The following is a 72,089-nucleotide window of genomic DNA, read 5'->3' as shown; positions in this document are numbered from 1 at the left end:
GTTTTGCTACTATAAAAAAAAAAAAAAGTGAAAAGGAAAGGTGAAACTACTTCCTTGAAGTTTGAAGCTTTCCCTTTTCTTCTAGCTTTTTCTTCAACATAAGTATCCTATCTTTCCTTGTTATACACAACAAAGCTCAATAGCTTGATGGTAAAGTGTTGGCCTCTTACCCTCATGGGGTGGGTTCCTCCTTCTACATGCAAGGGTTAAGCGAGCCTTCTTGCGCGCGTAGCCAACGGAAGCCTTCGGAGCCTCGGTGTCATAGAGTTGCCGGTCGAGTTTGCCTTGGTCGCCCGCCTTGGTCATGCGATGTCTATCTTCACGCCGTTATTTGCTCTTCGTGGGAGAGAAGCAGCGCGTCGCATGTGCATGCAATCCGCTTTTCTCCTTTCCCCAAAATAGCATGGATACTAGTAAAAGGGCGGTGGTAATGTATGTGATAGTCTCCACCTAACCGTGCTATCTTATAGCCTCTCCCTAGCGTAGACACTGTCCACCGGCACTGCGGATCATGGGAGAGAAGCAGCGCGCCGCATGCACATGCAACCCACTTTTCCCCTTTCCCAACAATAACTCGGGTACCAGCGAAAAGGCGATGGTAATGCGTGTCCTAGTTTTCACCCAACCGTGCTATCTTATAGCCTTCCCCTAGCGTACACACTGTTCGGCCGTGCCGGTGGCCTTGAAAGAAGCTTGAAACACAGCCCAAGACGGAGGACGTGCATCTATTGGAAATGTCATCCACCACTTATAGGCCTTGCCTTTAAGAGATAGACGTGTTTCCACAGCCATCTTTATATTCCGGGTGTGTCTCAATCTATGCATATCGCTCCATTTGTGTAAGAACGTATTGACCGCATCCTTGTTGCGATCACGCTCTTCCCCGTGAAACTCAAGAATGGTGATATTCTTAAGTAATGCATTGCTACCTTCTACATCTTCTGTAGCACTTGTCTCTTGGACTCCTTGAGTCGTGAGAGCTTGGTTTCCTTGAACTGTGCCACTTGTGGCTCCTTGAGCCGCCTGTGAATTCATAAATTTTACAAGTAACTCCGTAACATTTGCATTGAGAGGTTGCGTTCAAGTACGCTTTGGTGATTTTCCAAAGTCTTGAAATCATCCATATCTACAAGGCCATGATCATCATCGTCATGCATATTAGCGTCAGCAGTACCCATGGTGCCCTGATTTTGATCTACGTGCTCAAAATCAAAAGTGTATGTAGGTGGGATATCCTCATTGGCCATGGTAAACACACACTAATGTAAAGAGAGAAAAAAAAACGTCAACTTGTACCTTGTGAAGCTTGAAGTCTTTTTGTTTTTTATGTTCCGCGATTTGCGTTGCATGCGAACCTTGCCTTGCGAAAATTGTAACGCTTCACGTGTCGTTTGTTGTAAGAACACTTTTGTTAATTCTTCACAAAAACTCGTCATTTTTGTGAAGACTTTTGTTCACTTTGAAGCTACCTCCTTAAGGAAAAAAGAATTTTTGGAGGAAAACTTGCCTTCCTCCAAGAAGTGAAAAGGAAAGTGGAAAGTGGAGAGGGGTAGACGTTCATGACAAACTATTAGCCCCGACGTGGTCTACCCTAAGACTGGGGGGCAGCTCAGGAGAATTGATAAGAAAATGCAATAGAGCAACAAGAGTCTTAAAGTGGGGGGACGAAACCAGATACTTCAAGAACTCCATTTTACATTGGTCCCCCTGGCTCTCCAAAGTTGTAGATCCGCCACAAAATCCCTATTGGATAGAAACAGCCAGGAAGATGAACAATAAGGGTTTGAATCGACTTGGGCACTTTTGGGACAGTGACTGCAAGAGTTGGAAAACCATTGACCTTCTGGTTACCCAATACCAACTCAATAGCTTGGAGGTCTTGCTGGTCAACAGAGTGATGAAAGAGCTTGACAATATAGTGATGCCAATCTGTGATTTGGAGTTTGACTGGAATGCCTGAAAATGGCCCGGAAGCAGTCTCTTATGGAAACCACATTCTAAAGGCATTTATCATACAATAATGCATAAGAAGAATTGGTCTAGCCCCCTTAACAAGATGTGGAAAAAACAATGGCCGGAGGAAAGGTGGGAGCAAGCAATGGAGAACATCTGGAAGCCAAAGGTTCCACAACACATGAAGGTATTCTTATGGAAGGTAATTTGGGGGGCTCTACCGACGGGCGTGAAGATTCAGGAGAGAGGGATTGGATCAGATCCATGCTTGGGGTGCAGGTTGGCTAGTGGAGATCTGACCCACCTATTCATGGAATGCCCAACTATCAAAGGCCTCACAGGGAAAATATTCAAGTGGGTCTAAAGAACATGGAAAATTGGTTTTTCCAAGATTGATCTATTCCTTGGAGGCAAGAATTCAAGTAGTCCTGCCCTCCTCATAAGCACTCAGATCGTCAGGTTCTTCTTCTTACACAATGTATGGTAGACAAGGAACCGCCGTGTGTTTGAAGGTGGTTCTGAGGTGGCAAGCTTCACAGAAATTATACACGAAAGCAAAGTGCTAATATGGACGCTCGGGTGCAAACAAAAATTCGAAGGATTGGTGTAGGGCTACTGGTGCCTTGTTGAAACAAATGGAATGCCTAGGAAGGGGGAAAACCTAGGCCATTGGTAAATAGAAGATCTCAGAAGAACATGATAATTGACCTTGCGTATCAAGGATAGGGGGGCGGTTCGTTAAGGGTGGCTGCCCATATTGCCGTTGTAACTATGGTCCCTGGATGATGTCATGGCTCGACACGAGCATGGCAGGACCTTGTCATTTTTTGGGACAATATAATTCACTCACAATTATGAGTTTTGCTACTATAAAAAAAAAAAAAGTGAAAAGGAAAGGTGAAACGACTTCCTTGAAGTTTGAAGCTTTCCCTTTTCTTTTAGCTTTTTCTTCAACATAAGTATCCTATCTTTCCTTGTTATACACAACAAAGCTCAATAGCTTGATGGTAAAGTGTTGGTCTCTTACCCTCATGGGGTGGGTTCCTCCTTCTACATGCAAGGGTTAAGCGAGCCTTCCTACGCGCGTAGCCAACGGAAGCCTTCGGAGCCTCGGTGTCATAGAGTTGCCGGTCGAGTTTGCCTTGGTCGCCCGCCTTGGTCATGCGATGTCTATCTTCACGTCGTTATTTGCTCTTCGTGGGAGAGAAGCAGCGCGTCGCATGTGCATGCAATCCGCTTTTCTCCTTTCCCCAAAATAGCATGGATACTAGTAAAAGGGCGGTGGTAATGTATGTGATAGTCTCCACCTAACCGTGCTATCTTATAGCCTCTCCCTAGCGTAGACACTGTCCACCAGCACTCCGGATCGTGGGAGAGAAGCAGCGCGCCGCATGTACATGCAACCCACTTTTCCCCTTTCCCAAAAATAACTCGGGTACCAGTGAAAAGGCGATGGTAATGCGTGTCCTAGTTTTCACCCAACCGTGCTATCTTATAGCCTTCCCCTAGCGTACACAATGTTCGGTCGTGCCGGTGGCCTTGAAAGAAGCTTGAAACACAGCCCAAGACGGAGGACGAGCATCTATTGGAAATGTCATCCACCACTTATAGGCCTTGCCTTTAAGAGATAGACGTGTTTCCACAGCCATCTTTATATTCCGGGTGTGTCTCAATCTATGCATATCGCTCCATTTGTGTAAGAACGTATTGACCGCATCCTTGTTGCGATCACGCTCTTCCCTGTGAAACTCAAGAATGGTGATATTCTTAAGTAATGCATTGCTACCTTCTACATCTTCTGTAGCACTTGTCTCTTGGACTCCTTGAGTCGTGAGAGCTTGGTTTCCTTGAACTGTGCCACTTGTGGCTCCTTGAGCCGCCTGTGAATTCATAAATTTTACAAGTAACTCCGTAACATTTGCATTGAGAGGTTGCGTTCAAGTACGCTTTGGTGATTTTCCAAAGTCTTGAAATCATCCATATCTACAAGGCCATGATCATCATCGTCATGCATATTAGCGTCAGCAGTACCCATGGTGCCCTGATTTTGATCTACGTGCTCAAAATCAAAAGTGTATGTAGGTGGGATATCCTCACTGGCCATGGTAAACACACACTAATGTAAAGAGAGAAAAAAAAACGTCAACTTGTACCTTGTGAAGCTTGAAGTCTTTTTGTTTTTTATGTTCCGCGATTTGCGTTGCATGCGAACCTTGCCTTGCGAAAATTGTAACGCTTCACGTGTCGTTTGTTGTAAGAACACTTTTGTTAATTCTTCACAAAAACTCGTCATTTTTGTGAAGGCTTTTGTTCACTTTGAAGCTACCTCCTTAAGGAAAAAAGAATTTTTGGAGGAAAACTTGCCTTCCTCCAAGAAGTGAAAAGGAAAGTGGAAAGTGGAGAGGGGTAGACGTTCATGACAAACTATTAGCCCCGACGTGGTCTACCCTAAGACTGGGGGGCAGCTCAGGAGAATTGATAAGAAAATGCAATAGAGCAACAAGAGTCTTAAAGTGGGGGGACGAAACCAGATACTTCAAGAACTCCATTTTACATTGGTCCCCCTGGCTCTCCAAAGTTGTAGATCCGCCACAAAATCCCTATTGGATAGAAACAGCCAGGAAGATGAACAATAAGGGTTTGAATCGACTTGGGCACTTTTGGGACAGTGACTGCAAGAGTTGGAAAACCATTGACCTTCTGGTTACCCAATACCAACTCAATAGCTTGGAGGTCTTGCTGGTCAACAGAGTGATGAAAGAGCTTGACAATATAGTGATGCCAATCTGTGATTTGGAGTTTGACTGGAATGCCTGAAAATGGCCCGGAAGCAGTCTCTTATGGAAACCACATTCTAAAGGCATTTATCATACAATAATGCATAAGAAGAATTGGTCTAGCCCCCTTAACAAGATGTGGAAAAAACAATGGCCGGAGGAAAGGTGGGAGCAAGCAATGGAGAACATCTGGAAGCCAAAGGTTCCACAACACATGAAGGTATTCTTATGGAAGGTAATTTGGGGGGCTCTACCGACGGGCGTGAAGATTCAGGAGAGAGGGATTGGATCAGATCCATGCTTGGGGTGCAGGTTGGCTAGTGGAGATCTGACCCACCTATTCATGGAATGCCCAACTATCAAAGGCCTCACAGGGAAAATATTCAAGTGGGTCTAAAGAACATGGAAAATTGGTTTTTCCAAGATTGATCTATTCCTTGGAGGCAAGAATTCAAGTAGTCCTGCCCTCCTCATAAGCACTCAGATCGTCAGGTACTTCTTCTTACACAATGTATGGTAGACAAGGAACCGCCGTGTGTTTGAAGGTGGTTCTGAGGTGGCAAGCTTCACAGAAATTATACACGAAAGCAAAGTGCTAATATGGACGCTCGGGTGCAAACAAAAATTCGAAGGATTGGTGTAGGGCTACTGGTGCCTTGTTGAAACAAATGGAATGCCTAGGAAGGGGGAAAACCTAGGCCATTGGTAAATAGAAGATCTCAGAAGAACATGATAATTGACCTTGCGTATCAAGGATAGGGGGGCGGTTCGTTAAGGGTGGCTGCCCATATTGCCGTTGTAACTATGGTCCCTGGATGATGTCATGGCTCGACACGAGCATGGCAGGACCTTGTCATTTTTTGGGACAATATAATTCACTCACAATTATGAGTTTTGCTACTATAAAAAAAAAAAAAGTGAAAAGGAAAGGTGAAACGACTTCCTTGAAGTTTGAAGCTTTCCCTTTTCTTTTAGCTTTTTCTTCAACATAAGTATCCTATCTTTCCTTGTTATACACAACAAAGCTCAATAGCTTGATGGTAAAGTGTTGGTCTCTTACCCTCATGGGGTGGGTTCCTCCTTCTACATGCAAGGGTTAAGCGAGCCTTCCTGCGCGCGTAGCCAACGGAAGCCTTCGGAGCCTCGGTGTCATAGAGTTGCCGGTCGAGTTTGCCTTGGTCGCCCGCCTTGGTCATGCGATGTCTACCTTCACGCCGTTATTTGCTCTTCGTGGGAGAGAAGCAGCGCGTCGCATGTGCATGCAATCCGCTTTTCTCCTTTCCCCAAAATAGCATGGATACTAGTAAAAGGGCGGTGGTAATGTATGTGATAGTCTCCACCTAACCGTGCTATCTTATAGCCTCTCCCTAGCGTAGACACTGTCCACCGGCACTGCGGATCGTGGGAGAGAAGCAGCGCGCCGCATGTACATGCAACCCACTTTTCCCCTTTCCCAAAAATAACTCGGGTACCAGTGAAAAGGCGATGGTAATGCGTGTCCTAGTTTTCACCCAACCGTGCTATCTTATAGCCTTCCCCTAGCGTACACAATGTTCGGTCGTGCCGGTGGCCTTGAAAGAAGCTTGAAACACAGCCCAAGACGGAGGACGAGCATCTATTGGAAATGTCATCCACCACTTATAGGCCTTGCCTTTAAGAGATAGACGTGTTTCCACAGCCATCTTTATATTCCGGGTGTGTCTCAATCTATGCATATCGCTCCATTTGTGTAAGAACGTATTGACCGCATCCTTGTTGCGATCACGCTCTTCCCCGTGAAACTCAAGAATGGTGATATTCTTAAGTAATGCATTGCTACCTTCTACATCTTCTGTAGCACTTGTCTCTTGGACTCCTTGAGTCGTGAGAGCTTGGTTTCCTTGAACTGTGCCACTTGTGGCTCCTTGAGCCGCCTGTGAATTCATAAATTTTACAAGTAACTCCGTAACATTTGCATTGAGAGGTTGCGTTCAAGTACGCTTTGGTGATTTTCCAAAGTCTTGAAATCATCCATATCTACAAGGCCATGATCATCATCGTCATGCATATTAGCGTCAGCAGTACCCATGGTGCCCTGATTTTGATCTACGTGCTCAAAATCAAAAGTGTATGTAGGTGGGATATCCTCACTGGCCATGGTAAACACACACTAATGTAAAGAGAGAAAAAAAAACGTCAACTTGTACCTTGTGAAGCTTGAAGTCTTTTTGTTTTTTATGTTCCGCGATTTGCGTTGCATGCGAACCTTGCCTTGCGAAAATTGTAACGCTTCACGTGTCGTTTGTTGTAAGAACACTTTTGTTAATTCTTCACAAAAACTCGTCATTTTTGTGAAGGCTTTTGTTCACTTTGAAGCTACCTCCTTAAGGAAAAAAGAATTTTTGGAGGAAAACTTGCCTTCCTCCAAGAAGTGAAAAGGAAAGTGGAAAGTGGAGAGGGGTAGACGTTCATGACAAACTATTAGCCCCGACGTGGTCTACCCTAAGACTGGGGGGCAGCTCAGGAGAATTGATAAGAAAATGCAATAGAGCAACAAGAGTCTTAAAGTGGGGGTACGAAACCAGATACTTCAAGAACTCCATTTTACATTGGTCCCCCTGGCTCTCCAAAGTTGTAGATCCGCCACAAAATCCCTATTGGATAGAAACAGCCAGGAAGATGAACAATAAGGGTTTGAATCGACTTGGGCACTTTTGGGACAGTGACTGCAAGAGTTGGAAAACCATTGACCTTCTGGTTACCCAATACCAACTCAATAGCTTGGAGGTCTTGCTGGTCAACAGAGTGATGAAAGAGCTTGACAATATAGTGATGCCAATCTGTGATTTGGAGTTTGACTGGAATGCCTGAAAATGGCCCGGAAGCAGTCTCTTATGGAAACCACATTCTAAGGGCATTTATCATACAATAATGCATAAGAAGAATTGGTCTAGCCCCCTTAACAAGATATGGAAAAAACAATGGCCGGAGGAAAGGTGGGAGCAAGCAATGGAGAACATCTGGAAGCCAAAGGTTCCACAACACATGAAGGTATTCTTATGGAAGGTAATTTGGGGGGCTCTACCGACGGGCGTGAAGATTCAGGAGAGAGGGATTGGATCAGATCCATGCTTGGGGTGCAGGTTGGCTAGTGGAGATCTGACCCACCTATTCATGGAATGCCCAACTATCAAAGGCCTCGCAGGGAAAATATTCAAGTGGGTCTAAATAACATGGAAAATTGGTTTTTCCAAGATTGATCTATTCCTTGGAGGCAAGAATTCAAGTAGTCCTGCCCTCCTCATAAGCACTCAGATCGTCAGGTACTTCTTCTTACACAATGTATGGTAGACAAGGAACCGCCGTGTGTTTGAAGGTGGTTCTGAGGTGGCAAGCTTCACAGAAATTATACACGAAAGCAAAGTGCTAATATGGACGCTCGGGTGCAAACAAAAATTCGAAGGATTGGTGTAGGACTACTGGTGCCTTGTTGAAACAAATGGAATGCCTAGGAAGGGGGAAAACCTAGGCCATTGGTAAATAGAAGATCTCAGAAGAACATGATAATTGACCTTGCGTATCAAGGATAGGGGGGCGGTTCGTTAAGGGTGGCTGCCCATATTGCCGTTGTAACTATGGTCCCTGGATGATGTCATGGCTCGACACGAGCATGGCAGGACCTTGTCATTTTTTGGGACAATATAATTCACTCACAATTATGAGTTTTGCTACTATAAAAAAAAAAAAAAGTGAAAAGGAAAGGTGAAACTACTTCCTTGAAGTTTGAAGCTTTCCCTTTTCTTCTAGCTTTTTCTTCAACATAAGTATCCTATCTTTCCTTGTTATACACAACAAAGCTCAATAGCTTGATGGTAAAGTGTTGGCCTCTTACCCTCATGGGGTGGGTTCCTCCTTCTACATGCAAGGGTTAAGCGAGCCTTCTTGCGCGCGTAGCCAACGGAAGCCTTCGGAGCCTCGGTGTCATAGAGTTGCCGGTCGAGTTTGCCTTGGTCGCCCGCCTTGGTCATGCGATGTCTATCTTCACGCCGTTATTTGCTCTTCGTGGGAGAGAAGCAGCGCGTCGCATGTGCATGCAATCCGCTTTTCTCCTTTCCCCAAAATAGCATGGATACTAGTAAAAGGGCGGTGGTAATGTATGTGATAGTCTCCACCTAACCGTGCTATCTTATAGCCTCTCCCTAGCGTAGACACTGTCCACCGGCACTGCGGATCATGGGAGAGAAGCAGCGCGCCGCATGCACATGCAACCCACTTTTCCCCTTTCCCAACAATAACTCGGGTACCAGCGAAAAGGCGATGGTAATGCGTGTCCTAGTTTTCACCCAACCGTGCTATCTTATAGCCTTCCCCTAGCGTACACACTGTTCGGCCGTGCCGGTGGCCTTGAAAGAAGCTTGAAACACAGCCCAAGACGGAGGACGAGCATCTATTGGAAATGTCATCCACCACTTATAGGCCTTGCCTTTAAGAGATAGACGTGTTTCCACAGCCATCTTTATATTCCGGGTGTGTCTCAATCTATGCATATCGCTCCATTTGTGTAAGAACGTATTGACCGCATCCTTGTTGCGATCACGCTCTTCCCCGTGAAACTCAAGAATGGTGATATTCTTAAGTAATGCATTGCTACCTTCTACATCTTCTGTAGCACTTGTCTCTTGGACTCCTTGAGTCGTGAGAGCTTGGTTTCCTTGAACTGTGCCACTTGTGGCTCCTTGAGCCGCCTGTGAATTCATAAATTTTACAAGTAACTCCGTAACATTTGCATTGAGAGGTTGCGTTCAAGTACGCTTTGGTGATTTTCCAAAGTCTTGAAATCATCCATATCTACAAGGCCATGATCATCATCGTCATGCATATTAGCGTCAGCAGTACCCATGGTGCCCTGATTTTGATCTACGTGCTCAAAATCAAAAGTGTATGTAGGTGGGATATCCTCATTGGCCATGGTAAACACACACTAATGTAAAGAGAGGAAAAAAAACGTCAACTTGTACCTTGTGAAGCTTGAAGTCTTTTTGTTTTTTATGTTCCGCGATTTGCGTTGCATGCGAACCTTGCCTTGCGAAAATTGTAACGCTTCACGTGTCGTTTGTTGTAAGAACACTTTTGTTAATTCTTCACAAAAACTCGTCATTTTTGTGAAGACTTTTGTTCACTTTGAAGCTACCTCCTTAAGGAAAAAAGAATTTTTGGAGGAAAACTTGCCTTCCTCCAAGAAGTGAAAAGGAAAGTGGAAAGTGGAGAGGGGTAGACGTTCATGACAAACTATTAGCCCCGACGTGGTCTACCCTAAGACTGGGGGGCAGCTCAGGAGAATTGATAAGAAAATGCAATAGAGCAACAAGAGTCTTAAAGTGGGGGGACGAAACCAGATACTTCAAGAACTCCATTTTACATTGGTCCCCCTGGCTCTCCAAAGTTGTAGATCCGCCACAAAATCCCTATTGGATAGAAACAGCCAGGAAGATGAACAATAAGGGTTTGAATCGACTTGGGCACTTTTGGGACAGTGACTGCAAGAGTTGGAAAACCATTGACCTTCTGGTTACCCAATACCAACTCAATAGCTTGGAGGTCTTGCTGGTCAACAGAGTGATGAAAGAGCTTGACAATATAGTGATGCCAATCTGTGATTTGGAGTTTGACTGGAATGCCTGAAAATGGCCCGGAAGCAGTCTCTTATGGAAACCACATTCTAAAGGCATTTATCATACAATAATGCATAAGAAGAATTGGTCTAGCCCCCTTAACAAGATGTGGAAAAAACAATGGCCGGAGGAAAGGTGGGAGCAAGCAATGGAGAACATCTGGAAGCCAAAGGTTCCACAACACATGAAGGTATTCTTATGGAAGGTAATTTGGGGGGCTCTACCGACGGGCGTGAAGATTCAGGAGAGAGGGATTGGATCAGATCCATGCTTGGGGTGCAGGTTGGCTAGTGGAGATCTGACCCACCTATTCATGGAATGCCCAACTATCAAAGGCCTCGCAGGGAAAATATTCAATTGGGTCTAAAGAACATGGAAAATTGGTTTTTCCAAGATTGATCTATTCCTTGGAGGCAAGAATTCAAGTAGTCCTGCCCTCCTCATAAGCACTCAGATCGTCAGGTTCTTCTTCTTACACAATGTATGGTAGACAAGGAACCGCCGTGTGTTTGAAGGTGGTTCTGAGGTGGCAAGCTTCACAGAAATTATACACGAAAGCAAAGTGCTAATATGGACGCTCGGGTGCAAACAAAAATTCGAAGGATTGGTGTAGGGCTACTGGTGCCTTGTTGAAACAAATGGAATGCCTAGGAAGGGGGAAAACCTAGGCCATTGGTAAATAGAAGATCTCAGAAGAACATGATAATTGACCTTGCGTATCAAGGATAGGGGGGCGGTTCGTTAAGGGTGGCTGCCCATATTGCCGTTGTAACTATGGTCCCTGGATGATGTCATGGCTCGACACGAGCATGGCAGGACCTTGTCATTTTTTGGGACAATATAATTCACTCACAATTATGAGTTTTGCTACTATAAAAAAAAAAAAAGTGAAAAGGAAAGGTGAAACTACTTCCTTGAAGTTTGAAGCTTTCCCTTTTCTTCTAGCTTTTTCTTCAACATAAGTATCCTATCTTTCCTTGTTATACACAACAAAGCTCAATAGCTTGATGGTAAAGTGTTGGCCTGTTACCCTCATGGGGTGGGTTCCTCCTTCTACATGCAAGGGTTAAGCGAGCCTTCCTGCGCGCGTAGCCAACGGAAGCCTTCGGAGCCTCGGTGTCATAGAGTTGCCGGTCGAGTTTGCCTTGGTCGCCCGCCTTGGTCATGCGATGTCTATCTTCACGCCGTTATTTGCTCTTCGTGGGAGAGAAGCAGCGCGTCGCATGTGCATGCAATCCGCTTTTCTCCTTTCCCCAAAATAGCATGGATACTAGTAAAAGGGCGGTGGTAATGTATGTGATAGTCTCCACCTAACCGTGCTATCTTATAGCCTCTCCCTAGCGTAGACACTGTCCACCGGCACTGCGGATCGTGGGAGAGAAGCAGCGCGCCGCATGCACATGCAACCCACTTTTCCCCTTTCCCAAAAATAACTTGGGTACCAGTGAAAAGGCGATGGTAATGCGTGTCCTAGTTTTCACCCAACCGTGCTATCTTATAGCCTTCCCCTAGCGTACACACTGTTCGGCCGTGCCGGTGGCCTTGCCCGTAGGACCCATGTCCGTACACACACAGACATATTATATATATATATATATATATATAGTTCAAAAATCTTACAAATTTCAAAAATTTTGCTAGTATTTTTGGTTTGCTTCTTTGCGAGGAGGACACTCGATCGCTTAATAAAAAAGACATTCTCGAGCACTGCTTCATCTTATATAATCGTAGTCAAACTCAACCTAATGATTTTATCACTTTCTTATTGTTTTAGAAAGCCATCGGGACCCTTTCACTTGTTGGCCTGCTTAAGAAAGGCCTTAGTATTGGGCTGGGTTGGGAGTACTTTGACGGATGGCGTCCACGTGGACGACCAGGGTTAAGAGCACGTTTTAGAGATTTTAATACTATGCAACACGAGCTGTGGACAATATGGAGAACCTACGACTCGCGAGAGAGCACGAAATGTGGGCAGGCCGGTGGTGAGGTCTTCAATACATAGTGAGGGGTCGGTGGTGATGTCTGCGAGCATTAAGAGTGCGAATCGGTGATGGCGATGCGGCTTGCTAAGGTGTGTGATGAGAAGGCGGGTGGGTTTCAGAGTTTTTTGATGAGCTGTGCGACACTGTGGAGAAGGCGGGCTGTGGTAAAACAGGTCTGTGGAGAGAGAGAGAGAGAGAGAGAGAGAGAGAGAGAGAGAGAGAGAGAGAGAGAGAGAGAGAGATCCTGTATGCGTCGCAGCCACCTCTCCTTTGCATCGTCACAGTATTCATTGTTGCCAGATTTGCCTGTTTAACGATATTGTTGAAATCGTGGCGACATACCACTAAGCCTATCTTTGCATTAGCACGCCTAATTTTGTGTTGTGTGCCTTGAGTCTCCATGTTCATGTGCATTCTTTCCTCACATAAGACATCTTGTCTCCCACATTTACGAAGGTAGAATTATATGCTTGCCAAGGAGCTTTGAAAGTGCAAAGGCAAAGATTGCAACAGCATTGAAGTGGCACGATTCAAAGGGAACACATACAAAAAGAGCACTCAAGGCAATGGTAGTTGGCAAGGTGCGAGGGGGTGGGGCGTCCTAAGATTAGTTTTCTGGGACATCAGAGATTCAATGGCAGCCTCGATTTGAATCTGAGTCCTAAGATTAGTTTTTTTGGGATCGATGGCAGTGGCAACCCCGATTTGAATCTGAGTCGTTGATCCCATGGTTGCACCCCATGGCACTTGAATTCTAATGTATGGATTGTTATACTTTCTTTTTCTTGTCCATCTCATTGAACATACATCAAGGGGTTGAGAGAGAGAGAGAGAGAGAGAGAGAGAGAGATTGCATAGTCTTTCGTAGAAGGTTGTAAGATTGCTCTTGCTGCTTCGTACTTCTAGAGTTTTTTTCAACCTCTTTTTAAGAACTACATAAAAACGCCTTCAAGACCAGAGTTGAAACGAGTCAATATCATGTTTCATCTATATGTATATGTATTCTATAACGGCACAGAGAGTGCACTGTACACATGTCAAAAACTGCGAGATGAAGGCTAAAGTCCAAAAATCCTTTGCACACGATAAAGAGGGAGAGAGTGAGGGCGGCCGACCGTACTAGTCTTTTCATAAGGCCATAGGGGGAAGTGTGCAATCCGGGTGCATATTTAAAGCTGATGAATCAAACCAGCATTTGAGTCCTTTCATTTAAGAGCTTCATATGGATACGTTTCATTAAATTGATTTATTATGATGCACTTCTGTGCAATTGCATGGATTGGAGCATGGAGGTCGATCAAAAGTTCAACCCCTGGACAGCTCTTTGGCACTGCCGTCAGAAGGTAGGCCTGGCTACATATGATTAAAAAACCAGAGTTGATGGCCTTTGTTTTTTTCACGTGAAATGGATTTCCCGTCATTTGTCACCCTCACTTTCGACCCTGCTGCAAGACGCTGTTTTGTGTCTGTCTTTGCGTTGCCTCACCTACGCGCAGCATCAGCATCGCCATCGCCACCCTTATCTTCTTTCTCATCATCATCAACATCATTGCCGTCTTCGTCGCCCATCCCCAATGCATGAGATTTTCCTGTGATTTTTTTGGGCTGTTCCATCATTTCCCCCATTCTAAAACCCGAGGTTCTGAAACCCTAATCTTCTCTGTTTTTCTCCTCCGTAATTCTCTCTACGCTGCTTTGTGCCATCGCAGATTCGCAATTAGCTCTTCTTTCACTGCCTTTCCAGGGTTTCCGTTTCTGAGTTTATCGACCTTACGTCCCCGTGTACCGAAGCATTCATGGCCGACAATTCGAGATCGCCAGATGTTTGCCCTTGGGATCCCGGTGAGGTTTGCAAAGCAGCCAATGGTGCTTGCCTCCCTCCTCGGAAGAGATTATTAGCTGGTTTAAGGCAGAACGGTTGGCTCTCTTCGACCCCTCCCTATTTTCAGGGAGCTTCTCAGGAGTTGAAGCTGGAGGTAGATCTTACGGAGACCAAGCATGAATGCACTACAGACGCCCATCTCTCGGAGTCTCCGACCTGTAAACAAGGTGAGTGCAACGCAGTTGAAGAGCGGGTTTCTGTTTCTGTTAGAAGCAAGCGAGCAATCAAAAAAAGAAAGAGCCTTTCCATCCTGGCAGACTGCCGAACATCTGTCAAGAACTTAGAACCAGAGCTTCTCAAGTCTTGCTCTGGAAGTGAAATCCTAGAGAAAGCTAGAAGGAGCAATGTTTCCAATCCAAAGAGGGAGCAGGCAGTTGTTTATGGATACGATGAAATGGTGGATGCTGCTAGAGCTGCTGCAGCAAAGGCTGCAAAGGCAGCTGTCAAAGCGAAATCCATAGCTCTGGAAAAAGCTGCGGCAGCAGCTAAGGCTGCTGCAATTGCGAGGGCTGCCCTCGAAGCTGTAGCCCTTGCTGCTGAAAATGAGTTACTGGAGTGCCAGCCAGATATGAATGGTTGGGCCTCATGTGAGCATAACAGAATTGGCAAAGAGCTAGCAGGAGAATGTGGATCTGGACCTAAGTTTTTACCTCTTCCTCATCTTCCTTTCAGTAAAAGTGTTCATGGTCCTGCAGGAAAGAAGTTCGGAAAGAGGAGGACATGGTCGAACGGTAGTACCACCAGTTTAATTGAGAGCAAGGATGCTGAGAAAACACATGCTGATCAAAGTCCCACTGTTACTTTTCATGCTGTGGATACTGATACTGTTTTGGATAGGATTCAGGAAGACAAACACATACAATCTGGTCAAAATTCTTTAGTTGCTCCTTCTACTGCAAGTGTTGATGATAACCCTGTTGATAAATACGACAACACTCAGCAAACATACAAAATTTGCACTTTTGCTTGTCCAATGCCACCTCCTTCCGACGATGAGAAACTGGCTCGGCAACTACATCGTGCTATGAATAGCTCGCCCCGAATATCTCGCAGCCAAGCATGCTTAGAGTATTGTAGGAAAAGTGAGACATCTCCATTCTCAATGGATGGATATACTCAAATTAAATACCCACAAACTCGAGGATGTAGCTCTTCTAGGGAAAAAAGGCAACGCCACAAGGGCAAGTTGCGGGTTTCAAGGTCCAGCACTGGTAAAGCAGACATTAAAATAAAGTCTATGACTGTGATTAATGAGACACTGAATAAGCATCAAAATGCGAGTATTGCTCAGTGCCGTCTGTTGGGAAGCACAGGGTCTTGCTTTGCTGCCTCTGCTGAGTATAGAGATGCTTTCAGCCATAAAAACGATGATTTAATGCCAGATGTCTCTAACTGTGCTTTTATCTCATTGAGTAATTGTAACGAAGACCTTAGCACTTTAAAAGCCAATTGTAATGCTGTTGGCAGTCTAAACCTTTGCTCAAAGCCCAAAGGGGTAAGGAGTCATTGCCAAATACTGGGAAGCAATGATCATATTACAGCAAGTCAGAGATTGTCAAGAAAGTCAAAATCCAGAAGAAGAAAACAGGTAACAGGAAAATTTGTAGCCTCAGCTGAAAGTGGAGGTGCCAGTAGAGATAATGAGTTGCTGTCTATATGCACTGACAGTCGGTCAGAGACACCGGCCAAGGTTGCATCTGAACAAACAGGCTTTTACGATGATACATCATATTCTGATGATTATGAAGGTAGTGATGAGAATCAAGATGGAATAATGGTCTCAGGACCAGGATCCATTGCAGGAGTTAATGCATATGACTCGCCTGCAATTAAAAGCATACAAGAAAATTCGTTTTGGAGCAAGTCAGGCAGGGCCGCACACAGATTCTCAGATCTGTCTGTGTCTGGTGAAAGGCAAAAACGAGATCAAAAGATTCTAGGGGTTCTTGCAAATAGATTAACCAAGGGGAATCGAATCTTTGGAAAAAGCTTAACTTCATACTTGCCTTCCCAACCCGCTTTGTAACTGTTCTGACCCCTTCGGACGTGCAGGTATGTTTACATGTTTTAGTTCAGTTGATGTTTCTTGTAGTGGTCCTATGAACTCTGTTAACTACGGTGTGCTATTTATGTTTGTTGAGGGTTGTGAGAGAAGGATGAAAAGCTTGTTTGTGAAGAGTGAATTTGCCAAAGCAATTTTGGACGATATTGTTTACCATCCGATGTTTATCATTTGATGTTTACCATTCGATTATTCGGCTCTTAAGATGTTTCAATGCTTAGATATTTTGACTCCATTAGGGGTTAGAGAATAAGGGGTAGGTAAATTGGGCAAGTACGTATCATTCTTAAACAATTGAACCTTGGCCCCCCCCCCCCCCCCCCCGGAGTGCGCAACTTTTTGTGGAGTGGCTTAAATCGATCTACTGACACTTGGCCCCGAGTTCATTGGGACACAATTATAGTGCCTAGAGAGGAGGGAGGCTTGGCGATTATTGATCGAGAGAGGCATCGCTTGCCAAGCTCATAGTACTCGGACTGTTTCTTGGGGCTGAGCCTTGGAAACAATTTCTGTACCATGCTTTGTCACGTGCCTTTCTCGGTTTGGGTCTATGGCTAGTGCAGAGCTTGGCGCCTATCCATCAGATTCATCTTTACAGATGCTCCTTTGGATACGTCTTATTTGTCACCCTTTATGTGCTGCATGTTGAGGATTTGGAAGGATTTTCGCCTTGTCTTGATTCAATACTCACCGTACTGTGTGGAGGAGGTAGCGAGGCAGCCACTTGTTTGGAATGCGATTGTGACAGATTCAAAAGGCTCTCAGCTATGAGAGAGGACACACATTGATTGGGATAGATGGGATGATGGGGTGACAACTTCTTTACATCGTTAGTCAGATGCTTCCTTGGTTGGAGCACATGTCATTGGTGCTACCTACAGGATCCGCAGAGGGATTGTTGCCTGTATGAGAGATTGATCAATGGCTCTGAACTGTGCTCAAGGTTCCTTTTTTACTTAGGGAAGGGAGAGCCTTCCGTTCTTTAATGAGAGAGTGCAAGTGATCGGAAACAAGTGGATAAACACCGTGAATGAAGGTGCATGAGTCTGAGAGATAGAGAGAGAAGAATACGACACCAGAAAGTTGTCAAACCCTCCTCCAGGGGCCCCTCTCTCGATGTTGCTAATTGGACTATTTTCTTATTTTTAACGATTAATCTCTTTTTAGGATATTTTATTGTGTGCACTAAGAACTTTTAAAAGATTGTAGCTACAGGAACTGCCATCAAGAACGGACAACTCTGATGTGTCATTTGATGGGTGACGGTAAACATTGCGAAGGAGTTTCCGTAAGTTCGGTGGAAAGGGTCGGGTTACGAGTGCTCCTGATGCGTCACATGATGGGTGACGGGTGCATCAGTAAGAGGGCATCCCGTAGGCTAAGGAGGAAATATGAACTGAGTAAGAAAATACGTGTAAGAACGCAAGCACAAGAATAAAGATGGGTTCAATGAAGCTTTTTACGAAAAGAAGGAACAGTCGCGGGAGGGCAGATGTTTTCTTGCGAGGAGTCTGTGTCTGCATTGCATCTATGTCGTGTCCTGCACCCGAGGACGCCTGGAATGTGTTCGTGTAGCATTGTTTTCACTAACTGAGTGAGTTTTTAAAGTTTGAACAGGTTCACACTTTGTTTTATAAAGTGGCCGGTCACTCCTTTTATTAATAAAATAAAGCAAGGCTCTTATTTAAAAAAAAAGCCAGCGCTAAAAGCGACGCAAGGGGCTGAAATCTGCGATCTCTCTCTCTCCTCTCTCTAGAAAGCGCCAGAATCAGCGATTCTTCTCTCTCCTCTCTCTAGGGCGCCAGGGCTCTGCTTTTTCGGCTGCTATTCCCGCCGGATGCCGGGGCCTATAAAAGGGCAGTAAGCGTTCAGTTTTTGGAGAGGCCGGGAGTAGCAGAAAGTGCTAGCGCTGGGATTCTGGAGCAGAGGTTGGCGACGGAAACGGCAAGTGTTCGTGTGACGACTGAGTACGGAGGTCGCTTTTCCGAGCAAGGAGCGACAGGTATAAGGTGTTGATACGCATTGAGAATTATTGCTTTGTGTGGTTTGTTTTGCAGGAACCTCCCGTCTTACGGGAAAGCCCTTCACGGGAAGTACGGCTTTACGCCTAAGTTCCTTACGGGAAAGTACGGCTTCGCGCCTAAGTCCCTTACGGGAAGGAACGGCCTTGCGCCCAAGCCCTTTACGGGAAAGCATGACCTTCGGGTCTAAGATTATAGAACGGAGGGGTTTCCTCGGGTTCTCGTGCTTGTATAAGAATTCTCCTTGAATAAAGAATACTCTTAAGGGGGGGGGGACCAACCCATCTTGTGGTCCCCAATATTGTGTCGATCTTCTCCCTTCTTTTCCTTTTGCAAAGTATTTTATTTTTTCAGATTTCTAAGTGCTCGTGTACTCTCCCGTTTTGTGACAGTGGTATCAGAGCTCGGACTCCTCTCTTTCTCTGCAAAGAAGGACGATGCCTGGAAGAACGGGAAGAACCATGTCGGGCCAAGGGAGAAGCGTTGAAGAGGAGCTTCAACAAGTGCAAGCTCAGCTTGCGGATTTGCAACAAATCTTACTGTTGCCAGACGTCCAAAAGCTCTTGGGCGGAATGAAGAAAACGAATGGAACTGATGCAACCAAATCATCCAGACAACAGTGTTGGCGTGAGACCACAGGAGGAAAGAGAAGAAGAATGTTCCGAGGTGCACAAAGGATCTTCGGATCGGAATGAATGGCCTACTCCAAGGAAAGGCCAGGAAAAAGCGCTCTCTTTGCTAGACGAGAGCAAGGACATCTCTATCTCATCTCCATCCTACTCTCCTGATTATACTTCTACTTCTCGATCATCTCGACAGAAGAAGGAAGCCGCTACTACTACTACCCTACATCAACCTAAAGATAAGCCTCGATTCAAGAAGCATGGTCGCAAGTCTCAACATCACATGAGAGTCTTCAAATCGGGCGACAAGGACATCAAGTTCGAAACCTATAACGGACGGAGAGACATCTCCAAAGCACTGTCCTTCATCAGGCAGTTTGAAGTCGCCTTTACCAATAGGCACTTCACAAAAAGATCCAAATTACGCCATGTGGGGATGCACCTCAAGGAAACGGCAAGTAATTGGTGGTTAGCCAAGATTCTGGAAGGTTCTCAGGTCAGAACTTGGGAGAGCTTCAAATCTGAATTTTATGAACAATTTCTTCCACCTGACTTCGAGCAGGACATACGGAAGGAATGGGATTGGCTTGCCCAGAAGGAACATGAAAGAGTAACGACTTATGTGGACAAGTATCGGTCGGTTCTTTTGAAGGTCACTCCCTTCATGAAGATTGCCGACGAGGAAAAGAAACGAAAGTTCGAAGCGGGTCTCCAACCGCAGCTTCGAAAGAGTATGAAAGTGTATCCGCATGATACTCTTCAGAGGATGATGGAGTCAACAATCATTGCTGAGGATTTGCACTCAACTGGGACGCCCAGAAAAATGCAGCATAGCACTTACCGTGCAAGACAAAGAGGGGTCTACGATGATCATGGGGGCCAAGGAAGAAAACGTCCTCCATCTAGGGACGATGATCATTCTAAGAAGCCGGAGGGCACTGGCAAGCGAACTAAGTATCTTTCTCCTACTCAACTTCAAACTTTCAGAGAGGAAGGAAGATGCTTCTACTGTGGCGAGAAAGGACATATGAAACCGGATTGCCCGCTAAAGCAGCAACGGCAAGAACAAGCCTCTACAAGGCAAGAGAAGGCAAGGAAGGAACCCGCACCGCCAAGCACGAACTCAATTCCAGATGTTCAAGGAAACACAGAAACGGAGAAAGGGAAGCGTCAACTTCTGAAGGGCTGGGGGTCTTTGAACAATCGGCGAGTACTGATTCTTTATGATCCAGGATCCACGGATAACTTCATCTCCCTGGATATTGCGGAACGTTTGTGCCTCACACCGGCTCAGCTTGGCACACCGGTTACATCCGGATCGGCATTCGAGGGGTTGACAACCAATGCAACTCCCGTGCAAGGACAGCTCAATCTTCGGATTGGCGAGTACAAGGACCGCGAATCATTTTTGATGGCACCCATCGAGGGATGTGATATCATCTTGGGTATGCCATGGCACTTCCACATGACACCTATTCCCGATTATGTGGAAAAGACCCTCACTTTTGACCATGGGGGTAAGAAAATAAAGATTCATGCTGATGCAGGAGATTGGCAGTTCCCAATTGTAAGCCATATCTCCATTAAGAAAGAAATGAAGAAGTGTGTTTCTGCTTACTTGATTTTTGCACGTGAGAAGGATAAAACTAGTAGGGACTCTCTCTCTAGTCTGGAAATTAAGCGTCTTCAATTTATTGAAAAGTACAAAGATTGTTTCACGGAAACACTTCTTGATGAACTCCCTCCGGTACGCCCGGAAGATCACCGCATAGATCTCATACCGGGTAGCTCGCCTCCCAATCAACCCCCTTATCGGGTAAGTCTTGCTCAGCAAGAGGAAATTTTGAAGCAAGTCAACAAGCTTCTAGAGAAAGGGTTAGTACGGCCAAGTGCTTCACCCTACTGCTCTCCAGTTCTACTGGTGCAGAAGAAAGATGGCACGTTTCGAATGTGCATAGACTATAGGTCTTTAAACAAGATCACGGTCAAGAATCGCTTTCCGATCCCTCGGATTGATGATATACTTGATAAGTTACAGGGTGCAAGTGTCTTTAGTCGCATAGACTTAAAGAGTGGGTATCATCAGATACGGATCACCCCTGAGGATGTCCATAAGATTGCTTTCCGCACAACCTTTGGACTATATGAATTTTTGGTAATGCCTTTCGGCTTGACCAATGCTCCTGCGACGGTCAATCGCATGATGGACCGCATTTTCAGCCCGTATCTAGCTTTTACGGGAGTATTCTTTGACGACATACTCATCTTCTCTAAGTCAGAAGAGGAACATCGGAAGCACTTGGACCTAGTGTTTCAAGAATTGCGAAAGCATGAGTTGCATGTGAATGCAAAGAAGAGCGAGTTCTTTCTCTCAAAGATACACTATCTCGGCCATATAGTCTCTCACAATCAAGTGAGTATGGATCCTGCCAAGATCCGAGTGGTAGAAGATTGGCCTATTCCCACTACGGTACATGATGTACGTAGCTTCCTGGGATTATGTTCGTATTATCGAAGGTTTGTCCAAGGATTTGCTCATGTAGAAGGACCACTTCATGATTTGACAAAGAAGAAGATTCCTTTCAGATGGGGATCGAGACAACAAGGAGCTTTTGATCGGCTCAAGTACTTGCTAAGCCATGGACCTATTTTGATAGTGCCCGACTTAAGGAAACCATTTGAGGTTCACTGCGATGCTTCAGGCGATTGCATCGGAGCAGTGTTAAACCAAGAAGGCCATGCAGTGGCCTACGAAAGCAGACGGTTTAAGGATGCAGAGTTGCATGCATCAATCTACGAAAAGGAACTCACGGTTGTGATTCACGCCTTATCCAACTGGAAGCACTATCTTCTAGGAGCGGATTTTGTGATCAAGATTGATCACCAAAGTTTGCGGTATTTTCTTACGCAAAGGAAGCTATCTGAGAAGCAGATGAGATGGGCCAACTTTTTGTCTATGTTTCACTTTCAGATCCTTCACACGGCTGGGAGTAAGAATGTGGTCGCAGACGCATTGTCTAGACGGCCAAGGGTGAACGCTATCACTTCGGTGTATCACCAAGAATTAGAAGCACTATCGGATTTGTATCCGAATGACCCAGACTTCTCCACCATTTGGGGAAAGCTACATCGTGGAGAGAATGAGTTTCCCTATTCCATCCGGGACGGTTATCTCTACCACCATCATGCCATATATGTGGCGGAACCATTAAGAAAGAAGATCATGGATGAAGCACACGCTTCGCCTTATGCGGGTCATCGGGGTATTCTCCCTACGACCTTAGCAATGGAAAGATATTTCTTTTGGCCTAGTCCTAAAGCAGACATTGATAAGTATGTCAGGGAATGCTTGGTTTGCCAAAAAGTGAAGTATGATCGGCATAAGACGCCTGATTGCTACAACCTTTGCCTGTGCCTAATAAACCTTGGGAAAGTATTGCCATGGACTTCATCATGGACCTCCCTAGAACTCAGACTGGAAATGACGCGATCTGGACCATTGTGGACAGGTTTAACAAGCAAGCACACTTTATACCAGTCAAGAAAACGATCAAAGCAGATCATATGGCTAGGGTCTTCTTGGCACAGATCTTTAAGCATCATGGAATGCCTAAGTCTATTGTGAGTGATCGAGATCCTCGCATGACAGGAAATTTTTGGCGTGCCTTGATGGATAATCTTGGTACGAAGCTGAATTTTTCATCTGCCTACCATCCTCAAACGGACGGGCAAAGTGAGATAGCCAATTCCACAGTATTGGATATGTTAAAAGCTTACGTGTCAGACTGGCAATCTGACTGGGAGAAATATTTGCCTCTTGTTGAGTATGCGTATAACAATACCATACACTCATCAATAGGGAAAGCACCTTTTGAGATCCTCTATTGTAAGCCTTTGCTTCCACCCATCCTTTTAACTAAGGACAAGATCTTTGCAGCAGATGAATTTGTCCGGGATTTGGACACAGCCTACGGGCAAGTTAGGAGAGCTATTCTACGCTCTTAGGAAAAGCATAAGAAAGCTGCAGACAAGCACAGGAGGAATCTCGACTTAACAGTCGGACAATTAGTCTTACTCAAGTTTGAGAAGGCAAGACTTAAGAAACAAGCGTCTCATAAGGGGAAGGTGGTAAAACTTTCTACCCGTTATTATGGGCCGTTTAAGATCACTGAGCGAGTGAATGATGTCACCTTCCGATTAGAGCTACCGCCTAATTGGAGGATCCATAATGCTTTCCATGTCAGTTTACTCTGGCCGTATGTGGGACCGCCTCCAAGTCAGCCTAGTGCTGAGGAACCTCCTGAGGTTGAGGAAACGGAAGAAATACTCTAACCGGAGCAGATAGTAAGTCATCAAGAGCGGCCTCTCAAATCCGGAAAGATAACACGGAAGTATTTGGTTAAGTTTAAGAACTATTCGAATCTAGATGCTCAGTGGATGACGCAGGAGGAATTAGCAGCTTATCCCGAGATACTGGAGGTATATGTCCAAGCACTACAGTTGAGGTCAACTGTTTAGAAGCCAGAGGGATGTTGCTAATTGGACTATTTTCTTATTTTTAATGATTAATCTCTTTTTAGGATATTTTATTGTGTGCACTAAGAACTGTTAAAAGATTGTAGCTACAGGAATTGCCATCAAGAACGGACAACTCTGATGTGTCATTTGATGGGTGACGGTAAACATGGCGAAGGAGTTTCCGTAAGTTCGGTGGAAAGGGCCGGGTTACGAGTGCCCTTGATGCGTCACATGATGGGTGACGGGTGCATCAGTAAGGGGGCATCCCGTAGGCTAAGGAGGAAATCCGAACTGAGTAAGAAAATACGCGCAAGAACGCAAGCACAAGAATAAAGATGGGTTCAATGAAGCTTTTTACGAAAAGCAGGAACAGTCGCGGGAGGGCAGATGTTTTCTTGCGAGGAGTCTGTGTCTGCATTGCATCTGTGTCGTGTCCTGCACCCGGGGACGCCTGGAATGTGTTCGTGTAGCATTGTTTTCACTAACTGAGTGAGTTTTTAAAGTTTGAACAGGTTCACACTTTGTTTTATAAAGTGGCCGGTCACTCCTTTTATTAATAAAATAAAGCAAGGCTCTTATTTAAAAAAAAAGCCAACGCTAAAAGCGACGCAGGGGGCTGAAATCTGCGATCTCTCTCTCCTCTCTCTAGAAAGCGCCAGAATCAGCGATTCTTCTCTCTCCTCTCTCTAGGGCGTCAGGGCTCTGCTTTTTCGGCTGCTATTCCCGCCGGATGCCAGGGCCTATAAAAGGGCAGCAAGCGTTCAGTTTTTGGAGAGGCCGGGAGCAGCAGAAAGTGCTAGCGCTGGGATTCTGGAGCAAAGGTTGGCGACGGAAACGGCAAGTGTTCGTGTGACGACTGAGTACGGAGGTCACTTTTCCGAGCAAGGAGCGACAGGTATAAGGTGTTGATACGCATTGAGAATTATTGCTTTGTGTGGTTTGTTTTGCAGGAACCTCCCGTCTTACGGGAAAGCCCTTCACGGGAAGTACGGCTTTACGCCTAAGTCCCTTACGGGAAAGTACGGCTTTGCGCCTAAGTCCCTTACGGGAAGGAACGGCCTTGCGCCCAAGCCCTTTACGGGAAAGCACGACCTTCGGGTCTAAGATTACAGAACGGAGGGGTTTCCTCGGGTTCTCGTGCTTGTATAAGAATTCTCCTTGAATAAAGAATACTCTTAAGGGGGGGGGGGGACCAACCCATCTTCTGGTCCCCAATACTGTGTCGATCTTCTCCCTTCTTTCCCTTTTGCAAAGTATTTTATTTTTCAGATTTCTAAGTGCTCGTGTACGCTCCCGTTTTGTGACACTCGATGGCGAGAGAGGTCTATGCTATTGATTTCACAAATCTCTACAATGCTTTGGACTTGCCGACGATGTCAATGATGATGAGGACGACGACGAGACGGACCGAAATCTGAAAATGCTAATGGTTGAAATCTGCAAATCTTTATCTGCTGAATCCTGACTCTATGTTGGTGACGACGACGATGACGACGATGCGACGACGACGCGCTGAAAACGCAGATGCTGAAATCAGTGTTCCGGGCTGAAATCGCAAACTTCGATGGATCTGATCGTGCTGCGGGAATCTCCTGCGGGAAGGTGAGATCTGCGAGGTTTGCGGGTTGTTCTGCGGTGTGCCTATGCTGAAAATTGAAAACGTTGGTGCTATTGTTGGTGAGATTTGCGAGGTTTGGAGGTTGTTCTGCGGTGTGTCTATGCTAAAAATTGAAAACGTTGGTGCTATTGTTGATTCCGTCACGGAGAACTGCAAAACGTTGGGTTGCCTGCTGCTCCAAAAATGCTAGGGCTGAATTCTGTTTGTTGTGGGAAATCTGCTAACGCAAGGGCTGATCTGCTGTGTTGCTGTGGAATCTGCTAACGCTAGGGCTGATCTGCCATCTTGCTGTCACTGGGCTGATCTGCACTGCAAAAACGCCAGGGCTGAATTGCATGCAAAAATGCTGGGCTATCTGTAGCAAAAACGCTAGGACTTTGCTGATGGGGGTCTTGCTGAGAAGTTGTCTGTCGAACGCGGAGTTTTTGCTGCCCTTTCTACTAGAAAGTGCTAGCGCTAGGTTTCTTTATGTACTTGCTTTCTAAAATTGCCCTACCTAGTTCTCAACAAAAGTCACTTAAAAATAATAAGTGAAAACTGGCTAAAATAGGGAAAATAGGTCTATGCACTGTAAAAATGATGCTGATGGGTTTTGATGAAAATCTAATGATCATGTTGTGTGCAACCAGAGGATATGCATCTACTCTAAGTGTCTGGACATGCACGGTCTGCGAACAGACTCACAAAAGTGTAATCTAGACTGACTGAACTGAACCGAACCCAAGTCATGAAGTAGCTCGTGTCACAAAGTGATGACGTGTCTGCTTGAGAGCATGCGGGAAACCCTAGCTCTGACTGCTACTGAAAACCCTAAAATTTGTCAGAAACCCTAACACTAACCCTAACCCTAAAACCTGTCCTAAACCCTAACCCTAACCCTAGCAGCAGGACAGATTTCCGTGAAACGTGGATGATGACATGGCACAATTTTCGGATTTTGCGACGCTTTTTCAACTGCTGAGCGACGACATTTTTGCTTTATTCCTCCACGCAAATTGTGTGTGTGTGTGAGAGAGAGAGAGAGAGAGAGAGAGAGAGAGAGAGAGAGAGAGAGAGAGAGAGAGAGAGAGAGAGAGAGAGAGAGAGAGAGAGAGAGAGAAGTTGCATTGCTTTATTTTATTAGAAGCATACAGAAAGAGAGAGAGCTTGTGAGAGAAACTGAGATAGCTTTTGATTTGAAGCTTTTAGGGCTTTGCTTTTGGCAACCCTTGTAAACTTTAAATAAGCGGTGAGGGCTCACTTTACAGGGGATTTGGACGCAGAGTCTGAGAGTGAAACCTTAACGGCTCTCTTGTACTTTGATCATTGATTAGGGGTCAATATCTCTAGGCACGGAACTCCGCCGGGCCAGTGCAAATCTAGACTTTCTGGAAGATAAAAGCAAGAAAGTCCGAGAGTTTAAGGAAGGTGACCAATCGATCAAATTTGACACTTTTCAGGATACAAAGATGCTTCAAAGGCCTCGTCTTTTATACAACAGTTTGACATCGCTTTCGCGGGAGGACGCTACTCAGAGCACTCCAAGATTCGGAGAGCTGCCTCTTATTTTCAGGGGAATGCTCGAACTTGGTGGTCCACGCTTCTGTTAAACAAGACTGCGCCAGTTAAATGACTGAAATTTAAGAAGCTTTTTATTTCTTCTTGGTCGACTCAAGAGTATGAACGCGATATACGAGCTGCTTGGAACCATCTTCAGATGACCAAGAGAGATACAGTGGATGCTTATTGCGAGAGATCTTGGAGCTCTTTTCTACCCGCCTCTTCATTCAAGAAGATCTCGTTCAGAGAACAGATTGAGTGGTTCACCTTGGGTCTACCTACAGAGATCCGAGATCACTGCTTGAAACAAAAGTCAGCTTCTATACAGGAGTTGATGAGTCATGCGAAGCGGGGCTTTGCCATTCACTCTGGCAGTCTGACCTACCCCACCGATGAAATCATGAGACAACGAGTGTAAGGTGTAGCGGAATGAATGTTGTATTTTCTCAAGATTAGTGATCTTTATTGCTCAAGGTTCCTTTTAGTTCTTAGGGAAAGAGAGAAAGAGAGAGCTTTCCGTCTTATGGAGAGTGCTATGATCACGAACAAAGTGAGTGGATATTGTGCGTGCAAGTGAATGAGGCTGAGAGGAGGAGAGAGAAGAGATACGACACCCGAGAGGTTGTAAAACCCTCCTCCGAAGGCCCCACTCTTGTCGGCGAGAGTGGTCTATTCTTTGATTGCACAAAGGTGTACAATGCGAATGCAATGGACTGATGCAACTTGGACTATGCCGATGACGACGACGGTAATGATGACGACGACTCGGCAGCTGAAATCTGTAGGCTTCTAATTGCTGAATTCGGGGACTGTTTTGGTGGCTGAAAATGACTGTTTTGGCTGCGTTTTCTTGGGCTAAACTTGGGGGTACTTCTGCAACCAACTGGGGGCTGAGCTACTACTGTTCCATTGGCTGAAAATCTCTGTTCAATGCTGAATTTGCTGATCAAAACGCTGGGATTGCTGATCCAAAACGCTGAGTGTTTGCAGATCTGCTGGCGTTAGTGCATGGCTGAAAAATCGCTGAACTTGCAGCGGTCCCTAGCGTTAGTAAAAACGTTGGTTGGGGCTGATGTCTGGTGAGCAAAACGCTACAATGCTGGTGGTCTTGGCGATGATGCAAGGGGGAAAAGATGCGGGGGATCTGGTGTCGCCGCGGTACTGCAAGAGGACACGCCGGCTAAGGTCTATTTCCAAAACGCTAGGCTCTGATGGTGTAGGTGACGATGCAAAGCCAAAACGCCAGGCTTCTGGGGGGTACTGCTGAGAAGTGACCTGTTGAGCGGGAAGCTCCTGCTGCCTCTTCTGCCAGAAAGTGCTAACTTGGGTTTGCTTATATATTAACTTAGCAAAATTGCCCTACCTACTTTTGTTGGAAAGTCACTTAAAAATAATAAGTGAAAATCCCAATAAATAGGAAAATAGGCTAAATGCACTGGAAAATTCCCCTAACTGATGCTAATGGATTCTGATGGGAATTCCGATGATCATGCTGTGTGCAACCGGAAGATATGTATCTATGCTAAGTGATTGGGCATGCACGGTCTACGAATAGACTCACAAAAGTGCCAGATCACTGCTAATCTAGACTTGACTTGACCGACTGAACCCTGTTGTGGTGTAGCTTGTCCATGGACACATAGGGTTGGGATGTGTCACGTGACATCCCCTCCTTTTCAAAGTGAGGTATTGGTACTGAACTGTATGGCGTCGAGGGAGATCGCCAACAGCATCCGGAATCCTGGAAGGGACTCTTCGCCGGCCCACTCTGATGTGTGGGTCGTGGGGTACTTGAACTTCATAAAGGTCTGCAATGCTTGCTTCTTTGGGCCGCGCCGAAAGCGACACAAAGTCTTGTGTGGCTCCTTCCTTGATTCAACTTCGTCTAGAGTCCTGCTTCTTTCGTCTTCAAGAATCTCCATGGCTGAAAATTCCTAAAACCATCTCCAACACAAAACCATGAACATACCTATTCCATGTAAAGTGAAGGAAAAAAATATTGTCTTCTCTAAAGACTGTGCATGCAATGTAGATGAACATAAAGACGGAGTGACAACCCGTTCATCAAACACATGCAAACAATGCGATCGAATCTTTTCTGTTTGATCGAAATCAATCAACTGTGGCAAATCACAATGGAAATGCCCATGCTTGGTGCTCATACAATCATGGTGCTCGTTCGAACACTGTGTCATGCCAAGGAAGGGACATGGAATGTGACTTCTTGACATACAAACTTTTCAAGTTTTCATGAACAATCTGCATACATTCGTGCTCATCCATGAGAGAAACGTGCTCAACATACAGTATGTCATGCCTAGGAAAAGGGATCATATGACGATGCTGACTAAAATACAGGAAACCTTCACGAATGAAACACTCGAACAATGCGTGCGTATCAATCATGCGAACACATAATACTTCCTGCGAGGGCTCTTTGGACCAAGGCTTGAGAGCCAAGATCGCTTCTTCGGGATCTATCGAATCTTCTTGTGGGGGATCTGTGGACCTCGACTCGAAAGCCAAGATCGATTCTTGGTGATTGATCGAATCTACAACGAGGTTAGCTTCGCTAGAAAAAGCATCAACTAACACATCATCCTTGTGAACAATCCCATCATCTTCGTGCAAGTCATCATGCTTGTCTTTGTCATCCAAATCATCATGCAAATCATTATCATTCAAATCATCATGCTTCTCATAATCATGCAAATCCTGTGTGTCATGCTGTGGAGAAAAAGAGACCGAGAGAGTCCCCTTATCTCGAATCCTTTCAACCTTGTCTTGCATATTAGCAATGAGAGATGGAGAAGGAGAAGTATCCACTCCATGAAAGACAGTAGGAGAATCACTGTCGGCATTGAGAGTTATAGTGTTAGCCGCAAATTTTATGACAGCATCAGTCTCATGAAACCACTTAATGCCTAAAATCATATCACATCTTGAGAGAGGAGAAACAACAAATCTTCTAGTGAAGGCAGTGTGTTGGATTGCAAACAACACATCAAGACATTCCTCGGTGATGAGAGCGTCCATACCAGGACGAAAGCCAGAGATCTCTATAGGAGATCTCGGACTAACTGAGGCGGGCTTTCTCAACAAGAGAGGAACTAATCACATCATGCATACTACCTGGGTCAAACAATATGACAAAACGGTGCCCCGACGTCGACCATAACATTTAATGAGAGAATCATCAATGGGAGGGTCCTGAGAAACTTTGGGCACAATCGTGTTATCATTCATTGCATTGACAGATGTAGTGGGTGCTGTGGGTTCTTTAGATTCATTCGATTCAAGCTTAGGACATGTTCTTTTTATGTGACCCTTAATGTGACAATGAAAACAACGACCTTCCTTAGAATAAGTGCTTTGTTCTTCCGAAGTGATGTATCCTCCTACAATTCCTTGTGCTACCTTTTCATATGGAGTAAGCTTAGGTTTAGCAGTTGTGTTAGCTCTACCCTTAGATTCATTGGAAGAATTCTTTGTTGAGATACTGTTGGAAGATTGGTTAGAAGAGTTACCATTCTTACCATTCTTACTGTTCTTACCGTTCTAAGGAGTTTGCGAAGTACTTGTGGAAGTCTTGTTCTCCTTAGGCTTTCCCTTGTTGTGCTTCATCTCCTGTGCGAGAGCAATCCGCCTTGTTGAGATCGATTGGATCGAATACCTCGACATCGTACTTGATATACTCGTCCAATCCAAAGAGAAAAGCCTCTTTGCGCTCATCATCCGACATGCGTAATTGGGTACCTAGTTGCTAAACACGATAGACATAACCAGCATACCATTTTGCTTGAGAGCGCGCCAATCGTCCTTCAATCGTGCGAGGTACTGAGGTGGCATAAACCGCGCCTTGAGCTTGTCTTGGAAATGAGTCCAACTAAAAGAGAGGGGCGTGAAATCGTCGGCTGCCTCTAGGTGCGCGGCTAACTGTGCCTCTTGCCATGCGTGGTACCAATTAATGGCATCGCCGGCAAGGTACATAGCTGCCGTCAAAACTTTGCTATTGCTTGTCTTCTTAGTTGTCGCAAAATAAGCATTAAATTGATGCAACCAAGAATGAATGACTGTGCATCCATCTTACCGTCATACTTACTGAAAATAAACTCTGGATGGTTGGAATCCGCATCATGGCTTGTGCCACTTGATGAACTTCCACGATCTTTGGGTGGTTCAATCTTCGAGGCTAGAATGTGGGAAATAAATTCTTGATGACGAATCTCCCTTTTAGCCTCTCGTTCATCGCACTCGCGTTCGAAAGCAAGTCGATTTTCTTCTTGTTTTGCGGCAAGAGCAATGCGCTCACGCTCCTAAGCAAGACGATTTTCTTCTTGTTTTGCGGCAAGAGTGGCGTTTCTTTCATCGCGCTCGCGGTCCTTGGCTTCTTGTGCTTCTGCTTTGCTTGCGAGTTGTGCCAATGCAACTCGATTCGTTTCTTGTTGTTGTGCCATCATGTCCAACATCGACTTGACTATCATCTCCATAGGAGTGAGTGCAACTCGTGGCGTAGATGGCGAAGGGGGAGGGTCGAAAAAGTCTCCTGGTGGGGAAAAATTTTCGCCGCCTCTCTCATGCTCATCACCTGTATGCGAAGTATCCATTCTGCTTCGGGTGCCGACCATGCGCTATAATCTTGGGTTCTGAAGTTCGCGAGGAACTTGGGTTCTTGAGGTGCTTGAGGTTCTTGAGTCTTGAGGGTCTTGGGTTCTTGAGGTTTTCTTTCTCTTGCAAATCGCGTTGGAGAAGGATCTCCTCTTCACCCGAGTTCTACCCTTTTCTGCGGGCGCACCCCCTGGCGGCCTTGCGCTCACACCAAGGTTGCTTTTTCCCACCTCACGTCGATTGGCCGGCCTCTAAGTGCGCGGTCCGCTCTCAATGAGTGAAAAGAGACACAAGGGGAGGCTGGCCCTTCTTTCTTGGGATTCGTGTCACTCTTCAACAAAACACGATTAGGAATCGCCACGCCCAAGTAAACTTGGGTTCGTGCGATCGCAACAAGCAAAAAAATTCTTGTGGTTCCTGTGGTTCTTTCCTTGAGTAATGCAGAACACTTCCAAAGCTCTGATACCAATGTAAGGTGCAGCGGAATGAATGTTGTATTTTCTCAAGATTAGTGATCTTTATTGCTCAAGGTTCCTTTTAGTTCTTAGGGAAAGAGAGGGCTTTCCGTCTTATGGAGAGTGCTATGATCACGAACAAAGTGAGTGGATATTGTGCGTGCAAGTGAATGAGACTGAGAGAAGGAGAGAGAAGAGATACGACACCCGAGAGGTTGTAAAACCCTCCTCCGAAGGCCCCACTCTCGTCGGCGAGAGTGGTCTATTCTTTGATTGCACAAAGGTGTACGATGCGAATGCAATGGACTGATGCAACTTGGACTATGCCGATGACGACGACGACTCGACGGCTGAAATCTGTAGGCTTCTAATCGCTGAATTCGGGGACTGTTTTGGTGGCTGAAAATGACTGTTTTGGCTGCGTTTTCTTGGGCTAAACTTGGGGGTACTTCTGCAACCAACTGGGGGCTGATCTGCTACTGTTCTATTGGCTGAAAATCTCTGTTTCTCAATGCTGAATTTGCTGATCAAAACGCTGGGATTGCTGATCCAAAACGCTGAGTGTTTGCAGATCTGCTGGCGTTAGTGCATGGCTGAAAAATCGTTGAACTTGCAGCAGTCCCTAGCGTTAGTAAAAACACTGGTTGGGGCTGATGTTTGGTGAGCAAAACGATACAATGCTGGTGGTCTTGGCGATGATGCAAGGGGGAAAAGATGCGGGGGATCTGGTGTTGCCGCGATACTGCAAGAGGACACGCCGGCTAATGTCTATTTCCAAAACGCTAGGCTCTGATGATGTAGGTGATGATGCAAAGCCAAAATGCCAGGCTTCTGGGGGCTACTGCTGAGAAGTGACCTATTGAGCGGGAAGCTCCTGCTGCCTCTTCTGCCAGAAAGTGCTAACTTGGGTTTGCTTATATATTAACTTAGCAAAATTGCCCTACCTACTTTTGTTGGAAAGTCACTTAAAAATAATAAGTGAAAATCTTAATAAATAGGAAAATAGGCTAAATGCATTGGAAAATTCGCCTAACTGATGCTAATGGATTTTGATGGGAATTCCAATGATCATGTTGTGTGCAACCGGAGGATATGCATTTATGCTAAGTGACTGGGCATGCACGGTCTACGAATAGACTCACAAAAGTGCCAGATCACTTCTAATCTAGACTTGACTTGACTGACTGAACCCTGCTGTGGTGTAGCTTGTCCACGGACACATAGGGTTGGGATGTGTCACGTGACAACGAGCCAAAGAGACTTCTGGGAATGAAAGTAGAAAGAGAAAGAGCAACCCGGAGAAGAAGGATGCACGATCCAAGCTTACTCCTCAGGAGAGAGCTCGCTTCATCAGAGAGGGGAAGTGCTTTGGATGCAGGGAACATGGACATATCTTTGCGAAGTGCCCTAAAAAGGCACAGAAAGAACAAAATGATAAGGACGACGACAGGCCTGAGAGTTCGAGAGCAGCTGAGGAACGTGGCAGAAAAGGGAAGATGAAAACATGACTGGTTCCAGATTGTGTGGGTACCGATCCCAACACCGAGAGTACAGAACTTTGCCGAGCTTGGGGTAGAGTGAAAGATCAAGAGGCCTTGATCTTCTTTGATGGAGGAGCCAAGGCCAACTTCATTTTACCGGAATTGGCGGGGCGGCTCAAGATCACTCCCGATCGGATGGGACCACTTGCGGAGGCTGTTCTAGCGGCACCTGGCAGGGACGTAGCCATTACACCTGTCATTGGCAAATTTCGGTTGCATTGTCAGGGGTATCTGGGGCATAAGGACTTTTTCATAATGCCTTTGGAAGGTTGTGATGTTCTCGTAGGGATTCCCTGGTACCACAAGAACAACGCTGTGGTCGATAATCGGGCGAGGAAAGCGACATTGACTACAGAGAAGGACAGAACCATTGTACTTGATATTAAACTGAAGTACGAGTCTGTCCCTATTGTATCGGCTTCGGCCATTTCTAAATTAATGAAATCCAGTCTGTTTGTTTACTCGATCTTTATGAAAGAATTGAGCGATAAGGATAGGACAAATATGTCTAAACTTGATAAAGAACGCCAAGATTTTCTCCACTCTCACGCCGATTGCTTCTGAGAGGGCCTACCAGACGAGTTACCACCTGCTCGTCGTGAAGATCATACCATTGATATGATACCTGGAAGCACATCACCGAACCGGCCACCTTACCGTGTGAGCCGAGCACAGAATGAAGAGATTATGAACCAAGTGAAAGACCTCTTGGAAAAGGGTCTTGTCCAGCCTAGTACTTCACTGTATTGCTCTCCAGTGTTGTTGGTTTTGAAGAAAGACGGATCTTGGAGAATGTGCATCGATTATAGAGCTCTCAACAAAATCACCATCAAGTACAGATTTCCGATTCCTAGGATTGATGATATACTCGACAGCTTACAGGGATCTTCGTGCTTTAGTAGGATTGATATGAAGAGTGGTTATCATCAGATCAGAATCGCGATGGGAAACGTCTACAAGACAACTTTTCGGACGACTTTTGGGTTATTTGAGTTTTTGGTGATGCCTTTTGGCTTAATCAATGCTCCTGCGACATTTAACCGGATGATGGACATGATTTTTTGAGAGTATAGGCTATTTGTTGGCATTTTCTTTGACGATATCATTTTTTTCTCCAAGAATGAGGCAGAACACAGAGATCATCTGCTTCAGGTCTTTTAGGCATTACGAGATCACAAGTTAGTGATTAATGCAAAGAAAAGTGAATTTTTCCTACGAGAGATACACTTTTTGGGACACATTGTCTCAACAGCAGGAGTGCAAATAGATCCGGCCAAGATAGAGACTATATGTGATTGGCCCGATTTGAAGAACGTCCATGAAGTTAGAAGCTTCTTGGGACTGTGTTCGTACTACATGCGGTTCATTCGAAAGTTTGCAGAGGTTGCTTCCCCTTTGCATATCTTGACACAGAAAGGAGTCCCTTTCTCGTGGGGACCCACAGAGGTGACCGCCTTTCAGACACTGAAAGAGAAATTGACTACGGGACCAGTTTTGACTTTGCCGGACTTGCAAAAGTCATTTGAAGTATATTGGGATGCTTGTGGTCATAGTTTGGGTGCGGTCTTAATGCAAGAAGGCCATGTCATTGCTTACGAGAGCCGATTGTTCTCAAGGCCGGAAATGACAACACAGATTTACGAGAAAGAGCTCTTGGCGGTTATCCATGCTCTTACTGAGCGGCGGCATTACCTACTCGGAGCGGATTTTACCGTCTTTACAGACCATCAGAGTTTGTGCTACTTCTTGTCACAGAAGTAGCTTTCGGAAAAGTAGATGTGGTGGGTGAACATCTTGTCACAGTTTCACTTCCAGATTGTCCATGTGCATGGACAGAAGAATGTGGTGGCAGATGCTTTGTCTCGGAAGCCGTTGGTTCAGGCTATTTCCGCGATACATCATAGGACCTTCGAGGATATGGTTGACCAGTATGCCACAGATATAGTCACCGCGGCATTGCTACCACCATGAAAGGGGTAGAGAGATACTTCTTTTGGCCGAGACTCAAAAAGGATGTGGAAGAGTTTGTGCGTAGTTGCTTAGTATGCTAGAAGGTCAAGTTTGACAGGCATAAAGCATGGGGATTGTTACAGTCTTTACCCATACCCACCCGCCCTTTGGGAAAGTATTGCAATGAATTTCATTTTTGATCTCCTGAGAACACATAGTGGTCGAGATGGTATCTGGACTGTTAATATAGCCTGATGAGCAACCTGAAGTGGAAGAAAACCAGGAGATCCTTGTTCCTGAACAGATGTTGGCACATAAGGATACGAAGAATAAAGGTAAAGTCCGAAGGCGGTTCTTGGTCAAGAACTATCCTACATTGGATGCGAAGTGGATGGAGGAGGAGGACCTAGCAGATACTTCTCAGATTGTGAAACTTTACCTCCATGCTTTTGGTTTAGCATAGTCTACTCCAAATGGAACCCAAATTTCAGCTTGGCTGGAGATCTGGTGCAGTGGGATTCACAAGAGGGGAGTCACTCCACTCCTTTGTCAACAAATGCCTTGATTTAGATACTAGAGTCACTGATGTCTCTTTGAGCTTCAGGGATACTGAAAGATGACAGTATTCTGTTGTATGACTTTTTGAAATGGAATTCCTGATCATGATACTGATTTGTTCTTGACTTCTTTTAAGTGCAGGAACTGATAGACGAAAGGACTACAACATTTTGGTCTGATTGATCTCGAATAGACATGGTTGCAATAGGGGTTAGTCAATCGGACATCGATGAGGTCCCGATTGGATCTAGATGCGATTGCTAGCTACATTGCCGATAAATCATGGTCTAAGATCCGAATGAATGTTGAATGTCATGTGGTGTCTAGTGATGTCCTGTAATGTGACTGTCGATTGGTACATTTGCTAGATGTGTGTTCCTCATAGTTACATGGGACGGCGGGTCGGGGTAGGAAACGGGGACGGGGTCGGAACGGCAAAAAAAAAAGGAGTTTTTTTCGCATTTTTTAACCTACACACATGCCACACACATAGAGCATCACTTTGATCACAAATTTACACTAAATAGACCAAAGAACACGAGTCATATAGGCGGAAATGTGCTAATAAAACATCGATGGATACAAAATAAGAAGTGCATGCCACAAGGTCTCAAGAGTCAAAAAGCCTAAAGGGCTTAGGACAAGCCTGAGGCCTCAAGGATAACAAAAAGTACAAAGGGCTATGTAGTAGGTAGAGTCGTAGACTCAAGAGTCTAGACTCGAGAGTCGAGAGTGATCAATAATCATCAAACTCAAGAAGTGCTTGCCTGCTGAATCTCCATATCGTCGTCGTAGTCGAGGTCGTCAGCGACGTATGAGGGCTCGGGAGGCTCGCATTGAGGCTCAAAGTCCTCCTCTAGCTCCTCCAAAAGTGTATCGGCCATAGATGGATTCTCTTGTGCCATCTCCCACTCAGTGAAGGGATCTGTCTTGTGTGTGACGCTCTTGGCAAGCATGTGCAAGTTAGCGCTCACAAACACCAAATCATTGGTCCTCTCGACCCCAAGGCGATTCCTCTTCTTAGAGGCAATGTGGCTGTACACACTCCATAGTTGCTCCAAGCAACTAGTGGTACATGCTTGGCTAAGGACGTGAACAGCCAAGCGCTGCAAATGTGGGCATCTTCTCCATAGTCCTCCCACCACAAAACCGAGCCAATCTTGTTGCGATCAAGCTGTGCATCTACACATCCATATGAGCCCTTCTTTTGCCTGTAGTTGAGTAGCTCGTCTCTAATCTTGCGCCTAGTGTCACTGCTAGGCTCAAGGCGCTCCAATGCAGGCCGCCATCCTTTGCTCACCTCCTTGTCGGTCTCTTGACGCCCACCTCCTTGTCGGTCTCTTGACGCCCTCCCTGAAACTCAAGGTCAAGCACATAAGTTGTCGCATGAAGTGGAGAGTAGTATTCATTCCACTTCGACTCACACAAGCCATGAATCTCCGCATACTGAACAGGGTCAGGTACAAGCTTCTCAAGTGCCTCTATCATCCGATCCATGGCTTTGTAGACTTTGTTAATGCATGGCTGCAAGCCATCCACAACTCGAAGTAGGTGTAAAATAGGCTTGACCATGGCGTCAACAGTCTTCACCTCCTCCCACCAAGCGGCGTCGTCGGCCCATTCTCGGCATTTCAATCCTGTTGCTGATGTAGACTCCGGCATGGCTTGGAACTCATCATTGAGAAAGAGGCCCCTTAAGGCTCCGCCACATGTAGACAAGTGGCCTAGCATAAGCCAATTGAATGCAAATCTTGTCTCACAATATTTGAGCAAGGACGAGTGGCTACTCTTTGAGAATTCATGGCGCACTTTTTGATGGTTGAGCACAAAGGAGACAATTAGAGAGGCGTCACCAATGGTGGATGAAATCGATGATAAGTTCCCTATGTCCTTGAGGAGGTTATTGAGGCAATGCGCCATGCAAAATGTGACATGGATGCTGTGATACATGCCCTCAATGATAGCCCCGGTTGCCCTATTTGATGCCTCTCCATCTGCAACCATACAAAGGACATTCTCCGGGCCGGTGATCTCTATGGTGCTTGTCCACTCTGCAGCAAGAATCTCCGCGGCCTTGCGACTATCGGATGCATCATGTGACTCCACAAGTACATCTCCCCCCAAGAGTAGGCCACCACTCCGTGGATGGACCGCTTGCGGGTGTCGCTCCATCCATCTACAAGGAGAGAAGACGCCATTGGTCTCCCACAAATCCTTTGTTGCTTGGGCCGCTTTCTCCACGGCAAGCTTCTCTTTGTCAAGGAGGGTGGTGCGAAGCCTCTCCGATAAAGGTGGCACATAAGAGGAGCCATATTCCCCTATTTTCGTAACCACGGTTCGAAAGTATGGAGACCTATCCACACAAAATAGAGCATGTTGTGTTAGTATGGAGAGTCGAGAGTCGAGAAGTTAGAACCCATTATGAATACAAAATGGAAGATTGCAATGTGCATATGTCGTGGAAGAAGAATCGGGCAACCGACCTATCCACCTCTTCCTTCAATTTAGGATTCCAATTTTCGTTGAGGGTGCTTTGGCGATGCGGAACGGAAGAGGACGGTGTAGATGCATTTGTCTTGAAGGCTCGAGAGATGTCGTCAAGGTTGGCTTCCCTTTGCTCTCGTGGTGTCGCCGTGACGAAGGGATCAACGGCAACAAAACGGCCCCTCTTGGCTGCTTCCACAACCTCATACACCGTGAGCTTCTCAAGAAGATCGAACCTCTTCTCGGGAGTTACTCGAGGACAAAACTTCACCTCGTGACCGGATTCATGAAGAAGATGGGCTCGTACTTTGTTTGAACCACCCGTTCTCTTGTATGAGCATAGCTTGCATGTCCATGGTCTTGCACCGCCACCTTTGCCACGCGTGCTAAAGTCGACTTCATCCCACTATGACCATGTTTGCACGGCGGGCCTCCTTCGAGAAGAACTGGCTTGAGAAGTGGAGTTTGCTTGAGATGACATGATGGTGGAGAGACTCGAGAGAGTAGAGCTTAGAAGTTAGAGGAGTTAGAGGAGAGCTTGTGTGGAGAGAGAGTAGAGGAGAGCTTCAAAGTGGGTAGAAGAGTGAGAGAGTGGAGACTCAAGGGTAGAGTGTAGAGTCACTAGAGTGTAGAAGGCTTAGAAGCCTCTAGAAGGTAGACCGTAGAGCGTACGGCGCATAGTCATGGAGCTTGAGTAGAGAGGAGAGCGTAGAAGAATAAGAGGCCCAAGGGGGCTTTTATAGCCTCCCAAGGCTCCCCTCCCCCCCCAAAAAAAAAAAATGGTCGTTGGCTGCACAACTGGCCGTTTAAAACGGCCAGTTTTTTCAAAAATTGAATTTTTTTGCCCGCTTGAAAAAGTCCGTTCCCGGCCGTTCCCTGCTGTCTCCGGTCCGGTAGCCTGCGACCCATCCGTCCGGCCGAAAATCTGACCGTCCCATGGCGTCCCCGGCCGTCCCCCGGTCCTAGGGCCCGTCCCTTGTAACTATGGTGTTCCTAGTACGTAGGTACTAACAGTCAGTATCTGCTAAGACGGTTTATGGATTCTGTCTGTTTTGCAGGCGTAATCGAGGGCGATTACAATGCTTTCAAGAGGGGGGTATGTCACAAAGTGATGACGTGTCTGCCCGAGAGGATGCGAGAAACCCTAGCCTTGATTGCTGCTGAAAACTCTAATTTTGAAACCCTAACCCTAACTGTAAACCATAAAATTTGCCAAAAACCCTAACCTTAACCTAACCCTAATCCTAAAACCTGTCCTAAACCCTAACTCTAATCCTAGCAGCAGGAGGAGATTTCCGTGAAATGCGCTGGCATGATGACGTGGCACCGTATGGCATCTTCCGGATTTTATTGCGGATTTTCAGCTTTTTGCGTCAAATTTTGGCTACGCAAGCTTGTGAGAGAGAATTTGAATTGCTTTATTTACAAAACTCAAGAGAGTTTGTGTGAGATAGAGAGAGAACACTTTGCTTTTGATTGGAAGCTTTTGGGGCTCTGCTTTTGGGATCCCTTGTAAACAATAAATAAGCGGTGAGGGTTCACACTCTGCAGAGCATCTGGTCGCAGAGTCTGAGGGTGAAACCCTAACCGCTCTCTTGTACTTTAAATTGATTAATACATAAAGAAATACCGAAAGGGGCGTCAGTCTTTGGGGCCAATATCTCTAGGCACGGAACTCCGTCGAGCCAATGCAAATCTATTGTGATGAAGTGGTTATTTGGTGCTGTCGTGATTGGTTCTTGACTTGGAGTGTCCAAGTCTGTTACAAGTACCTTACCTTAAGCAGGAGGGGATGTCACGTGCACATGGCTCTGTGTGCCACGTGGACATCTGGTGTTATTACACTACGGTAGGCATCTGGCATGACGTGCATGTAGTTTAAGGTTAGAAACGAGCCATTCCCCGCGTCAATCAAATTCCTTGGTGGACAAATGTGCAACAGTTTCACCCAAAAACTGAACCCCGATCAAACTTATTCATCAATAAGTTTAATGATTTATTTTTAAGGAATTTGACAAAGGTCTTGCCCTCCTTGAGCCTTAGGAGTTTTATAAACTAAAACTTTACCTATAAAAAGAGCAGTAGGCCAACATTTGCATTAGATTTGCTAGCGCTCCAGATCAGCCTTGCCGTTTTCTGCAAGACCAGCGTTTTGGCTCCACATCAGCCCTAGCGTTGGCAAGTTTCAGCAGATCAGCCAGCGTTTTCAGATTTCAGCCCCTTTCCCTCGCCGGAAACGGCTTGGATCTGACCTCGTTAGCCTTCCCGTTGTGGTCCAATACTTCGGCAACCCATTGAGCCTCTTCTCAATCATTCCCTTGCCGCATCGAGTGCTCCCATTGCTACCCATCATTGTCATCATCAAGATCTGCATTTTCAGCCCTCTCACATTTGGTTTATTGTGATGCTTGTGTTAGTAGCTCAACGGTCTTAATGCAGGAGAGCCATGTCTTAACTTACAAGAGTAGAATGTTCTCTAGACCTAAGAGGGTTGCACAGATCGACGAGAAGGAGCTCTTAGCAATGATACACGCTCTGACTTAGTGGAGTAATTTCTAGACTTTTTCTTGGATTTTCTTTCCTTCGACTTGCTTTTCTGGTTCTTCCTTCGCTTCTTCCGCCTCTTCTCATTCTCATTGGAACTAGCGGACGGAGCTGTCTGAAAATGAAAAAGAACTAGGGTCATCTAAAAGCAAACAGGTCTAAGACAATAGAATCAGCCTCTTCTGACTGTCCATCAGTTTGTGGATGAAATGATGAGGAATTTGCTAATGGCTCAACGATATGTAAGTACAAGGGATGTGGGGGTCTCTATATGGGGACTCACCAAAGTTGCCCTACTCAATATCCTACACCCACCACCTCATAAAGAACTGGGGTGCGCAATAAATATGCCATGTCATCAAGTGAGATAATAAGATGGTCTAGGAGACCAAATCTGGCCTAGGGAAAGCAAATAACTGTAACGGGACGGGCACCACGTGCCAAATGAAAGAGAATAGACTTTAAGCACTTCAAAACTACTGAACTGAAAGAGAGAGAGAATCTACACGGAGTGGCAGAGTTCCACTCCTAGAATGCAATGGCCCCAAACTGTGGCACCCCTTTTGGTATTTCTTTATATTGCTTCATCAAGGTGCTACTGGCTGGCTCTGCTCTTCTCCTCCGCGCGGTAGAATGCCAGAGAGAGAGAGAGAGCCCAATGTACGTATTTAAAGGCCATTGGCCTGTCCAAAAGCATCCCATATATAAAGCTATTGATCTGAAAGCATGTAGTCGCGAAAATTGGTGCTCCAAATCTGCCAGCACAATTTACGGACATACGTACAGTCAGCCAACGCAATTTCCGGGTTCTGCCGTACAGGTTGCCACATCGTCAACATATACGCAATTGAGTGTTCGTGTGTCTTTGCTTTATTTTTGAGGTAAGGCGAGGTTTTGCAAGTTGGGTTGTCCTAACTCTTTAGGCCCCTCGGCCATCTTCAATAAGTTTGGAAAGTCTACTCTGCTCCTTCTGTTAGGGTTTAGGCCCCTCTGTCAGGATTTGTAGGTTGGCTAGGGTTAGGATCAGGGGGCCCTAACCCCCTTCGTCTTTAGTGGTTGACATGTCAGCAGTTTGTGACAATAACTATGTGACTCTGACCTCGGGAAACCCTAGGAATAGGGGTTCTGCCTCATGCCAGCCTTCCGGGTGGGCACAACATTTAACCGGCACCATGGAGAAGGTACGCCTACCTCAGATATGACCGGACACAGCCACAAAACAGCCCTCACTCACTAAACTGTTCCTGGGAGATATTGTAGCCATCGCCAGGCAGAAGATGGAACTGTAACAAGAGAATCCAAGGGCTGATTGCTGGCTGCAAAAACACAGATCTGAGACGCAAAAACACCGCAAACTTGACGCTTTTGTAGGTCTGAAAAGCTGCGGAAAGAATGGGGCAGCAGATGTTCAGATCCAAGAGCTAATGGAGGCGCTAGATGGAGGGCGGCAGCAGGCTGCCAGAGATTGCCACAACAGGCTGCAGATGGGCTGGGATGTAGCTGGAAAATGCAGGCTGAAGGGAGGGCAATCAGCCTTGGGGAAATGCAAGGGGCAGCTATCGATGGGTTGCAGAAACTTTAGGTGCAAGGGAATGCTAGGCACTTGAAAATCTATGTGTAAGGTGCAGCGGAATGAATGTTGTACTTTCTCAAGATGAGTGCTCCGAACTGTGCTCAAGGTTCCTTTTCTTATGGAAGAGAGAGCCTTACGTTCTTAATGAGAGAGTGCAATGAACACGAACAAAGTGAATGGACATTGTGCGTGAAGGTGCATGAGATTGAGAGAAGAGAGAAGAGAATACGACACCAGAATGTTGTCGAACCCTCCTCCGAAGGCCCCACTCTCTATGGCAAGAGCGGTCTACTTATGATTGCACAAATCTCTACAATGCTTGGACTTGCCGACGATGTCGATGACGAGACGGGCTGAAATCTGAAAATGCTAAGGGCTGAAATCTGCAAATCTTTATTTGTTGGATTTTGCCTCTATGTCGGTGACGATGTCGATGGCAACTGCGCTGAAAACGCAGATGCTGTAATCTGCGTTTTCCGGGCTGAAACTGTAAACTTATATGGATCCCACCGTGCGGTGAGGAACTGCTGCGGGAAAGGTGAGATTTGCGAGGTTGGGGGGTTCTACTGCGGGTACTGAAAACTGAAAACGCTGGTGCTTAATGAGGTTCCGTCGCGAAGATCTGCAAAAACACTGAGTTGTCTGGCATCCAAAAACGCTAGGGCTGATCTTTGTGCTGATGCAAAAATGCTGGCTCTCCTGTTGTTCTGCTGTCGGTAGGGTCTGTCTGTCTGTCGCGGGCAAGTCAAGGCGGTAAGGATCTGCTACCACAATGGCTATGCTGTGAAGTCATAGGGCTAAAAACTGAAAAACGCTAGCAGACTTGCACCATGCAAAAACGCTAGGGCTGATCAGTCTCTGATGGGGGGGTCTTGCTGAGAAGTTGCCTGTTGAGCAAGGTGCTCCTGCTGCCTCTTCTGCTAGAAAGTGCTAGCGCTAGGTTTCTATTTATACAAACTTAGTAAATTTGCCCTACCTACTTTCCAACAAAAGTCACTTAATAAATAAGTAAAAAAATGTCAAAAATAGCGAAAATAGGTTTAATGCTCTGGAAAATTCCCCTGATGGATTCTGATGGGAATGCTTATGATCATGCTGTGTGCAACCGGAGGATATGCATCTAATCTAAGTGATTGGTCATGCACGGTTTGCGAACAAACTCACAAAAGTGCCAGATCACTTGCTATTCTAGACTGAATCCTGGTCATGCTGTAGCTTGTCCACGGACACATAGGGTTGGATGTGTCACGTGACACTGTGTGAAACCTTTGCAGTGTCTCTGTCCTGGGAGAGTGGTATATTTTGCCCAGGCTTTTGACCAATCAAAAGCAACAGTATGTGCATGAGACTAGATAGATCATAGGATATGTTTTTTCTTGTTTTGGTGTTTGCAGTCTTAGTTCAGACATAAGGGGTTGATAGCCTTCTTTACTATTGCTGAAGTGATTGTGGTAGCTTTTCAGTTGGGAGTATAGTTCTTGGAACAATGCTGACTCATTTTCTGCCGGATGTGATGATAAGTTTTGTGTATTTGAAGTTGAGAACAGCATTTTGAGATGGTTGGTAACAAAAATAAACAGAAATTTGCTTTGTAGGAATTGTGTATGTTTATTATTGACTGCATAAGTGGTATGCAAATGGAACTCGAGCAAAGTGGACTTTTTCTTTAGACACCACACGTTGCCAATTGGATAACTTTCGTCGGATGATTTTTGGTGCTGTTGTCTTGGCTCATTTAATTCTCAATACATCTGCTTATTTAAGTCGAATGTTTCAAGTCGGGTGGTTAACAAGGCCTGGATTTTGAGGTGCTGCACCTGCCTCTTTAACTGGTACTTTTGACAAACCTGCAGGTTACTAAGAATGGTTAGCGTGGCTTGCTAAAGGGGTTAACGGTAAAGTGCTGCAATAGGTGCCTTTGTTGTAACTATGGCGAAGTTTGTTCAAGTTTTTCAAACCTAAGGTGGTGATGACCCTGCAACAAATTTGTATAGCTGCTGTATTGCTAGTTGAAGATACAATATGTATAGGTCTTTGATTCTGTGCCTGATCACCAAAGGTTTCCTTCTCTGTCTTCACTTGTGAGCCTGCTCGCCAAATAATTGACAGTAGTATTGGCTGAGAAGTATGGTATCTGTCCTGTGCTGTGTGTAGAACTAGTCGTGCTTCCTATGTGAAGAAGTAAGGAGAAAAAAACCATTATTTGGGTGGCATGCAGTTATGCTAGTTGGCATGTACAAGGAGATACATATTGCTGCAGAAAAGTGGATGTGTTTTTACTAATTTAAGTTGAAAATCATCACTGTCAACACTGGCAGCAAAGCTTGCTATTGAAATAGTAGTGCTACTGGTCTATGAAAGCTTTGCAATGCGGAGAAGGAATACAATCTGTGACAGTTGTACCACCCCTGCCCGCTCCCCTCCCCCTTCATGCTACCTTACTCGCCGCAGCTTGAAATGAAACAACCCCCCCCCCCCCCCCCCCCCCCCCCCCCCCCCCCCGAAAAAAAACAGTGTGGCTCTTCTTCTAATCTGTCCTCTCGGTGTTTGTCCCTGTGCCGCAATTCTGCACGTGTGCTTGGGTCTATGAGCATGTGTGTGCGCGCACCCCCGTCCTTATCCATTTCTCAGAATAAGGTTGTGAGTTGTCGTCTGCTGACCTTGTTTTGTTACAGAGGGTCATCACGACTTCTTGGCCAGCAACCCTCCCTCTGCTTGAAATTGGTGGTGTTCAGCAGCTTGCTGTGCACTCTCAGCTTCTTGGCATCAACTTGAGTTGCTCAATGTGCCCTGATGGCCAGGGTTGGCTTTGTATGCTCCCTTGTGATTAATCGTTGATTGTCTGCCTCTTATTGGTTGGTTGAGTTTGTAGTGTTTATGCCGAGCTTCTTCTTTGACCATCCTCTCCCTATCTTTGGTCTTCCTCGTAGTTACTCTTCCCCGGGCTTTCAGTTTTGTATGCAGTTTTAAAATTTACCCTTTTATCTTCATTAGTTTTGTATGCATTTAAAACTTCATGTTTGGGAACTTCGAACATAAACGTCGGGGCAGAATGTGGGGTTTCATGTTGCGGTTTGATCCATAGTGAGAGTAAACACCAGAATTTCTCCTTAGCTTGAAGTGAGTGCGAGGTAATTTCTTGTATAGATGTCACTGTTGGCATCGTAGGTCTCTGCATCATCTTGAGCTAAGAAATTTTGATTCTCATTGCAGGATAGATGCTTGATCTTTGGATGATATATTGGATGCATAATGACCCTTCTAGATATAACTAGTAGGTTATGGGTATACACGGATACATCTTTCTACAAGATGGAGCACACACATGGACATGAGCTCATCCCCAACCACCCTCCCCTTGAGCCTTGGATAATGAGTTAAGACACGACACAAAACTCCTTTCTTCAGTAGGACTAGATAACAGCATAATAGCCATTTCATGAATAGGTAGACAACATGACTAACTGGCAATGACAAAGACTATTCCACCAACAAATGGGTCCTGGTTGGAGAACAAAAGTGTCCTCTAAGAAACTCCGACAACAAAAGCTGTCCCAACAACAAATTCCTCCTATGACAGAGGGGTAGGAGCTTTATGACTCATGTATATTATTGCTTTCTCCTTCTTTAGCAACGTTAGCCTTGCCATTTGCCTTCATTGTTGGGCATGTCCAGGGTGGTTGGTTTTTTGTGTAATAATCTCAGCAATGTGGACTTGATTCATAGCATTTAGAACACTTTCGACTGAAGCGTCCTCACTTGCGGTTGCAGCTAGAGGATACAACATTGAGGGTGGAAGCATTTGTAATGGAAGCAACATTGAACTTGAAGATGTGAAATAGGATCTTCCATTCTTTTTGATGGCCTTCCGCAGAGTAAGATATCTACTTTTATCTTCTTCTGTAACTTGGGTAAAAGTACTTCGATGAGAGTATATAGGCAATGCTTATTTGTGTAGTGGATGCTCAGGTTGTAGTTTTGTTCTCTCCTGTTCGTTGCGGTGGTGGTGCTGTTAACAATAACCTATGTATTCTTTTACATCAAAGTAGCCTTGCACTTTGCTTTGAAAAGTATGAATGTGATTGTTAGTACAATTTTTGGTTTCCGTAACCTATCTTTTTCCGTGACTAGTGTGTGAAAGATGGTTTATGTAGAGGACTTCCTGCTATACTAGCTCTTTACAATGCAATCAAGGTGAGATCGTCTCTCAGATTGAAAATTAGGAGGTACATTGCTTTTAGTGTTTAAACTTATTTGTAATTGGTACAAAAAGTGTTTATAAGCAATTGTTTTAAATAACAAATTACTCTTGGTAGAAGTTGTAAATTAGTACAAGTAGTGTATGTGTTTATGAGCAATTGTTTTAAATAACAAAGTACTTTTGATAGAAGTTATATTTTTTGCCAGCTTTGTGGCAATTGTCCCTTAGGGGTGTGATTTTCTAATTCTAAAAAAGCTATAGGTGCCAAAAGTGTGTTGAATCCATTGATGGTCTTGTCTAGAATTGATAGCAATAATCATTAATTGTTAAATGTGGGCTTCATGGTGCCAGATAGGATGGTCATCGTCAAGCTAAGTAAGCTAGATGGCCCATCTGACATCCAACTCAGTCAAGTTTCTATGCTTGCTTAAACAGTATGCAATTCAGTCAAGTTTATTATGCTTGCTTAAGTAGTATGCAATTCAACTGTGAGACCTACTAGCAATAGTCAAGGTAATTAGCCATCATGCCCAAGGACCCTTGTGTCAAAATTGGGCGGAATATTATACTTAGCTTTATTTATACGTAAGGAGCTCAATTTCTACAAGTTTAATTGTGGGAAATTACACAAACCAAAGTGCAAATGACTTGCATGCATATGCTCTTTTCGATTCCATGTAGCTCAATAGAGATAACAACATAAGGTTTAGTTCAAACCATATCCTAAGTCTTTTACACTCGAGCAATGCTTAGAGCATAAGATGAATTGGAAAGTAAATAGTGTTGAACGCTAGGATCAAAGAGATTAACAAAAAAACCAATTGTTCGTTAGCTCTAATGCAACTTAATTGTTCGTTAGCTTTAATGTTGTGAACCCTCCTTGCTCCATGAGAGTGTCGATAGGCAGGGTGTCCAAATTAGGTATGCATACATCAAGGTTAGTGTTCCCATAGTGTCAACTAGCCAGCATGAATGTGCATCTTATCGGATACATGTCCCAAGATGGTGCCATCTAATAAACTTGTGTCATCATTAAGTGTTATGATATATCTCAGAGGGTTCACCTTACAAAAAATTCTCTGTAAGTGTTATATCTCAGAGGCACCTTACAAAGATTCTATATAATGTGTGATCAGAGTCTAATAGAAAATCCCCTTTCTGCACGTAAAACACCTACATACCTACAAGGTGCATCCCTTGGGTGATATGCATTTAGATCACTAGCTAAGATTTGCATTCACTTTAGTTTAGCAACTCTCTCTCATATGCATGTAAAACTTAAAATTGTCTAGACATTGTAGTGGTGAGCTATACACACTAATCAACACAAAAAAAATTCAATTCGTGGAGCTCATAGTGTGGCTAAGGCATGAAGGCTCCGACACAACAAGTATGGGAATCTACACACACACACACACACACACACACACACACCATGTTTCCAGCCAAGCCCAATCTACTTCCACAACAAGCACACCAAATGTGGGAGGGATTCACTCCACATACACACTCAAATCATAATGCTATAATCAACAGAGTCTCAGCAGCAATGCATGCACACACACACACACATAGAAATTCATATGCACACACGATGGCAAGATCACCTTTCTCAACATATAAGCTCCAATTCTTTGTACGAGTAGTTTGTACCCCTTCCTAGAAGAAGCTATGGACACACATCACACTCCATGAATGGTACCACACAACCCCCTCTTGTCTAATTTTGGACACAACTTGGTACCCATGGGAGAGTGACTACTGCTCTTTGGGGGCGGGGGCACTTTTCTACACACTTCCTTCACCATGTGGCCTATGGAAAACCTATTTTCTTTGACTCAATGTGACAAACAATGTTCCATCTCACCATTTGCTCCATAGATGAGGAAAAAACACATCTATGAGTTTGGTTCAAGATTCATTTTGAGCTCTTTTGGCACTTGCACAAAGGCTTTGCAACTAAAGACTCTCATCTGAGTTTACAACCACTCCAAGTTTCTTCAAGAACACACCATCTAGTGCCTTTAAGTTTGCTTGTAACACACACACACACACACACACACACACACACACACACACACACACACACACACACACACATGACAAAAGTGTGGTCACGAATAATTACGATATGAATATATATACCTTGACCAATTGAGACCAGGATACAATGAAGCCTGCAATTTTGAATACATCATCATGTGTAGTGCATTTACAAAGCAAAAATAAAATGACCCTAATGTTTCTCGTTATGTGAATGTGCGAATTGAGAGCGGGTAGGTTATCTTTTTGCCATGTTGTTGCTAGGCTCATCAATGGTTATTCCGCTCCACGAGCACGCGCCTCCTCCACCCTCCTTTTTAACTCCTCTTGCCTGGTGACCTCCACTAGATCTCTCTCTCCATGCTTCTGCATTAGGAAAAAAGAACTATATAGCAATTTCAAATCCACTTACCACTTCGGCCTATGTAACATACTATTGTCCTTTTTTGAGAGACAAATCTCAACGATTTGTTATATGAACACACACATAAGCTTATTACAATTATTTGAACTGCAAGCCAACTTTAAAAAAATTGAAAGGCTTTCCTAATGGCTTGAAAACGCTAGAGGAAGCAAAATTAAGAAGAAAAACTATCTCTATTTATATGCACACAAAATTTTTGACTCTCCACCTCCATGGTCTTTTTATTTCTTAAACTCACCCTTCACTTATGCACTCGAGATATTTTGAAAGGATTTTTGATTTTCCGAGATTGGGGAGACCTAATTTTATCACTAGAGTGATAAAAAAACATACCCTCTTCTACAAAAATGCCATCCATGATCGCATCCCCTGTCTGAAATGGGCCCATGTCTCCTCATGTTTTCTAGATTCATGGCGAACCGCCTACTTGTTTTCATAATAAAATAGTCAATATAGCATTTCAATTCATAGTTCTTTACGATTTTGACTTATTATTGATACTGAAATTGAATTGAGATCTTTTTGTACGCATTAGACAAAGATTTTTCACAAAGGTTAGCGTGTGTGATCATTGACTTTTTTTGGTGATCACAAATAGTTTCCACAAAACAACCTAATTCACCATTTTCACCATTCACACGTCACCTAACAGGGTGACATGAAGACCTCCAAACAACTCGGTGGGGCTAGGGTAGCAACTTGCAAGGGCCCCATCTTCTCACATTTTTAGGTTGTTGTATAGAGTTGCTAGAGGGAAAGAGACATTGAGAAAGTGTCATGATTTTTGTGATAGACTTTGCGCGGTAATTTCTTTACATGTTCCTTCTTTTTATGAATTATTTTCTAGATTGTGGTTGTTATCGATTTCATACCATATTAGTTAGTCATTTGATGAGCCTTCAAGAGATATTTATTCACTTGATTAAGTCTTCAGTATGCCCCAACCAAATGGATACCATGTTTTATTGTTAGTTAGCCATTTGGTTAGCCTTTAGGAGATGGTCTTTCACTCAACTATATCTTTTTGTATGTGTGAACAAATGGTTAACATGTTGTATTGTTAGCCAGTGAGCCTATGCAAAATGGTCTTTCACTCAATTGGGTCTTCTACATACGTGGACTAAATGGTTAAAATGTTATATTCTTAGTTAGAAATTTGGCGAGCCTTCAAGGGATGGTCGTTTAATTGACCAAGTCTTTTGTATGAAGGAGCCAAATGATTACCGTGTTTTAATGTTAGTTGGTCGTTGTGGAGCCTTCACACGAGATGGTAGTTCCCCCAATCAGGTCTTCCATATGTGCAAAACCAAATGGTTAACATGCTTGTAAACTCCCCTTAGTGGAGAGACTCCAATAGATGTTTGTTAATTTGGCTAGGTTTTGATTGTTTGGAAAAATTGGGGGATTTCTTGCTAGTGTTCTTGTCATCATGCCACGACAAATTGTCCTTAAATTGACTAGTTATGTTGTTGGAGAAGCTACAAGAATGGCATGTCCCATGCTTGATTCTTGTTTTTCTTGGAAAACTCACAATTGTGAGTAGGGGCAGATGGTTACATCGGAGCCTAGTTAGCAATACCTAGCAACAAACTATTACCGATCCTTTACACAACAAGGCTGACTTGGATGGCGAGGGTCGCCCTAAGCGAATCATCCGAGTTTTGCCCTTTGCCTAACACATATATCATTTCCTTGCTTTCTTGTACAATCTTTGAGAAGCTAGACCCAGATAGGTTGCAATCAAAGACCTGGCAGTTCTTGGCCTTCCAGATATTACCGAAGAAGCAGTATCTAACAATTTGAGTACAGATTAGAAGCACAGGACTTCGAAAATGTTTTCCACCAAGGCACATATCCCTCTTGAAGAACCCTATCTTCCACGTTCTTTGTACCCATTTGCACACCTTCCTTGCCAGGCTTCTAATTGTCGGGCATTCTATGAAAAATGGGCAAGGTCTTCGCTAGCCAATCTATATCCTGAACATCTATCATACCCAATACAACGTGCCTGAATCTTGACACCTATTGGTAGAGCCCTCCATAGCACCTTCCATAGAAAAACCTTCATAAAATGAGTCCACTTTGGATTCCAAATGTTCTTTGTGACCTCAACCCATCGAGCTTTTGACTATTTTTTCTTCCACTGTTTGTTCAAGGGGCTGAACCAATCAGCCTCGTGAAATAACGGTTGGTAAATGCCCTTGGTATGCGGTTTAACAAAATGGCTTGAACCAATCAGCCTCGTGCAATAATGTTTTGTAAATGCCTTTGGTATGCGGTTTATGGGCCATTTCAAAGCTTTTCACTCAAAAGTAGAATCTCAAATCAACGTCAAAATATTGTCTAGGCCTTCTACAACTCTGCTGACTAGTAGCTTCTTAGTGCTATTGAGTTGAAACTAGGCAGTCAACTGGTCAGAGGATTTCTATCACTTGCTATTTTCATCCCAGATGTTGACCAACCATTGGAGTCCTTTATCGTTCACCCTTCTTGCAATTTATGTCTAATAAGGATTCATAATTACACCAGCAATTGTACACAGCCAAGGGGACTAATGCAAGAAGTATTTGATTAATTCACCCCATTCCAATACCCCTGCTGCTCTATTGCACTTTCGCACCAGCTCTTTGTGATGCCACCTAGTCTCAAGCTAGACCACCTTGGGGCTAATAGTTTGTCGTACACCTTGATCCCTTTCCACTGACTACCTTTAGAGCCAACTTTTGCCTTGTCTATCATATTCTTGGTCATGATAGCCCAAGACTGATCTTGTTTTGCAATAGAGACCCATGCTTGATTCTTCTAGAATGCGTATACCATGTTTAATGTTTTATTGTGATAATTCTTTGTCTTCCACTTTATTGATAAGCATATGCACTAAATAGTAATGAATTTTTGTTACAAATTTGTGCGTATTATAAGTAGTTCATCAATTTCGTAAGATAGAGAGGATCACTGCAGGTGAGAATTGCTTTCAGTAGATCGTCACAAAGGTGGTTCGTATTGTCAAGAGCAATAAAAAATGTGCAAACAATGCAACTATCAACCACATAATACATAACATTGTAAAAAACATCCTAAAAAGTAGCAATGGATATAGTATTGATCAATCCACATAACCAAATCGTGCAAAGCCGCATACAAAGGAAAAGGAAAAAGAGAGAAATCTAAGCATGAAAATATGGTACACTATAAGTTCATTTTGCATAAAAGAGTATGCAAAGACATGGAATTTGAAGCTGTGGACGAGGAATTGGTAGAACATTGAAAGGGGAGCTTATAGCAACTTGTCCAACAAAGGTGAAGCTTGTAGCAACTTGGACCACATATCCATCACACCTAGCACAACCATTTGGGTAGTTGAATAATATGAGTGCATTTTTTGACTTGACATCGAGAAGAAGCTTAGAGAAGGCTAATTTGGTATTGTACATCAACGCCATCATGTAGAGGGCATGTCTTGGCTCTCCAAGAACATAATATATTGTGTGAAGCAGTTGTTGGAAATCCAACAATCACATCTAAAATCCTTATGCCATGGGTGTTCATTCCCCTACTGCAATAGGATTCGCCTAAGAAGTGTAATAGATGAGGCATCACCTGTCTGAAATAAGGATTTTTTTTTGGGAGCTTCTTTTTTCGTGCTTTTGCAATTAGTACTATTTTTTCGTTCTTTTGCAATTCAACATGGTATAAAAGAGCTTGTCTAAGACAAAACATGTGCACAAACTATAGGCTAGAAGTAATCAATATGAATCCAAAACCAGATTTTCAAATAGAAAAAGACAAAAAGAAATTCAACAAAGTTTCCTTCGTTTTACCGTAATTTTTTGAAAAATAAGTCTCCACCTATAGCATAAAGGTCCCTATAAGATATTAAAGATGTTTCAAAAAATTAAAAGACTAACAAAAGTCCCTTTAAATAATTCCTTGTTAACTACTACCTAAACAAAAAGAATAAAAAAAAAAAGTCTTCTACTATGCTCTCTTAAGAAGAATAGAAAGCATGGCATGTAGAAAGACAAAGTGTTCTCTTAAGAAGAACTGAAAGCATGGCATGTAGAAAGACAAAATGTTCTCATATAACTCCCACACCGGCATAGACTATTGCCAAACATGGTCACAAGACAACCATATAGTCTCATTGTTATGACTATTGCTTGTCTATTGTAATTTTATGTTAACTACCACCTAAACACAAAGAATCCAAAACAAAGCCTTCTACTATGTTCTCTTAAGAAGAATTGAAAGTATGGCATGTAGAAAGACAAGGTGTTCTCATATAACTCCCACACAAACATAGACTAGTACCAAACATAGCCACAAGCCAACCATATAGTCTCATTGTTTTAATTAGAACTTTTCCAAGACAAAACACATGCATAGACTATATACAAAAAAAATTCATCGGAGTTTCATTTTTTAATGATTTTTTTTTCAAAAATGCATCTCCACCTTATCATAAAGGCCTCTACAAGAGATTAAGGACGTTCAAAAAAAGTAAGACTAACAAAAATCCCTTGAAATAAATCTTTGTTAAGTATTACCTAAACAAAAAGAATCCAAAACAAAGCCTTCTACTATGCTCTCTTAAGAAGAATTGAAAGTATGGCATGTAGAAAAACAAGGTGGTCTCATATAACTCTCACACCAACATAGACTGGCGCCAAACATAGTCACAAGACAACCATATAGTCTCATTGTTGTGACTATAACTTGTCCAAGACAAACCACACACAGAAACTATAGGCAAAACTATTTTGCTAGATTTTTCTTTGTTTCACCGTAAAAATTTCAAAAAATGTGTCTCCATCTTTATCATAAAGGCCTCTACAAGAAATATAGGACATTCCAAAAAATTAAGACTAACAAAAATTCCTTGAATTAAATATTTGTCAACTTCTAGTAACCTAAACAAAAAGAATCTAGAACAAACCTTCTACTATGCTCTATAAAAAAGAATTGAAATATGGCATGTAAACTCACGAGGTGGTCTCATATAACTCCCAAACCAACATAGACATATGGAAAAAATAGTCACAAGCCAACCATATAGTCACATTGTTACTACCCAATTTTTTTTTGCGAAAGAAGTACACGTTCTGTATATAAAAGTAGCAATAGAATCAAATAGTTGTATCTTCCCGAAAAACAAAACCCTCCCTCTCATCTTGGCACGGGTCCACACACTATGGGAGAAAGGAACCTCTCATAGAGTACATCGTCTAACTCTAAACACATGCGATGTTGCAGCTCCTTTGCCCTCCCCAAACCACCACACCTTGCAAACACATCCAAGACATAGTCTCAACGCTCTATGAATGTTTCCAACAACCACCTAACCATGACACCAACATAGAAATGAGCACCATCACACTTGCAAGTGGAAACAGAGTGTCTAACTCAATACAAGGACCATTCATGTCAACATCATACAGCACTAGTGACTTACCAAAAAAAAGCACAGCTTCTCTTCGCACCACCTCTAACAATTTCACCATCAATTTTTGTGGGAAAGACACAATCATCTAACATGTAGCTATGGTAGGCTAGCTCAAAAATAATCTCCCCACTTTCTCTTTCGTAGATCAAGATAACATGACCGACATGATGCCAAAGACACATTGTAAGATGAAGCACCTATATTGATATGCAAATTGCAAATATAATATTACTAAATGAAGAAAGCTTGCCACATGACAAATAGAAATAAGATTCAATAAAATTAGAGTCATCTTACCGCCTCTCTAGTGATAGGATGTCAATATGCCTTGGAGTCACACATAAGTGTCCAAATACAATGAAGAACAAGTCCCACTCTTGATATGTCAGCAAGAAACTCTTCTAGGTGCTCAGATAAGCACATGGTGACCAATAAACCCTTGTCAACCAAATACTCACAAGCAAGATCCATGCAACCCTTTACTAGACCCAACGAGAATGTATTCCACTTAGGAATAGTCATTGCCTCTAAAAAAATTAAGATGTCAATATAAAAAGATACATTTCATGTCATCTTTAATGTCACAAAATTTCACTCACCCCAAGGGATGTGACCAAGAGTGTCTACCAACAAGCTTGTAGGAAAATCTGCAAATATCAATCGAGCTACCTCGTGACATGGCACGCCATCTTTGCTATAAAGATGCACCTTTTGAGTGGCAAAAAACTTGTTGATTCTAACACAAAAACAATTCATAGTCATATACAGAAAAACATAATAAATTCAATGTTTCATGATTGTTGCGGTTACCTGTCTAGAGAAAATCTATCAATTTGGGTCACATCAACAAGTAGAGCATCAACAAAAGTTTGATACTAGAATCTTGCAACCATTATTTGTAGTGGTAGCTTTCTAACAATCTTTACATGCAATCAACTTAAAATTTAAATTCATAAAAAACCAATCACAAACAGAATGAGTCATGGGTTGTCTCTCCCAACTCTCTTGGCCTAGAGATGACTTTGCAACAAAGGAGGTAGTGTGTCCTATAGAGGCGTCAACCACATTCATTGGCTTTGGATTGCTTGAGGTGCTTGGAGGTTCCATAAGCCCTATACCTTTCTTGTCCACAATGCTAACAAAAGGGGTAGAAGCACCTGACACATTTGACTGTGTACCTTGGGTGAATATTGTGTCATACTTACTAGCTTCTCACCTCCACTCCCTTAGGTGTCTTTATGCTCCATTGCAGAGGGCATATTAAATGTGTCAAGATCTCCACTACTATGGATCTCCTGCTTGACCCCTGCAAGCATCATTGTGTCTACCATCACATGCATGGCTTCAAATTTATTTTATACGTACGAGAATTCATTGTTCACATGGTTTAAAGAACTTACTCTCATGAAGATCTTTCCCTTGATTTGGGACTACACCAATCAGATAATCAAGCCACCATGGACAAAATTGTGTCTCCCATAGCATCACATTCTTCTCACACACTGATAGAGAATGCATAGTACTCTCATCGGAGACATCAACCCAATCTCTTGTGAAATCTAGAATTGCACCCAACCTTCTCTCTTCTACACATTGCACAATCCACTTGCAACAATTCCCAAAGAACAAAGCAAACTACAAGTATTGAGCAAAGAAAAGATACACCTCAACATAGATTTTTTGAAGGTGCAATCTTAGAGTCAAACCTATGCACCACCCATTTTGTTGAAAACACAAGATCAAGCATCTTTGTTGTAGCATCAGAAGACTTCATCCCATCCATAAGCTGCACAAAATCCTGCAAACAAGTACCTTACAATTACTCTACATATAGACATAGTCATCAATTCAACCTAATTGTTCACATTATGTGTACTTGCACGATGTGATTCTTCAAGCTTAAATAATTCATCAAATGAATCCGGTAGCTGTGGACCTTCAACTTGTATCCTTCAATCTTTGCCCTTTCTTTTAAGAGGAACACTTGAAATTCATCCTAACATCATAAAATAATTATGCAATCATTACATAGTACACAAAATAGTAAATCAAAGTAGAAAGAGGAGAGTAATCACCTTTCAAACAAGCTAAAAAATCAATATGCAAGGAGAGTTATACAGTAATCTTAATCTCTACCCGCTTTCTCATTTTTGGTGTCATTCTATCAGGAAAGATTTTTTGTTGGAAATACTTAACTTTTGAAACATAACACCTCATGGGAAATGTTTGGAGTCACATGTGCTATGGAAATCCTACTAAAAAAATAAATTATGTAAAGTGAAAAGTTAACCACAGTATGGATCACTATGGAGCATTGGTTAAGTGACTCACACATTGGTTGTGTCTAATGCGAGAAGAAGCTCTGTCTCCTTTGTCTTGGTACTTCAATGAATTGACATCACATGCTCACATGGTATTTAGCATTATTGGAGTACTTTGCACATTAAAACAACAAACACAAGAATTATATAGAAGCATCATTCAAAGCATGAAAATAAGAAAATATGAATTCATCACTTACTTTATTTGATGTGGTTCCACCATGTTTTCAACTTGTGGTTACCATCCCAAACCAAAAACTTCTTACACTTTAGGTTATTCCACTCTTTCCCAAGAGCTCTCTCAAACTCATTGTTTTTTTGGTTCCATACAGGTTGTCACTGGCATCATCTCTCCTCTAGTACCCTCAACGAAATAAAAAAAATGACCCTTAGTTTCAAGATAAGTAGATGAATCAAAAGAAGGTATCAACCACTATGCATCACAGTGGTGGCAAATCTAACAGCTTCATGAGCCACCAATATACAAAGAGGCAGGGGAAGAGGCATGTTCCTTTTATTTACATAAAAGTGGCTCAACTTGTCATTCATCAATCCAAGAGACACTTGCTTGCCTAATTGTCTTGAATGTCCCCCCCCCCCGCTTGATCACTGTCATCATCAGTCACTTCTTCATTTTCATCAAGACCCTCTTCATCCACATTAGCCTCTACAAACAAAAACCCAAAAATAACCAAAGTCTCAAAACACAATTGAAAAAAATAGTCAATGTTATCAACTATGACAATGTTATAAACAAAAATAACTAAAGTCCCAAAACACAATAAAAAATAATAGTCAATGTTATAAACCATGAAAATGGGTTATACATACATGTGCGCTCTACTTCATCTTCTATATTATTAGAGTCTTCATCCACTTTTTCTTTATCATCAATGAAGACACATTTCTTTGCACGTGTGGGATTTTTCCTTTTGGGGGTAGTTTCTAAGGGACACAGACATGATGATGCTTCTTTTTCTATCATCCTTTTAGAAATACATCCAGAGCGTAACTTCATGTTCACTTCACGACTATCATGCTGGGAGACTTGAAGTTTTCTTTTTGTATTCTTCCTCTTGGGACCATTAAATACATAATAAAAACCATATAATCAAAATAATCATGACAATATACGTTTGTCAAAACCCAAAAAAGAATACAAGTATAAAAATAAAAAAATGGACAGAGTCTCCTTTGTTTTAGCATTAAAAAAAAAAAACCCAGCTCCACCTTCATCATGAAGGCCTCCAAAAAATATTAAGGACATTGTTCAAAAGGATAAAAATACTACCATTAATCTTAATAAAAACATATTTTTTTAACAAATATCTAAAACAAATTTGTAAGAAATCTCTCCGATCATTTGAGTGCATGCATATGATTAAGGAGCTTTGATACTTAACCCCAATGTTGACATTTGATCACTTTTTTAAGGCTATTTTGTTGAGAGACATGAAGTTTTCTTTTCATATTCTTCCTCTTGGGTGCCATTAAATACACAATAAAAACCATGTTATCAAAATAATCAAGACAATATCGGTTTGTCAAAACCAAAAAAGAATACAAGTATAAAAATAACTTTTTTTGGACAGAGTCTCCTTTGTTTTAGCATAATTAAAACAAAAAAAACAACTCCACCTTCATCATGAAGGCCTCCACAAGAGATTGACATTGTTCAAAAGGATAAAAATACTACCATTAATCTTAATAAAAAGATATATTTTTACTCATATCTTTAACAAAGTTGTAAAAAAATCTCTCCGATCATCCGAGTGCACGCGGACGATTAAGGAGCTTTGATACTTGTCCCCAATGTTGACATTTAATCACTTTTTAATGCTATTATGTTAAGAGACGTGAATTTTTTTTTTTGTATTCTTCCTCTTGGATGCCATTAAATACACAATAAAAACCATATAATATCCAAACTGTTTCTCTCTGCACCAGTGAAACATTCCCTCCCTCCTCCTCCCACAGACAAGATCGTAGCTCGTCCGTGCATGCACAGATGAATAGGGAGCTCATCAGTGGGAGGAAGGAGGGAGGGAATGTTGCAAAGGAAAAGAAAATAATGCTAATGCTAATGCCAAAAAATCTGGATATTTTTGATAAAATGCAAGGTAGTAGTTCGGCGCAAGACGATGTTCTCCTTGCATCCATAAGGGCATGTGCCTATTGAGAATGTGCCTCTCTAGACTTGATTCAAAGTTTTCAATACAAGAGATACTTACTAGTATGTATGTTGAATGTGAAGCCTTGGATGATGGTTGCAGGTTATATGAGATGCAAGCTAATGGAAATCTATTATTCCCTACAATTAATGTGAATGACTTAGTGACCAGAAGCAAGTTTGACAATATTTATGCTTGCCGTCATTCCCTACATGATAGATCATGATGGATATCGATGTCATGCTTGCTGGGAAATTGCTATTTTTGTGTCTATGGCGATGTTGGTAAAGGTTGTGCTACAACCATGTAGGATAATGGAGCTCAAATAATCTGCTTATCTTGATATTAGAGGATGTGGTTGAGACCATAAGAGACCCTTAGGGTTAGAGACCATTGGAGGATGTGGTCAAGACCATTAGAGACCATTAGATGAAGAAAAACGCTATTGTTTGCAACATTGATCATTTCAATAATGAGATAGATATGCATGGTTTAAACACTTACCCTGGTGTGAAGAAGGTGACCATCAAGCATCAAACTGATCGCGGGATCCTCCCTAAAATAAAGACAGACATCATTGCTGCAGAAAATACATTTGCCCTCCCTCCTCCTCCCACGGACGAGCAGAGTACCTTGCAACCTCGCAAAGGCTCGCATATGTCTATGTATAATTACAGATGATGATTGTAGTAGACTAGTTAAGTTATCACAAATCATTAAAAATAACACAAACCATTTTCAAGTTAAACGAGTTTGTAAACAAGTTAAAAGTGTTCTACTGTGGACAAAACTAGGCCGATACTAGCAGATTTTTCTAGCCAAATCTTTTGAAAATGGGTAGAGAATACTACTTATATATTTTGTCAAAAAACTTTTGTCATAAAATCTAATATCTAACCAACCAAAATTATTTTCTCATATTAAACTGATCATTTAATGTGAGAGAATAAACGTGAACAAGGGTTAGAATATAGACATGTGCTTATGGATCTGTCTCAACACAGGGCCACATCGAAACTCAATGGCCAGAGTTTGGATTGGAGCCTCAACACTTGAGGCTTGGGGTAGCAAGTGATGGTGTCAACCCCTTTGGCACTAAGTCTACTTCATGGAGCACTTGGCCTGTGGTGATCATCAACTACAATATTCCACCATGGGAGACAACCAAGAAGGGCAATATACTTCTTTCCTTGCTTGTGCCAGGGAAGTACAAAGTGTCAAATATTGACATTTACCTTGAGCCCCTCATCGAGGAGTTGGAGGAGTTATGGAAAGGCATTCCTGTTGTCGATGTCTCACTTGCAAAGGGGGGGAGAGAGGCCATTGTGAGGGGAATCCTAATGTGGACTATGCACGAATATCTTGGGCTTGGAGAGATTTTTGGTAACCCCCTTTCCTCTATCTCTCTTTCTCTCTTTTCCTCTCTCCCTTTAGTTCACTCATCTCTCTAAACATATGATATGTATGCAAGGTTGTCCACATTGGGGCATAGTGCATGTCCTACTTGCGGGCCATCGTTGGTGACGGAGAGGCCCGATTCCTTGCGCAAGGTAATCTATCCAAACAACCATCATTTCTTACCCCAAGGACATAACAAGCACAAGGCTCCAAAAAATGGGAAGACTCCTCAAAAGCTCACGATGACAGATTGGGCAACCATTCAGGAAGAACACCACAACAACAATCCGGATCCATGTCCTCCACCAAAAGGTATGTCAAGGTATTCCATAGTTTTAAGGCTTCTATTATTGGAAGGACTTAAAAATACAACACCTCTTGGATCCCATGCACATATTCAAGAATGTAGCCCAAACACTATGGGATCACATTATTGGCAAGAAGGACTCTTTGGGTGCGAGGGAGGATTTGAGGCTTTTAAAACGTCTCCCCGCCTCTGCTACTCCACGACGTGCCCCAAATGGAAAGATTGTGCTTTCTAAAGCACCATGGATGCTAGCTAAAGAAGAATTAGACAAGGTGAAGGATACCATTGCCTCTATTCGCACACCAACATGATACATGAGGTCGCTAAAGGAAGATTTCACAAAAGCGAAGAAGGATGGAAGCGTTCATTTATATGGGTTGGAGTCCCATGATTGGCACAAGATGCTTTAGGTAATCTTCATCCTCCCTATTCTATCTATAGTTTGTGTGTATGACTGTCACTCACTTTCCCTTTGCTTGATTTACATTGTAGTTCATTCTGCCGGTGAGTATGTGTATATAGTTTGTTTGTATGACTATCACTCACTTTCCCTTTGCCTGATTTACATTGTAGTTCATTCTGCCGGTGAGTATGTGTATATGTCGGGACAAGAAAGTCAGGGATGCTATTTTCAAACTAGGAGAGCTAGTAAGGTACACCACAAGACGCCACTCGACTACACCTTTTTTATGTACACAATAATTTCAATTAGCACTTAGTGTATCCTTGTGTATTTTCTTGCAGATTTGTGAGCTCCAAGGAAATCTAAATAGATGATATCCCTGCTGCTCAAACACTTGCAACAGAAACTGTGTGTGCCATTGAAGATGCATTTCCTCGATCGGTCCTTCTTAGTCAAATTCACCTCTTGGTTCACGTGGTGGAGGAGATAGCTATACGTGGAGTAGTGTACGCACGATAGATGTTCTTCTTAGAGAGGTTTTTAAAGACTCTTAAAGATTTTGTGCGGCTATGGTCTCAACCAGAGGCATGTATGGCTGAAAGGTGGATCTTTCAGAAGGCATTTGTTTACATATCAAAGTATTTGGCACAAGTTGATCCTTCAATGCCTCGTATGTGGTCAGACGAGGAAGATGCAAGGATGACTTCACACTTGCCAAGTGGAAAGGGGAAAATACTTAACATGGATATGAATCTATCCCGAGTGGTCGATAACTTTTGCATTATCAATGCAAAGATTATGACCAAGTGGGTGGACTTGTGGACAATGGCAAAGGCAAGGCATTTGCAAGAGAGAAAAGCATGGAAACAAGCACATGGAGGAAGGAGGGCACCCCACTGCCTAGACACCTTGCATGTTTCCCAGATCTCATTAGTGCAGAGTGAATTCATGAGAGAATGACCGAGGCAAAAGCGTGCAGAGAAGACATCACCAGCAAAGAATGGGAGTATGCATGAGGCTGCGTACCAAAGGTAGAGTACTCATATAACTAAACCATATTGTAATGCTATTTCTTGAAATTATCTTTAATATGTCTTTCTTTAAATTAATATATTTTTCTATTTTGTAGTGCCTTTCCTTTAACTCTATGTGGTCAAAGTGTCATCACTTTTGTACGCGCCACATTGACGAGCGTAGAACCACCATGGATTGTGCCATCATGGGCAACTTTGACACAGACAGTGATGAAGCCAGGTACTGTGAAACTATTGAAAGGATACTAAAGGTTAATTTTAGAACCTTTTAAACCTTCATTTTCGAGTGCAAGTGGTTTGTAAATGTGTCTAGACGACATGAGAATGGCCTCTACATGGTGGACTCTAGTGTGCATCACACAGGGAGGTATGACGATTTAGTTTTACCGCGCAATTGTGAGCAGGTGAGTGACATGTACCTTTTTTATTCTTATTTGCTTGTAGCGTTAGTTATACCAATGTTACTCACTTTGAGCTTCTATTTTATAGGTCATCTATATCCCAACAATCCACCAACCAAAACTTTGGTTCGTAATTCCCGTAACACCTCGGGGGAGAACCATTTTTTCCACTAATGAAGTGGAGACTATCTTCGACTCTCTTCCACCTCCGACTTTGGATGAGGTGAAAACAAAGGAGCGAGAGGTGGATGAATCAAGTCCGGCGGCAGCAAGTCTTAGCGAGGATGATTGTCATGATGATGAAGATGATGAGATGGAGGATGACGAACTCAAAGATGACAAAGGCAATGCATCCACAAACGACAATTCCGTTTCTCTCTTTATTGATTTAGGAGCCATGGGATTAGAATTGGATGATGCTTCATATAGAGATCTTTTGGAAGATGATTCATAAACATTTTACAGTTATGAAGTTTTTTGGTTGTATAATCCATTCATCTCTCTCTCCCCCCTCTTCCTCTCTTTAGATTTGAGAATATGCTCAATTATGTTAATCAATTGACAATGATTATATTAGTTGTAACCAAGTGTAATCTTATATCCCCCGTCTACTTCTCCCCCCTCTTTCTCTTTCTCTCTCTCTTTTTCTTTTCTAAATTTGAAAATTATATACAATATTCTTTAAATTTTATTGAGAGGAGGGAAACACCAAAATTTGAAAGGGGGGGGGGGGGGGGGGGGTTTAAGCCAGAAGTTAAAAATTTAGGTGCTAAAGTTGACTGTCGGATATAACAACGGTAATTTGCGCGGTAATAACAGTGGTAATACACGCGGTAATAATAGCAAAAACAGTTGTGGTAATATTTTAAACACAAAAAAACCCCTCCCCTCCTCTCTCTTGTTTCTTTACTTGAATTTTCACCTTCTCTCTACAAAACGCGGTAAAACAGTGCGGTAAACGCTTGGAGATTTTCATAGTGCTACCTCTCTTGCAGCTATCATCCGAGCTCGCACAACCTACAAAGGCAGTGACACTCAGGTAAGGACTTCATGAATGTGATCACAAATACGCAAACATGTTAATTACATTGAGTGATCTCTTTTTAGATCAAATAATCATGTTAATGTTCACATGACCTTCCTATTAATCTACAAAAACCATCTAAACCGGTAGTCCCACCGGGCATTTTCATATCTTGGTAGGCCTGCTGGCGGATTTTTGCATATGCCAGTGGGGCCACCATGAAAAAATAATAGCTCGACGGGCTTTTGGTGGGTTATCAAGTCACCATTCATCAGGTTAAATGTGGTCATGTAGAGTGTAATTATGTGAATATGATAATAACACATGTTAATCTAATATACCTTGTTTTAGTTGAGCGTTCAATATCTAGCTCCTTGGCTTGAACTTAAGTTCGAGCCTCATGACATGGAAACTCAATTTTCAAGCATCATGAACACTCTATTAGGACTCTCATTCCAAGCCAGAAGCCATCTACAAGAGTCCTATCTCATGAGGCTCGAACTTAGGTTTGAGCCTCATGGATCATCTAGAAATCTTCCTAGTTGATCATCTTCTTGAATATCTTAGATCGTGAGGCTCAAACTTAAGTTTGAGCCTCATGACAGGGAGAATCACTTTTGAAGGCTCATGAGCACTATAGTAGGACTCTTTATAGCCATGAATCATTTTCAAAAGTGTCAACTATAGAACTCTTTCTAGCTATGAATCATCTGCAAGAGTGTCAATCGTGCTAAGCTTGAGAGCCTCATGACACTTATGCCAAACTCTTTCAAGTTGAATCCATCTTTAAATCTCACTAGCTCATGAGGATCATGATTCTCATTACCTTGACACTCAATCATTCGTCCTCATGAGAACTCTAGGAGGACTCTTTATATCTAGAAACTATCAGCAAGGCTAACTAGAGCACTAAGCATGATAGCCTCATGAGCTAGAGACTCTTGGAAAAGTATTTCTAATTTAAAGCCATCATTCTAAGTCTCTACCTTATCAGGCTCTTGAGCCTCATGACCTAGAGACTCCATTCAAGCCTTGTGAGCACTCTAGTAGGACTCTCTCTAGAGCTATAAACCATCTATAAATGTCTCTACCTCATTGAGGAGTGAACTTAAGCTCAAGCTTCATGAGTTAGGAACTCTTGCAACACTCTTTATAGTTGAAATCAATCTTCAGAAGTCTCTAGCTTATTGGGCCTAGACTTATGTTTGGGCCTCATGACTTGGAGAGAAAATTTTGAAGCCTCATGAGCACTTTGGTATAGGACTCTTTCTAGCTAGCAACATTTTTAAAGTCTCTACCTCATGATTTTCATATTTATGTGATCCTCATGACCAAGAGACTCATGTCAAAATGATCCTCAATAGCTAGAGACTCATGAAGGTTTATAAACTAGAAAAAATTTTGTGAGTGTCTCAAGTCCATGAGAATAAAATCTACAACGAGTCTCATTAGGTAGGGACTCTTGGAGAATTTTTTTTATTTGAAAGAAGTCTACATGAGTCTCTAACTCATGACACTCAAACAAAATTCAATCCCCTTGATATAGACACCAAATTTACAAACTCATGATCCAAAGAGAGAAACAAAATTCTTTTTCACTAGAAACCATGCCCAAGAGTCTCTATCGCATGAGATTCAAACTATAGTCGGAGCCTCATGATCTAGAAAGGCTTGTAGAACTCTTTCTAGCTGAAAGTCATATTTGACATCAGCTATCAACCTCAAACTTCAACCTTTTGCCTAGTTATTTTCTAAACTTTTTGGATATATTAAATCAAGATTTTATACCTATTTGCTATGTTAAATCCCATTGTGGGGAATTATCCCTCGTTCATTCTTGAATAATCTTGTGAGGTATATGCTATTCTTATGAGAAGGAAATGGACATGTAAAAACTTGCAACTTTCATTATTTTAAGACCTCTCTGTATTAGTTTGGAAGATTGAGGAAAGTGAAGATTTAGAATTTTTAGTTTAATAATATGCCCAGGATATGTAGAATAGGCATGCTAATATTCTCAAGATATAGTTTAATTATAGAGAGGGACTTCAATCTTTCTACTTGGTATGATTTTATGAAAAGGACTTATTAAGTGCATTAGTATGGTATTGTTTGATTATAGCCTAGATTAAAATGAAGTCAATGAATGTTTTGTTATGTGATTTTTAAGTTCTTCTTAACAACCAAGAATATATTATAGATAGAGGCTAACCTTGTGAGGATAAGCCGCCTAAATAGAAAATAGGATAAGGTTCATTGTGAACAATATAAGCAAATGTAGATTCATTCAAGTGCCACATTATCAAGATAAAACAAAGCATAAAGTAGCTTCATTTTTGTCTTTAGAGAGTTCCTCTTTGCAGCTATCCGTAATTAAAACAAGACTTCGTAATTTTGATTATACAAAGATAGCAAGAAAAAGACGTAAAAGTATGCCCAAAGTTGAAGTCTTTAAGAGAACAGTTACATATATTTTACAAGAGGTGGCTTGAAGGAAAGACACCTTGTTTCTAGAGCATAAACCTTGTTTATGTTATTCGTATTATATCATCTTATCACACATATTTTAGCATTTATGTAAGGTATATGCCCAAGTATTCATGTCCTCAAGTACAAATAAAAATTGCACAACTATGTCTAACATTCAAAATGAGTCAAACATACAAGGACTATCAATGATGCTTTTAAAAGTTTCAATTGAATAAGTGTCAATTGTTGACCATATATAAAGATAATATTTATGTATCTTTCTGTAAATTTTTTCATTTTTTAATGAGTTTTCATCATAATGGCTTCTCTTCTATTCTAATTTTTAAATATAAGTGGTGTTTCTAAACACCACATTTGAATTTCAGATACTGCTCTTATGTTCCTATTCAAATGATCAATACAAACAAATAGTGGCTGCTCCATGGAACTATCTCATGGAATTAGATCCCATAATACATACTACTCTCTCCCAAAAGCAAGCATGCTTATGCTCATCACTAAGAGACAAATTTAGTATCCGTGCTCAAAGAGATGTTGTCCACCAATCAAGCATGTGATAGGAAAGTTTTGCATTTGAGCAATGAACCATACTCCTCTCCTCTTTGATGCTAATTGATGGTGATGAATTTGGTTTGTTTAGCTACTCTTAAACCTATTGAAGACAAAGAAAGGATACCACCCTCATGAAATTGTCTCATGGAAATATCCTTCATATATGTGTTATTTAGTTGCAAAAGCAAAGATGATTGTTGTGATCTTCATAAGAGATAATTCATCCCTTTTCTATACAAGAGATACCCTAAACCAAGTAAATCTTGTTCAGTTGCGACTTCCTCACCTTCTCTTGTTACAGATTCGAACAACATTTGTCGAGCTAGTAGCATTTGTATTTTTTGTAGTCCACCTTTCTAATTTTTAAGTACAATGATAACCAAGTTTCACACTTTTTCTATATTAGCTCTTGAATTTCCTGGTTAAACACTATGCTCATGATTGCAAACATGAAGTACCATTTGAGTCATACTCTCATCCAAAGGGAAAACATAGTAGATCATTGCCTTGCATACGTCAATACATGTCATTGTCTTTTGGCAATAGTGACAATAGATTTTTGAGGTGCCTTGACCTGCAAGATATCTCTTTCTCACATGCTTATCCAAATGACCATGGAAAGAAGTCTTGTAGAACCTCCTCTCGTTCACAAAAAATGGACAAGTCAATTAGTGACATTGCAGATTCCAGGGTTTTCCAATAAACGAGCAAAGAAAACCGAGCAAAGACAATTTCGGAGCAAACATGAGCTGTTGGAATTAGGGTTGCAAAGAAACGCACACAGCTTGGAGAAGACGAAGGAATCTTAAGGCACACAATAGAGAGCGTGTTACTTAGTGTGCAATGGAAAGATAGATAGCCCTAGAGTGATGGGCATATATACAATGCTCGGACTTCGCTTTAAGCGAAAATACCCATGCATACCTAGAGTAATCATCAATGAAAGTCACAAAGTAAAGGTAATTGCGACGAAGTTTGCATGGGCCCCCAAACATCACTATGCACAAGCTGCAACTTGTAAGTGGCCCGAACTGAACCATCCTTTGGAAACTTAGAACGCTGCATCTTACCCAAAATACAACCTTCACAAACATGTTTGGCAGGTGCTTCAAGAGGCGGCAAAGAAGCAACCATATCAGATTTTTGCAAACGCAGCAAACTGTCAAAATTCAGATGACCAAAACGTGCATGCCAAAGTTTTGCATCTGAAATAGCCCTTGTATCTGCCACATCATTTACAAAATTTCGTCCACACTTGTCATACAAAGTGAGCTTATACAACCCATGACACAAAAGGCCAGATGCAAAATTTTCATTACCAAAACTGAGATCATGAGCTGTACATCTGTCATCCACAAATTTGACTACAAGTCCAAGTCTAGCAATTGTGGATACAGACAAGAGATTCTTCTTGATCCCAGGTACATAAAGTCCATCAACAAGTGTGAAGGAATTGCCATTTGCATCAGTAAGCACAATCTTTCCAACTCCCTGAACCGGATAAGAGGCATTGTTGGCACAAGTGACTGAATTCCCATGAGGGACAAACTCGAGAGAGGTAAACAATTCATGATGTGAGGTAATGTGCTTTGTAGCACCACTGTCGAAATGCCACATATGTGAATCTGTAGCAACTGACAAGCATGCATCATGGACAACAGGATTGTAAGTGCACTCTGCGCTAAAAGCCCATTCTGTATCAACATCAACATTACAGTCTCCTTTTACAGAAGACTCAACAATGGCTGCATTTGTAGTGGAACCAGCATTTGCAGTGGAACCACCCTCTTTCTTCTTAGCCTCTTTGGCCTTTAACTTAGGACACGACTTGATCAAGTGATCATTAGCTTTACAATAATGGCAACTCATTTTCTTTTTTCCCTTATCACCAAAATTTCTAGACGAATTGCTGCCAGCAGAAGCATTAGGAATAGAAATTTTTCCACTTGCAGCAGAACCATAAGAAGTGGCTGCATTGCTGTTACCACCCTTTCTTTGAGAAGCAATAAAAGCCTGTTCAACTACACGCTGCCTAGTCCTGTTTTTTTTGGAAAGTGACTCTTGCAACAACAATGTGCATAATGCATCAAACTTGACAACTTCAGGATTTCCTTGGGTCATCAGTCTCCAAGTACTAGCAAAAGTCTGGTAGGAATCTGGTAAGGCATCAAGAACAGTCTGCACAAGTGAACTGTCTAAAATGACTTCACCTGCAGAAATAAGCTACTCATTGATATCCTTGACACTAACAAGGAAAGTGTCCATATCATCTTCCTCATGCATGATCTTTGACTCCAGCTGTTTACGCAACAAAGCAATTTTAGCCTCATTGCGGCTTGCATAAAGACCTGCTATAATATCCCAAGCCTGTTTTGGAGATTTTGTTGAACGGATGTGAGAAACAATGGTGCGCTTCATAGAAAACACAATCAATGCATGAGCCTGCGCATCCTTAACATCCCAACGAGCTTGTTCTGCCGTAGGAAAAACAACTCTAACAGCAGCAATCCTTGCAGCAAGACCTGCAACATCCTCAACATCGCCTACATCCTCAGAAGCAGGACGTACATCATTGTCCTGCACAATATTCGAGACGCCCTTTGACACAAGAACGTGTTGCATCATATAAGCCCACATAGGGTAATTGTTCCCATCCAACCTGTTCTCAGCAGCAAACATCTTGAAAAAATCTATGTTGTTGTTGTCAGCCATGGTAAATGCTGCACCTGATGTGAAAAATGCCCGAAAATAGGAGAAACAAAGCGGGAACAACACGTTCTATATAGCACAAGCCGTAGAAGACTGTAAGGCACCTGTTATGCAGAAATCGGCACTGACAAAATTTTGCACAAAATGACGAAATTGCATGTGCAGACCTACCTGTAGTGGAAATGGAGGCCGAAATGATCTCAAATAAAAAATCTGAGCAGACTGAGCTCAAATAGCTCTCCCAAAATATTTGTCGACCTGTGAACGCTCGCCAAACCTCACTGTAATTGGAGAAAGTGAGCAGATGTATGCTAGAGCAGCTGGCGACTAAGCCCGAGAGGACGTAACCTGCTCTGATACGAATTGTTGGAATTAGGGTTGCAGAGAAACGCACACAGCTTGGAGAAGACGAAGGAAGCTTAAGGAACACAATAGAGAGTGTGTTACTTAGTGTGCAATGGAAAGATAGATAGCCCTAGAGTGATGGACGTATATACAATGCTAGGGGGAAAAAACCTCCTAAAGAGGGAAAAAATGCCCCGACGGTCCTAGTGTGTTCACACACATCACTACCACATGTATATGGTAACATGAGCAACACCCTTGATAAATTGATGTGAGTGCAAGGTATATTGAAGCAAATACACATGTCATTTTAAATTTGACCAACTTCTCAACACAAATGGGTCATGCATCTAAAATTATCAGAAAGTAGTCACCCTAATAAAATCCCAATTCATAGAAGTACATATAAAGTGGTTGATTGTGGATGCATCAAAAACACCAAAAAAGGTTAGAACTAACAAACTTCTAGTAAGTCTATGAGAAGTAGACAAAATAACCTTGGAAATTTGAGAAACCTCATGATCAAGAGCATAAACATGGTCTCCTATATTATTTTCTTTGGGCTCAAGTTGTACATGCTCCATGACAAAGTGAGAGAATGTAGAGAGAAATCTTTGCCATCAATGTTAAAATGTTTCTTAATAGTGTCCACTTGGATCTCTTGCATGTGACTATCAATAATAAGCACTAGTATTTGACCTCATTGAGGGCCATACACAGTAATGTGTCTGCTCATTGTACACATTTGCAAAAAAGTTTTTGAAGACACAAGTTTATGTTCTAGGAGGCAATTGTTCTTAATTTTGGTCATGTCATACAAGTATTATACAAGTGGGCATGGATAGGACATTATGCACAAAAGATATTCTAATAATAATTGCACAACCAAAACATTAAGGGTCTTTGTGTGTGATCTTTCATTGCCCTCTTGAAACGAGGAGATTTATAAAAAAAATCACAAGAACTGAGAGGCTTGACAAGAACCCCCCCAAATGGTAGCCTCTACATAGTGATACCTCCTAGTCGCTCCTCAAATACAAATGTTCAGATCATCTTGCATAAGAAACGAGAATCTCTACATGTAGGCTCTATGATGAGGTCCTCAGCGTAGCCCTCTTGAGATAGAAAACACTCTTAACGTACAAAAGAGATATAGGAAAGAGAATAATGTGGACATAGAGAGAAAGAGAGAGGGATCACTAGTAAGGAATACATGTTGAGAGGAAAGAGAGAGAGAGAGAGAGAGAGAGAGAGAGAGAGAGAGAGAGAGAGAGAGAGAGAGAGAGAGAGAGAGAGAGAGAGAGAGAGAGAGAGAGAGAGGTTGATAAAAGCATTAATAGGGAGAGAGAGAGGGGTTGTGTATGTGTGTGCATGTCCGCATGCACGCGCATCTGAGTGAGAAAATAGATAGAGAGGATAGATGTTTGTATGGTTCCATGTAGATGACCGACATATATAGGATCATTTGGGACCATATGGAGACCAACTTTACAAGAGAGGAAGCGAAAGTATAGTCAATGTGCAAAGAAATAACTTCACCTATAGATCTAGTAGACCCACAACCCCACAACCAGAGACTATTGAAGTTGTTTTAAAATTGTACTAATTTCATATATGGGGTATCATAGCATACGATTTTAGTTATATATGGGATAGCTCGTGGCAAAGCAACATGAGCTGGTTGCCAATCAACTACAACCAGAGTCAACTGCAATAGGTTATTAGTAGCTGACCAAAAAAGTCAACACACATTCTACTCATGTGTTATGAACTTCCAACCTCGGCAATGAGGGGCGCATGCCTTACCCCCACGCTGAGTGCATGAGCTTATGTAATTAGCGTAGTCTATTAATCACATTGCTAAGCTACATGTTGCACCCCTAAAAAGTGAGGTGGCATTCTCCGTCTATTGCCTCCACATACATGTCAGCATAGCATAGAGCTCGTTTCATTGTGGTTTCAATTTGTAGATACAAGCATGATTATCCATCAATTGAGGCCAAGCGGGGCCATCAAGCTACCAATCCTACTGAATTTAGAGATCCTTGTGCAAGGTAGAGATACTCACCCTAGGAGTTGGCCACGTATGCTATGTTGTCACATAGAACTTTTCACGACGGACAGGGTATGTCTTTCATGTAGAGTGTCACATTGTTAGGGCAGGTGGCTTCCTCTGTTAGAGCATCACCTTCATGGGATCCCTCTCTTGGCATCTCCCGGATACCTTCACCATAGCCATACTTCATACTTTCACGCTCTTTCTTATAGATTAATAGTGTCTATAAACAATGTTGTCTGTAAAATGAACAGATCGGTGGAATGCATATCAAACGTATGGTATGGAAAAGAGAGGTTAGGCATTAGGCACACAAATGGATGCAACCATGGGAGAAGAACAAACCTGGTGAGTCTCTCGTGCCCCCTTGATCAATCCATCAAGACAATCATTAATCACCTTCAAGTCCTCTTGAAACTTCCGTTGGC

At 42.9% G+C, this 72,089-nt stretch overlaps 1 protein-coding gene across 4 annotated transcripts; it reads left to right on the top strand.

Annotated features, from left to right (window-relative positions):
- Positions 1-13,730: 13,730 nt before the first annotated feature.
- On the top strand, positions 13,731-46,469 carry LOC147443514 (uncharacterized). 4 transcript variants are annotated; one of them, XR_015189965.1, is made up of 3 exons: positions 13,731-16,297; positions 46,111-46,214; positions 46,309-46,327. XR_015189965.1 is itself a non-coding variant. In XM_086526324.1 (2 exons), the coding sequence occupies exon 1, from the start codon at positions 14,160-14,162 to the stop codon at positions 16,269-16,271; it is 2,112 nt and encodes a 703-aa protein (XP_086382450.1). In that variant the 5' UTR covers positions 13,731-14,159; the 3' UTR covers positions 16,272-16,297; positions 46,111-46,469. The 4 variants fall into 4 exon arrangements, 3 of the variants coding, with proteins under 3 accessions (XP_086382450.1, XP_086382451.1, XP_086382449.1); XM_086526324.1 differs by having other exon boundaries at positions 46,111-46,469; XM_086526325.1 differs by lacking the exons at positions 46,111-46,214; positions 46,309-46,327 and adding an exon at positions 45,553-45,923.
- Positions 46,470-72,089: the final 25,620 nt, after the last annotated feature.

Source organism: Adiantum capillus-veneris, chromosome 13, assembly GCF_014529385.1.
Source record: "Adiantum capillus-veneris isolate H3 chromosome 13, ASM1452938v2, whole genome shotgun sequence".
NCBI classification, from domain to species: Eukaryota; Viridiplantae; Streptophyta; class Polypodiopsida; order Polypodiales; family Pteridaceae; genus Adiantum; species Adiantum capillus-veneris.
The sequence above is the reverse complement of the archived record's forward strand: the minus strand, read 5'-3'. Positions and strand labels throughout refer to the sequence as shown.

Excerpts from the sequence above, each read along its gene's own strand:
- LOC147443514 (XM_086526324.1), top strand. The coding sequence starts at position 14,160 with ATGGCCGACAATTCGAGATCGCCAGATGTTTGCCCTTGGGATCCCGGT.